The sequence below is a fragment of the Thermobia domestica genome, chromosome 6, assembly GCF_964235325.1.
Source record: "Thermobia domestica chromosome 6, izTheDome1.hap1.1, whole genome shotgun sequence".
NCBI classification, from domain to species: domain Eukaryota; kingdom Metazoa; phylum Arthropoda; class Insecta; order Zygentoma; family Lepismatidae; genus Thermobia; species Thermobia domestica.
The window spans coordinates 215,835,905-215,907,993 of record NC_137459.1 but is presented as its reverse complement, the minus strand read 5'-3'; positions in this window follow the sequence as shown (position 1 = coordinate 215,907,993).

Sequence of the window (72,089 nt, the reverse complement as noted above, 5' to 3'; positions counted from 1 at the left end):
ATTTACTAACTTATTGTCTACGGTTTGAACTATAAGAAATGATCATATTTCTTCGCGATAATGGAAATACAAAAGTAAAATGTTGTATTTCTACACAATTTCATTTTCTGGGATGACTGGATAATTAAAAAAAAAACTTCTATTGTTGTAAAGAAAATTAGAAGCATGTCTTCACGGGGAATTGATCTGACGACCCCGTGAACTTGAGTCGACAGTGTTACCGATTACACCATCAAGACCTGCTTGCAAGGAAAGCGCTACATTGAGTGACTTGTCGAAAGAGTCCAAGAACTTTACATCGCATTGTATTATTTCGCTTGTTTCGTCTTTATTTTGTCCACTCTGTGTTTTTCGTACAATGCACGAAAAAGCAATACATTTTTTGCCACGATGCCCAGGAATACTGTTTTCACTGATCAGCAAATAGAAAGCTACTGGCAAAATGATATGGGGTAATGTGTAGTATTTTATTTTCATAGCAGCAAGGGGCAAAATACTATCCCGCAGAAAACATGCATTTATTTGTTTGACAGACAATACACAACGCATGTTCTGCAAGAAAAAAGAAAAAAGGAAAGAAAAGAAAAGAAAAAAAGAAAAAAGAAATCTCTGAGAATGAAACAGTAAGTAAAATGCTACTGGTTTAGTCTGTAGATGTTTTCTAGTGGGTGTGTATCTTGTCTCTACTGATATATCATCAGTAGCCTTCTGACATGCTGGGTCATGTTTCTTTCATTTCCCATTCATAAAAAGAAGTAACAGTCAGTTTAAATCTCATAAATTGAATTCATTGGAAGAACATTACACTAGTGGAAAATTCTGTTAACCTCTAAAAAGTTAACCTGATAGTGTTGCCAGAAATTGCACTTGAAATTTCCTTTTCTTATTATAGGGCGTGTTCAAACGGTACCATTCGAATTTTTCTATCATGTCCCTGAGACGGAAAGTTGTGGGAAAAATAAGGTTTTTTTGTATAAAAGTCTTTTTTTCTATTTTGGGACCCTGTGCTAACACACATAACTCTAAATCAACAGGAAAATACTAAGTGGTATGCGAAACATGTGTACAAAATTTCAAGCTTCTATCTCGAATACTAATGTCGGGAGAAAATATTTACCAATGAGCTAAAAACATTCCCACAGTGGCGCAGGTGACTCCAAAAGATTCGGATGTAGTATAAAAATTTTCTCATACATCCTAGGGTCATGTTTTGTGGCTCATTATCTTCAGAATGGAACAGTATTTCAAACGGTACCATTCATATGTCTCTATCATGTATCTGAGGCGGGAAAAATCGCAAAAAAATTGATTTTTGTTAAAAATATCCCTTTTTTATTAGCACCTCTAGTCTCCTCCCCCCTGTGTTAACACACAGACCTCAAAATCAACTGAAAAATATTAAAGGCTTAGTGAATATGTCAACAAAATTTCAAGCTTCTATTTAGAAAAGTAAGGTAAAACAATATTAACCTATATGCTAAAAATATCCCCATAATACCCCAAATTCACGCATAAAAAGGGATGTTTTCTAAGACTGTCCTAGAAAACCTAGGATCATGGTTCGTACCTCATTCTCTTCAAAATAGAAAATACTTTCTAACGGTATCATTTACATGTCTTCATCGTGTATCTGAGGCGGCAAAATCGCGAAAAAGGGATTTATGAAGAATATCCTTTATTTTACCTTTTTACCCATTTCAACACCCCTTGTGGCAACGCATATATCTGAAACATATCTGCAAAATACTAAGTAGTACACCAGGGGTGTATCCAAGGGGGGCCCATCGGGGCCAGCCCCCCCAAATGGTTTTCTGGCCCCCCAAATGACCAGCTTTTAAAACATCATAGTAAAATTATCTCGCTTCATTCATTTAAAGGTAACAAAGTTTATTGACAATTAATAATTTATGGTAAAATAGTATGGAGAAATATTGTTTTTCCATACCGATCAAAAAAATAGTATAGTATCTCTTCCTTATACCGATCGAAAAATAGGATATTTTTTTTTTTGTGACAGCAGATTACACAATTTACTGCGATTTATATTTGACAGTTTAAAGACAAACGTTTTAGCAATGTACTACAAATACAGCCATAAAACAAAGGTACTAAACTGATTTGTAAGTACAGTATATTTGTATATGCTTTAACAAGTGTTTTAAAAGACATAGAGGATGGAAAATTTGACGAGAAACAATGTTTTTATTCAATTTGGATTTCGGGGGCCGCGGTGGCTCAGTGGTAGAGCGTTCACCTCTGGTGCTAGGGGTCTCGGGTTCAAACCCTGCTCCCGCCAAGTGAACTTTGTGGTGGACAAACACCGTGTGCGTGGGTTTTCTCGGGGTTCTCCCGTTTCCTCCCACTTTCTTCATTCCACCATTTCATTCATTACTCATTATCACCGTCTCCTTTAGCCTAACCGGCATAACCGTGGGACGTAAAACTCAAAGATTTCATTTCATTTTTTCAATTTGGATTTCATTCGCTCTCTCTTTTATTTCTACTCAGTGTAATAAAATAATTAGGTATTTTTAGTCACGAATAATAGATAAATATTTTTGTCAGGAAACCGTAACGAAATTAAGTGAAATTTCAAAGAAAATCAATCTTGTGTAGATAAGTTTTGTATACAAGGTCTTAAATTTAAATATAAAAGTAACAGAGAAAAGTTTTATTGCTTTTTCACCCACCACCTTCGAACATCGATATGTCACCTAACCTGGAAGATCAAAAATAGTCCCCATCAGCATCGACGACATTCTGAAAACGTTCTGGAAGGCCATGGAATCCATTGCGGTAGAACTTGGTGGGCCGTGAAACGAAGAAGGTATCAGGTTCATTTTGGACTTTTACTAGGGATTTGAACTGACGTAATCTAAGGTGATTGTCCAAAGAATGGAACAGGTGATAATCGGACGGTGCAATACTCGGGGAATATAGTGGTTGCAATATTGTTTCCCATCCAAGTCGGAAAATGGTGTCCTGAGTCATCCTAGCCACTTGGGACTTAGCGTTGTCCCGCAAACGAGGACCCATTTGCAATTCAGAAGTGAAGGCTCCAGAGTTTTGAGTTTTTGTTGAGAACAGCTCAATTCTGACACTACCAAGTTGCATTGATACTCTGACCAGCTGGTAGCAGTTCCCGATGCACGATGCACCAAACACAGAGAAGGACCTTCTTCTGGTACAGTGCTGGTTTCGGCTGTTTTGAAATCGGTTTATGGGATGTTAACCAATGATGACAGCGCCGTGGAGCTTCCTATAGGACTCATGTCAACGCCCTGTCCAGAAATGGCTCCGAAACAGTAAATAAAAACAGGCGACTGCCGCGTTGCCTTCTGGCCCGGAGTCAAAACATGTGAGACCCATCGACCCAACTTGTAGTGCTTCCCACACCAAAGGCCTGACATATCTTCTGTCCCGCTACAGCGGCGTTTGACCTCCATTTGAACTCGTTCAGCATACATGCTCTTATGACGCTCTGTGGATGTCCCATGTTCCCTCTGTCTTTACGTAAGCTCACGATGTATCTGAATTGCCACAATCAGGTAGTATGTTGGATATGCCCACACCAACAACTGGCGTTCGCCTTATCTCCACTCGCATTCAACTCACGGTGTGAGGTCCAATTGAACACAGACCTGCACGAAAAGGACAGAACTTTCTTGGTTACCTTTATAGTTATGCACAAAAGTATAGCGTTTGGTCCAAGGCAGTAGTTCTTGATTAACAATAATAAAAACTATCTTGAATATAATTTATCGATAATAATAATAATAATAATAATAATAATAATAATAATAATAATAATAATAATAATAATAATAATAATAATAATAATAATAATAATAATAATAATAAGCTAAAATAGTGTTTTTAGTTTTCCAGAAGGAAATAAAAATTTTCCTTTCTTCAGGCCTCAAAAACACTACCAGCAACACATTTTTTTATTTGTACTATGTAGCTGCCCCCCTCAAAAGTGACGGTCCCCCCTACAGAAACCTGCTGGCTACACCCCTGTAGTACACTGACTGTATGTGCAAAATTTCAATCTTCTTGGTGTAAAGTAAGCCCGCCAAAAGATGATATGCCCACAGTACCATAAATTCCAGTTTAAAACAGAATCTCAGGTAAAAATTCCCTGATACATCTTTATTTATACTAGGATCATGGTTCGTACCTCATTCCCTTCAGAATAGAACAGCCTTTGAAACGGTTTCATTCGCATGACTCTATCGAGTTTCTAAGCAGGAAAATCTAGAAAAAGGGAATTTTTCTTAAAATTATTATTATTACTATTACATTTTTGCAACTCCGCACTGTCTCTCTGTTAATGCAGAAATATGAAAAGATCTCAAAAATACTAATAAATGCATTGAATGTGTGTGAAAATTTTCAATCCTAATAGGTGCAAAAGTAAGCCCCTCGAAAAATAATAAAAATAGGCCTAACAATTTTTTTTTAATGTTATGACGCCATCAATCCTATGTCTCGACCCAGAAAGGCGTGAAACCATACGTAACGTGTTTTACAATGCTTTCACGTTTTCTTTTAAAAAAGAGAAAAACGCTTTATTAGTACTATTTTAATCGAATAATGAATATACTACCCTAACGTATAAACATATACGATATATATAAGCGTTAATGCTGTGCTACTGTTGTCAAACGACAATTTATTTCCTGCTAAATAGTAGCCTTACCCCTGCTTTGTCAATATTTATTTCAGTATGACGAAATCGGAGCGTTCAGCGCGATACTCTAAACCAGGCCTGTCCATGAATTGGCTCCCGGAGCCAAAGCGTGAGCGGGAACGAGCGAAGATAACAACAGGTGAGCACAGGTGCTGCTAGCTTCGCTTCTTCCACTGCATCCGATAAGTGTTGCCAACCGCACATGATGGCAAAAAAACCTATGGCCAAGCCTGGCCAGAAATTCGCACGATGATAAGCATTGAGCAGACGCAAGCGTGAAATGTGCAAATGTGCTCTCCCCCTCCCCATTTTGAAAGCAGTGACGCGAAAACACTGCAGGAAATAAAATTGGTACGTTTTTTGGTCGAGGAAGACGCATGATAGAGGTTACAGTTAGCGTTGAAGTAACTAACAAATGAACAAGAAAGAAAGAAACTAATATTAAACATGTCATCTTACAGACGTAAAAACGACTGCAAAAATCGGAAACGAATTGTTTCAGACCTTTTTAGCTTGCTTACACAATTCGTGACGTTGTATTACATTAGCACTCGGTCTGTAATTTGTCATTCGCTTCACGTTTGCTAAGTTGTAAACGCCTTTCGTTGCTAGATTGATAGGAGAACGACGGGAGGTTGAAAATAATAATAATAATAATAATAATAATAATAATAATAATAATAATAATAATAATAATAATAATAATAATAATGTTATTATTATTATTATTATTATTATTATTATTATTATTATTATTATTATTATTATTATTCGGACCAAAGAGGGATGAAAATGGGGATTGGAGGAAATTCATAACTAGGAATTGCATAGTTTATACCGCTCACCTAACATTATTAGGGTTATGAAGTGTAGAAGGCTCAGGTGGGCAGGCCATGTAGCCAGAATGGAAGAAATTAGAAACGCTTTCATAATTTTAACTGAAAACCCAATTGGAAGAAGACCACTAGGAAGACCTAGGCGTAGATGGGAAGACAATATTAAGATGGATCTTGCAGAAATAAGAGTACAGAGTAGAAACTGGATCCAGTTGGCTAAGGACATAAGTTAGTGGAAATATTTTGTAAACGCGGCATTGAACCTTCGGGTTCCATAGACCATAGAGTTAGTTAGTTATTATTATCTAAAAGAAATGTTCAAATGTTGTTAAGAGACAATTACACATAAGAACCGAGTTTCGACCAAACACTAATTTGCCGGAAGGAAATTCCAGTGCAGTCAAGCCTACTTTAAGCGTTATCCGTGCAACCCACGTTTCATGTTCAAGACATTGGGAATAATTGTTCGTATCATTCAGTTGGAACGTTTCCTTTCGAATTTACGCTATTACAGTAGACCTACGCTATTACAGTAGGCCTACGCTATTACAGTAGGCCTACAACATTGTGACTTTCAAAATCAGTCAGTAACTATCGAAGAAAGACAAGCGTGTAGCTTCAGTCGTTGAAATGATTTAACATTCTTTTTCACTTTTAACAAGCCACCGGCAAGCAACCAGCCAGGGACAATACATTTTTCCTTATTAAAAAGACACTCCTTGTTAAAAAAAAAAAAAGAAAAAAAAAACTAATTGCAGTCACTAACGGTCACACTTAAAAATGGAAAATCTCTTTGGCTCTCTTAATATTTTGTTTGATTCTTTGCGATCAAAGTAACTTTAAAAGTGGAGTAAGAAATACTATTCTTCCTATTGATAGTGTAATAGTGGCTTCTAATCTCCACAACCAACCCCTTGCTAAGCCTATTCGTACACACATACATGCATAAGCTAATTTTCTGGAGATATACTTAGATAATTACAAACAAGTGCTACAGTTTTTTTTCTTATCAACAGATTATCTCTTTTCCTAAAAAGCGAAACAACATAATATAACAAACCCACACTCGGATATAACAAACCCACATCCCTCTTTAACAAAAGGAAAGAAAAAAGAAGAAAAGGAACGTACATAGTTTATCATTTGATTGCTGTTACAAGTTTGTATTGTCTATAGTTAACGGTTACCACATTGTAAAAAAAACACTTTACACTAAATGGCAATCAGTTACCATACATACTTTTTTTTTTTTTGGTAAGCTAGTGATTACCGCCAAGGTTGACAACACTTCCGCTCCTCTAAGGACAAAACCCGAAGATCCACGAAGCACGAACAATGGTATTTGCTCGTAGAATGCTCGTGAGCGTTCACGAGGAGAGTTTCCACTATCTGCTCGCCGTGGGCAGGGCTGCTCTAAACAAAACGTCACAATTACTTGACCATGCGTAACCTTAGGTATTCTACTATTGGTATGTGCAGGACAAAGGTGCCGTTTTCTGTGTGACTTTGGGGGGCCCTATAGAAGATATGCATTAGTAGAAGGGAAAGATGAATGACCATGTACTGGAGAAATAGAAGAACCTGCTTCAACTTAGCAATTTGGGCTACCTCATTAGAAGGACATTTCAACTATGTGGGTAGCAGGCCACTAAACATCCCAGGATGCGCGCCCTTGATGCAGGACTACCAACTTATGCGAGCTAAATGAAGTATTTTTTCTAAATAATCAACCTACACCTAGCAAGAATATTAATTATTATTATTATTATTATTATTATTAATAATAATAATAATAATAATAATAATAATAATAATAATAATAATAATAATAATAATAATAATAATAATAATAATAATAATAATAATAGCGCTCCAAAGTTCACGCATGCATTGGATATTTTTAATGAGAACCTAGCAGTAAGCACCATTTTTGTTTTAAATCTGAAATTATTATCGAAATTATACTTACTTTTATTTTAATTCGTAGCATGATTCACTAGCATGCACTCGTCAGGAGTTATTGATGTGTTCATACGATGATTTTTGTCAAGTGATTTTTTTTTTTCATTTCTTGGAACATATATACTGTAGTTAACTTAAATATTTTTTCACTGCTTTGCGGATTTGTGTAGGAAACGAGTTCCTTCTGAGAATTCCTTATGGCTTTATTTCTTTTCTTGTTGTAATTTTTGTTTTGCTAACGGTACTTGTCTTAATAACTATCTACTTCCACTATCTGACACTAGCTCATCATTATAAACAGAAATTCTAAATTTCAAATCAGAATCAAAGTACGTAATACAGTAATAGTATTTTAATTACTTACCTCCGTTTTTCTTAGCCGTTAGAACTAAACATACGAACACACACAATAACAAGTCAGAATTCGCTCCATAACAACACGAAAACCAGTCGAGCATGCGCAGCAAGTGTTGGAGACTAGCTTCAAACAAAACACGACAGGTGACACTTTTATCAAGAAAAAAATGCATTAAAAAAAGACGCAGAAATGCATCAATCGAGTAATCTTAAACCATAATGCATTTACATGTTCAAATGACTCGCTTTTATTTTCGATCGTTCTATCGGGTTGAAAATGCTGCACATCACTGACAAAAACGAAATTTATACATATTAACGCGGCATTTGATGCAGGTAAACGTTTCAGATTTCCTATGATGCATTTGTACTTCTGTGTGTAGAATTAATGCTCCAATTATCCTCACATGTGTCAGTGTCTGATACGGAGCTACAGCTCTCCCTCTAAAAATCACATTGAAAATCACCATAAATATCATTAGCAGGGACTTCCACAAGAAGGTATTTTTTTGATCAATTAATGTGAAATTCGGTATTGTTGTTGTAGAAACGTAAGTGTATTTGAATATGGGATGTTAGTTTGGTAAGGCAAAACCATAGGGGAGCACAGAGGGCGAAACATATGATGATAAATCTTATTCTGGAAATGCCAGTGAGCGTCAGATTAACCATAAGTTTCGCAGAAATAATATTCTGATGCTTCTTGCATGTGTCAGTGACTGATATGAGGCTACAGCTCCCGTCCAAAATTCATATAACAATTCGGTATAAATGTCCTTAGTTGGGACATACGAGAAGAAACTTTATTTTGGCCAATTTATGTAAAAATAAAAAGAAATGTGCGTTTTTGAAGTAGAAAAGTATGCATTTTTGAAATCTGGATTGCCCTTTTGGTAGCGCATCGCCTTAGGAGGCACATGGGGCGCAGCATATGATTGTGAACCTTTATAGAAACTCCAAATTTTATTTTGAAAATGGAAGTGAGCGTGAGATTAATCACAAATTTCACAGAATTAAAACTCCAATGCTCCTTGCATGTGCCAGTTACTAATATGGACAATTGCCTCCACCACATTTTCCAAGATATCTACCGGATAACTTGAAAATGAGAATTGTTCAGAATGTAGAGATGATTACTCCAGGTGAGTTGGAGTTGTTCACCAGGGGCGGATCCAGGACGATTTTGGAGGGTGGCGGTCGGTTGTAATGCTGCTACTTAGAGATACTTTTAAGAGCTCCAAGCTCTGGGATTTGTTTTATTTATATATAAAATAAAAAAAAATCTTTCCTCTTCTGGGTAGGGCGATACCCCGATCGCCCCCTGGATCCGCCACTGGTGTTCACAATTGCTATGGCTATTGTAAATCAAATTACCTTACGTCTTGCTCGTTCAGGAGAGCATGCTGAATAAAAGTAAGTTGATTTTATCTGTCTTATCCTTACATGTAACACTTCCCAAGTATAACATTGCGGTTTTCATAAAATTTGGCACATAGATACTACACATGACATAAACAAATGCGTATTATTTATTTTCTGCGGAAATACTGTTTTACTAGGCAACCCCCCCCCCTCTCAAATTTTGAAAGTTGACTCCCGAAAGGCAAGAAGAAGTGAACCAAAGTGAACGAAATTGTGCAGAAATTCTAGACTCGAACTGAGGGAATACGTGTTTCGTATTTTCCTAAAAAAAAAAATGTTTGGGTGGGGCGGACACTTCCAAATTCTTGGTCACGAAATATCAAAATTGCTAATAACAGTGTCAGAAGTGCCTAAAGAATATGAAGAATTGCAACGAAACTTTGTGTAGGGACAATACACAAAAAATAAAGGAATATGTTTTTCAATATTTTCTGCAGAAAAAATGATTTAAGAGGACGAAACCCCAACCAAAATTTTGAAATTTGACCCCGAATGACAGAAAGTAGACGGAAGCGAACGAAATTGTGCAAAGATATTCTATACCCGAAATAAGGGAATCTGTTCTTCATATTTTCCTGAAAAAAAAAAAAAAAAAAAAAACGGTTCGGTCGGCACGTACTCCGCAAAACCTTTGATCACGATATATCAAAATTGCTAATAACAGTGTCAGAAGTGACTAAAGGCCATGAAGAGTTGAAACGAAACTTTGTGTCAAATCAATACGCCAAAAGGAAACGAATACTTTTTTTTATTTCTGCGGGAAAACTGTTTCAGAGTTCAAAAGCCCCACTCAATATTGTGAAAGTTGAGCCCTACAGGCAAGTAGAATTGCACTGAAGTGAATGTAATTGTGCACAGATATTGTATACGTAAAATAAGGCAATATGCGTTTCGTATTTTCCTAAAAAGAAAAAAAAAAGTTGGGTGCGGCACAGACTTTTCCAAACCTTTGATTACGAATTATCGAAAGCACTAATAAGTATACATCCGAAGTGCCTATAAGATATGGAGAATTACTTTGAAAATTTGTCTAGGGACAATGCGAAAAAAATAAGTGAACACGTGTTTTTAGTTTGTGCGTAGAAGCAGTGTTGGGGCCAAGACCTCCTCTGGAAAAAAGTAAATATTATCGTAGAAGTGCAGGGAGGAGTGCATCGAAGGAATGAAATTGTGTATAGATATTGTATATATACAATGGGGCAATTCGTGTTTCAACAATGTCTACATCCTTTATGCTCCAAATTTGGCAAACCAAGAGAAAGCAGAAATCGGCATGTGGTTTTCTTTAATGTGAAAAAAATATTATAAGGGACAAGGCGCCGTGCTCTTGTTAATGTGGATGAATATTGTAAGGGGTAAGCCCCCACAAATACTATAAAAAATGCCATAGGTAGGAAACGGCTAATGTGAAAATAGTAAATTTTACCAATAGATAGAAGACCTAAAAGTTAGAATCAATATAGTGAATTTCGAGTGTTTCCTGCTTCTACCCTCAAAAGTGCAAGTTCAAAGACTGAGAATTGCGACCTCTAGTGTGGTACACTCCGCATCAAAAAAATTGCGACAGCTAACGCCGTGCAGCTAGGCCACCCAATATACACCTTCTTATCCCATAATCGTGTCTGTTAAAGAGACTCCCTCCCTCTCCTCCTTTCTTCTCTCCCATACTAAAATTAGTTAACAACATGAATGCAATTCTAATTTCAAAGTACACATGTATTAGTATCGATAAAATGAAATAACAAAACCGAGACGAAAAAAGATTCATAAGTTAATCTAGGGAGAAATTGAAACACACATAATGAAAAATTGAAACCACTGGATGTCTATTACACAGAGGTTTAGAAATGAGGCGAATATAAATATGATAGGATAGGGAAACGTCAAGAGAGAGAGAGAGAGAGAGAGAGAGAGAGAGAGAGAGAAAGAGAGAGGGAGACGAATATAAATATGAAACATACTTATCATTACAGTGTATGATGAAGAAAGCACACACTGTTTATTCGAATTCTCGCCAGGGATGCTTTGCAAGTTCTCCAACAGAAGATAAATCTCTGTTTGCAGCCATTATTTTATGCGAAAAAGTTATACTACCTGGTGGGGAATCGAACGCACGTTTTCCGCTTGGAAGTCTGTAGCTTCACCACTACACCTCCGATTGTTTACCCAAACTTTGTTCAACAAATGTTGTAATATTTCTTTCCGAGAACTATTTCCGAAAAGTGTTTACTGCAGATCAATGAAGTGGTTCGAATATCCTGGTAAATCCCTTGCCCTTTCCCAACCAACATTCGTAAATTGTCTCTATTATGATAAAGGTGTTTGCTGTCACATTCTTAAGCATTGCACGTATATTATGAGAAATCGATTCTTCATTGTCACTTTATAAAAAATCCAAGCTTAACGTGAACAGGATTCGAACCTATGTTAGACAGCTGTATTCGTCGTAACTCGGTTACGTTTCCGCTACACTACCATGCCACCTCAAACTAGACGCCAAAGATTACTTACTTTAGCCTTGATTATTAAAACGATCAAGCTTCTTCCTGTAAGTTTATTTGCACCTAAGTGCACAACCAAATTCATTTTTTCGACGACCTAGAGATAAATTAGTGCCCACTAATAAAGGAAACCGCATTCAGTCCAGAAAAAAATACAGAAATGAAAACATATTATGCAGTAATTTCACCGTGCAAATTCAAAAGTACGCCAATACTACTACTACTACTACTACTAATAATAATAATAATAGTAATAATAACCTATATTGTAAAATTGAAAGGGACTGTGACTTATAGTCTCTTGAACCACCCGACCGATCTCTATCAAATATTCAACATTGATAATGTTCGTACCTGGGAGTATTTTTATCTGTTCATTTCGATGGTGTTACTTAAGGCAGGAGGAGGATGGAAAAATATAAAAACATAAAGAAAACTTAATAGGTCTTGAATCAAACGACCGAACTGGATTAAATTTTCAATATAGAATACGTTTGTGCAGTGGAATGCTTTTAATCATTTCACTTTGATGGTGGAATGTTGGGCAGGGAAGGACGGAGAGATATACAGAAATCAATGTAAATTCAAATAAAAGTGACTGTGTTAATGAGTTAGTAAGTCTTGAACCATCGTACAGATCTGCATCAAATTTTCAACATGTATGAAGTTCGAGCCTGGATTGGTTTTCGTCATATCACTTTGACGGTAAAACTTAGGAGAGTGGAGAGAAGAGGAAAAATATGTAAAAATAAATAAAACTTGATAAGTCTTGAGCCAAGCGACCTATCTCGATCAAATTTTTAACATAGATGAGGTTCGGGCCTGATATGGTTTTTATTATTTCATTTTGACGTTAGAAATTAGAGAATGGGAATGCGAAAGGGATATATATATATATATATATATATATATATATGTATATATATATATATATAAAATTTAATAAGTCTTGAACCACCGTACCAATCTCGATAAAATTTTCAACCTAGATGAAGTACGAACCCGAGATGGTTTTCCTCATATCACTTTGATAGTGTAACTGATTGAAGGGGGAAGGATAGCATCATTTAAAAGAGATAGAAAAATGACCAATATTAGTTTCGAATCTATAATTTTTGGAGTCGCTGAGATGAACAGTGACACATCTGATGCCGTTTAAATCCAAATGCAGCCCGCACCATGGAAGAGGGGGAGACAAAAAATGATCAAAAAAGCAATATCATTGTGGAATTCATAGTTTTCCGTGTGGCTGAGATGAACTATGGCAATGAAGATGCCATGTTCCGCAACATGGGAAGGGGAGGGGATACATAAAACTAATCGAAAATGACTGATATCAAAGAGCGCTTTAGTAATAGTAAAAAGTGGCTGAATAACGGATCATATTATTATTTTTTCTCAATTTAGGCCAGCAAAGCGGCCAATTGATGCTAGTAATAATAATAATAATAATAATAATAATAATAATAATAATAATAATAATAATAATAATAATTATTATTATTATTATTATTATTATTATCATTGATGTACTTTTGAACTTCCAGAACGAAATTAATTCATAACATTATTATATTTCTATAATTTTTCCTGGATTGTATGTTGTTTTCTTTATTAGTGGACACTAACTTCTCTCTAGGTCGTTGAATAAATGCCTTTCATTGTGCACTTAAGTGCAAATAACCTTACAGGAAGAAGTTTGATCGTTCCAAAGATAAATGCTAAATAAGTCATTTTGACTTCTAATTTCAGGTGAGATGATAGTGTAGCGGGAACGTAATGGAGTTCGATTAATAAAGCCAGTGAAACAATAAAAACCATATCAGGCCCGAACCTCATCTATGTTAAAATTTGATCGAGATAGGTCGCTTGGCTCAAGACTTATCAAGTTTTATTTATTTTTACATATTTTTCCTCTTCTCTCCACTCTCCTAAGTTTTACCGTCAAAGTGATATGATGAAAACCACTCCAGGCTCGAACCTCATCCATGTTGAAAATTTGATGCAGATCTGTCCGGTGGTTTAAGACTTATTAACTCATTAACATAGTCACTTTTATTTTAATTTACATTGATTTTTCTATATCTCTCCGTCCTCTCCTGCCCAACATTCCACCATCAAAGTGAAATGATTAAAAGCATTCCACTGCACAAACGTATTCTATGTTGAAAATTTCATCCAGTTCGGTCGTTTGATTCAAGACTTATTAAGTTTTCTTTTTTATATATATTTTTCCATCCTCCTCCTGCCTTAAGTAACACCATGAAAACGAACAGATAAAAATACTCCCAGGTACGAACATTATCAATGTTGAATATTTGATAGAGATCGGTCGGGTGGTTCAAGTGACTATAAATCACAGTCCCTTTGAATTTTACAATGTAGGTTATTATTATTATTATTATTATTATTATTATTATTATTATTATTATTATTATTATTATTATTATTATTATAGGCGTACTTTTGAATGTGCACGGCGAAATTACTGCATAATATATTTTCATTTCTGTATTTTTTTCTGGACTGAATGCGGTTTCCTTTATTAGGGGGCACTAATTTCTCTCTAGGTCGTCGAAAAAATGAATTTGGTTGTGGACTTACGTGCAAATAAACTTACAGGAAGAAGCTTGATCGTTTTAATAATCAAGGCTAAAGTAAGTAATGTTTGGCGTCTAGCTTGAGGTGGCATGGTAGTAAGTTTTGCTCGAGCCTTCGAGCAGTGCAGATCGCAGCAGAGCCGGAAGTGACTATTTGCTTTATCCACACCTGTTGTGAAGTGTTCATCGACGTTAGTTGAGGCCTATTTCGGCTGATTGGTGTTATTCTACTACAGTGAAGTTCGTTTCAAGTTGTGTTCTTATTCTAGTGCGATGCCATATAAGAAGGAATTGCAATACAAGCTTATTTTTGATAAGCGATACCGGAGTTCTCGACCCTATTCGAGCCTTGTCTACCAATGGTTGACTGATAATTTTCCAGATATTTTTGAGAAAATTTGTGCATTACAGCTCCACGAAGAGTCTTATAGTATTTATATCAAATTTAAATCTATTGCGGCTTATGATCAATTTTCATCGACAGTACCGGACACAGTGCCATATAAGCATGCTGAGGTAACACAAGCCTAGTGCGCATTGTCCCGGATTAAGACCCAGTGAAAATGGTTCGTGTATATGATTTTCAACTAGAAGTGCCCCTCACAGTGTTAGAGGACCATTTTCGGGCCTATGGTACCGTGCGCCGAGTAGAAACGCAATATTGGAGCGCCCCATTTCCTACTGGAATCGACAGTGGTGTTAGAATCATACACATGGAACTGACGAAACACATCCCTTCCCGTGTCATCATACAGGGCTACAAACTGAGCGTCTCGTATGAGGGACAACCTATTACCTGTTCTTTTTTTTGGCCAGAGTTTTTCCCACACCGTATCTAGCTGCCCAGTCAAGAAAAAAACAGTTGCACAAGGTGTGAAACATAACGCTGTATCAGTTCAGATGACAGAAATAGGGAAAGTGCTGCGTCCTGTTCCTCCCTCAGGATTTGTGGATCGCTTGGCGGGGGGCCCCTCGGACCTCCCGTCCGGCCCCGCGCAGGATAAACCTATCCTTGATGTTGATGATTTCCCTGAGCTACCTCGCTTATCAGATGATTCTACGTCATACAAACCATTGCAGCCCGAGATGAAGGAGCCCACACTCCCTGCGCCCCCGCATGAACCTACCGATACGCCACTGGAAGTTTCGAAGATGTCAGTGCAATTTTCAAATCAGAATATTACAACAATCTCGGCAGAGTCTATGACGAGTGGAAATGAAGCTTTTATTCTTCCTACTTCCTCAAAGAGTGCTAATTCCGAGGAGTCTGATTCTCTCTCACAACAAAAACGTCGCAGAGTCTCAAGGTCAGCAAATAAAAAGAATGAACAACCTGTTTCCCAGTGTGTTCCACCACGAGCCAAACAGCCCAGTTCACGAGACCCGCCCCTGAATTATCTGACTCTGAATTATAGTGAGTGTTGTTTGTTTGCCTTCTTTTCATGATACGATAACAACTGTGCTTTTATTGTTGATACATATTCGCATGTTATGCGTGTTTTTTTGTTTTCTTTATTTTTCCTCGTTAGTTGTTATCAAGTGTGCCAGAATGATAGTTTTCTGTGGTATTATCTACCAATATTTCTACGGATTTTTCAAGTAAGTACTGTAATGTGTGTTTTTTCATAGTGCCTCAGAGCATGCCCATAATAAATGCTTTCACTCTTCTAACTCTTAATATTAATAGGGTTAGCTCTGCACCAAATTTAACGTCGTTAAAGCAGTTTATAGAGCGTCGCCGTCCTGATGTATGTTGTCTCACTGAATTGACTTTTCATTCTTTCGATTTTCTCCCCGATTATAACGCTATTATTAATTGTCAAAACACCACATTAGTCGCGATACTTGCAAGAAAAGGTTTAGTTTATGATCGTGTCATGCTCTCACCTGATGGTAGTGCAATTAGATGTTATATCTCAGGCATATGCATTATCCTATTGTATGCTTATTCTGGATTTCTTAAAATTAGAGAGAAGGATGAGTTTTTTGCAACGACTATGCCATCTATGATTCCTCCTGGTGTCGATCAATGTATAATGTTGGGCGACTTTAATGCGGTGATAGATCCTAGGGACTCCCTCACTCCCTCACCTCCCTGCCCACCACTAGTTGAGCTTGTGCGTGCCATGAAGCTACATGATGCTCTTTTTGTTTCTAACTCACCGCATGTGATGACATTCCCTGTTTGTCAACTCAACGTCGCCTCGATCGGGTTTATGTCACAGATCCTTTATGCAAGGCAGTGCTTCACGTTTTAACCCTCTTGCCCCATTTGTCAAATCATGCTGGGGTTGGAGTAGCTTTTAAGTTTCCTTTTTCTCTTCCCCCTTTACGAGGTCCATCGTATTGGAAGATTAATAATGCGCTTTTGTCTCGTGAGGACGTGATTGATGAATTCACGACGCGCTTTGAGTATTGGTGTAAGATGCAACGACATTTCCCCAATGTTGATACATGGTGGCAAGTATACGGTAAACCTAAAATTCGCAGTTTTTTCCAATGGCGCGGTAAATTGGCACAACAATAGGACCGTACGCTCTCAGAATTTTTCCATCGTGCTCTCAGCGAGTTATGGACGTCCCCCCCAACCTTGGCCAACAGGATCCAAATTCAGGAACTTAACAGTAGGTTGCGTCAACTAGATTCACATGCATCAATACAAGCCTATTTTTCGGAGGATTTTTATCATTGCTTCCCGGAAGAAACTGCCTCCACCTACCAAGTTGATCTTCTGTTTCGAAAGCGGAAAGCTACGTACATTGACTCCCTCACAACGGCAGGTGGAATGGTAGTTTCTGACTCGATACAAATACTCCAAGAATTCACAAGGCATTATACAGCTTTTACAAGTGTGCAGACTCCGGATCTCTCTAACGGCCCAGAATCCTGTCTGCTCTGCCTCACAAGTTGACAGAGACTGACTCTCAAGCCTTAACACGTCCTATCACTGCGGATGAAATTTTTTCTGTTCTACGAGGAACCAAAGGCCGTAGCTCCCCTGGAATTGACGGTCTGAGCTTTGCTTTTTATAAGCGTTACTGGTCCTTTCTTAGCCGTACACTGGTTTCCCTGTTTAACGCATGGTTATCTGGGGACCCCCTTTTTCACAACATAGCTATTATGGTTCTCCTACCAAAGTCCTCCACTGCGCGTGTCGTGACCGATTATAGGCCGCTGTCCTTATTACCAGTGGATCTTAAATTATTTACAAAAGTTCTTGCTGCCAGACTCCTTCCCATTATCCGAAATACATTAGCCCGTATCAAGCTGCGCTACATGACTCGCATAACATCCAATACACGCTTCGCTCCCTGCGGGACCTATTTGTGTATTATCACCTTCGCCATATTCCTGCTGGTGCACTCGCAGTGGATTTAGCCAAAGCTTATGATTCAGTAGACCATCAGTTTCTCCATTTGACGCTTGAATCTTGGGGTTTTCAAACTGTTTTTCGCCAGGTGATTCATAATCTATATGCTAACGCTCAGTTCCGCTTGCAAATAAATGGACATATATCCCCAAACATCTCTTTACGACGCGGACTACGCCAAGGGTGCTGTCTTAGCACCGTTCTTTCTGCTCTAGTTTTAGACCCGCTTCTCCATCGCTTGGCCACGTTGTCTTCGAATGGACCCTCCCTGTTTCGCAGTCAAAACTTTTTTGGGTATGCTGACGATTTGACCATAACAGGAGTTGATCCTGTTTCACTACAGGGCGTGTTTCCTGTCCTGACCCGTTTTTCCGGATGCTCGGGATTGCAGTATAACGACAACAAAACACAGGTGTTGTCTTTTAATGGTTTTCAGATCCCAGAGGATCCTTCAATTTCTCCTGCCTTACTGCATCTCACCCCACTCACTTCCCCTCACTCACTCATATTTTAGGCATCCTCTTCACGTCTAACCCAACTCCCAACTATGGTGAAGTATGGGCTCCCCTTTTATCGCAAATTCGTAAGTTGTTCTATTCACAGCGCTTCCGTAGGCTCCATTCACTTTATCGTATTCATTTTATCAATATTTTTGTTGTGTCTAAACTGTGGTACAGAGCGCGTGTGTTTCCCTTCCCAGAAATTTATGCCAAACGATTTGAATCCTTATTCATATGGCATATTTGGTGAGGTTTTTATTTTGCATTCCCCATCAAGCCCCTTTATTTGCCTCGTTCCGCTGGTGGGTTGGGCTTAGTCAATATTCGTATCAAATGTCAAACGTTGTTTATGGCTGACACTTCTGCAGCGCTCTCATCACTCAGTTCTATCACTAACCACTGGGCAAGTTGTTTCTGGAAGGATTATAGTCAACCGAAAAACCCTCCTTATATTCAATTCGTTGATCACTGCCCGACTTATATCAAAAGGTTTATCCGATATTGGAATTATTCCGGGCTGGTTCTCCACCCTAAACAACACAAAGCGCGCTCGTTATATAGGCCACTCACCGCGCACTCTTTCTCTCACACTACTTTACGAGTACTTCAGATGTATCCACACGTAGATTGGCCGCAGGTGTGGTCTAATATCTCAAACCCTGTCATACCTGAGTACATGCAGGTTGTGTGGTTTCAGGTAGTACATCAACTTCTCCCGACACGGGTGCGCCTCTATGAGATTCAACGAGCCCCAGATGCCTTGTGCGAGCACTGCCAGCAAGAGGACACATTAGCCCATCGATATACACACTGTTTCGGCTCGCAATTAATTTGGCACACCATGCAGGAGGTGTTGGGCCGCATTACCCGTCGCCCGCCTTCATACTTCACGGTGCAATTTATGTTATTCCCTGATTTTCATTTTTATCCCCCCACTAAACATCGAGCGGTGCTTTTTCTTGTTGCTAGCACTCTAATATTTTCAGCGATTCACAACCTTGTTAGATGCACGCACGTATTTTGAATTTTTGAAACGTCCACGTCGAAAATTATATACTCCAGACAGGGACCGGCACCTTTTCAGCCATTTTTTTAAAGTTGTTTTGCAATAACGCACATCCCTCTCTCTCAGAATTTCATTTTTTAAATGTCATATAATATTCTTTTGTGATGTATAGTATATGTGTTATTATGTAATATAGTAAACAGGCTACAGCCTCCTTTTGTACTTAATTATGTTTGGCTCCTGTGGTTGTGTTCTCAGCTCGTAATTTATGTACGGAAATAATAAAACTTTTAGTGTAGCGGAAACGTAACCGAGTTATTATTAATACAGCTGTCCAACATAGGTTCGAATCATGTTCACGCTAAGCTTGGATTTTTTTATAAAGTGACAATGAAGAATCGATTTCTCATATTATACGTGCAATGCTTAAAAATGTGAGAGCAAACACGTTTATCATGATAGAGACAATTTACGAATGTTGTTGGGAAAGGACAAGGGATATTCGAACCACCTCATTGATCTGCAGTAAACACTTTTCGAAAATAGTTCTTGGAAAGAAATATTACAACATTTGTTGAACAAAGTTTGGGTAAAGCAATCGGTGGTGTAGTGGTAAAGTAACAGACTTCCAAGCGAAAACCTGGGTTCGATTCCCCACCAGGTAGTATAACTCTTTCGCATTAAATAATGGCTGCAAACCGAGATTTATCTTCTGTTGAAGAACTTGCAAAGCATCACTGGCGAGAATTCAAATAAACAGTGTGTGCTTTCTTCATCATACACTGTAATGATAAGTATGTTTCATATTTATATTCGTCTCTCTCTCTCTCTCCCTCTCTTGACGTTTCCCTATCCTATTGTTGCATCTTTCACTTCTCCCCCTCTCTCTCACGTACACACGCACTTCACGTGCGTGTGCGTGTTCCAAAGTTAAAACGGAGCAAGAGTCCGATAGACCTGGTCTGGAGAATGTAATTAACTGGCAACTTCAGCGTGAAGTTTTACGCGCTCTGGACATAACATCTCCAGTCCTGGTTATCTCTGAAAGAAATACTGTTTAAACGCAAAGGGATAAGCAAAATATATATTTTATCATCTTCGTTACCGGGTTACTACAGGTCTGAATCCTCGACCCAGTGGTGGCCCATAAGCTAACCACCGACACTATGATCCGTTTGAGCTCTAGCGTGTTCATTCTCTCTGTGGAAATTACAACGTTATATTCGCAAGAGATGAAAGTGATGCTGGATGTTCGGTACGGATAAATCTTCGGAAATGACTAGAAAATTGCAACCTCTTTGGTTATTTGGAAACAGAAATTTATTTATACTAGTTCGACACAAATTTGTTTCCACCTTATAATTCAAAGTGATTTATTCACGTTGAAATTTGAAACATGCATGGTCTGCTACATCTATAAGGAACATCCAATTTTCCATTTGAACATTTGTAACTTTTCATTATGATACGGTTTGGACTTTTAAAATAGCATATTTCTGATAAAAATTTACCAGTAAAATAGCACTCATTAAATTTTATCTTTCTTTTTCCTCCTTTTTCTTTTCTTTTTTTGTTCACTTTGCATTAGTAGTCTGGAATGGAAGATATTACCTACGCTACCTACTGGGTTTATTAGAATGTAGTTTGCATCAGTACGTCCAATGGACACTGCCGAATTTACAACTGAACCACGCGAGAACAAAGCATGTGTTAAACTTTTGACATTATCTTAAATGTGTCTGTGAGATCTGCAGTTCTACTGGAAATTGAGTATGCTATCCTTTTTGAAAGTGACTTAATGAATGTTACAAGCATCCTCTATATGTTCGAATAGTCCTGAAAAAATATATAAAAACAAACGTTATTTCTATATTACTGTTGGATTTCTGGTAACGGAACTTTATAATGTTAGGTTCTTTTCTTTTTAAGTTTAAAATTCCTCATTTTTACCTGTTCTCCCTTTTCTTTTTCTTTTTCTCTCACCTTCTCTCTCTCTCTGCCTCATTTCTAAACCTCTGTGTAATAGACATCCATTGGTTTCAATTTTTCATTATGTGTGTTTCAGTTTCTCCCTAGATTAACTTACGAATTTTGTTTTGTCTCGGTTTTGTTATCTCATTTTATCGATACTAATACATGTGTACTTTGAAATTAGAATTGCGTTCATGTTGTTAACTAATTTTAGTATGGGAGAGAAGAAGGAGGAGAGGGAGGGAGTCTCTTTACCAGACACGATTATGGGATCAGAAGGTGTATATTGGGTGGCGTAGCTGCGCGGCGTTAGCTGTCGCAATTTTTTGATGCGGAGTGTACAAACAGACAGTCAAACGAGCAATTGCCACATAAACAAAAACATGTGCCGATTTATTTTCTGTTTACTTTTGATGCGCTAAATTTCAAGTAAATCGGATGGAGACAATTGGGAAACATGAATTGCCCCATTTTACATACACTATATCTACACACAATTTCATTCGCTTCTATCCACTGCGTCCTGCATTCTTGCGATAATAGTTACTTTTTTTCGGAAGAGACCTTGGACTCAAGACTGCTTCTCCGCACAAACTAAAAATACATGTTCGCTTATTTTTTTGGGTATTGTTCCTACACAAAATTTTGGAGGTTATGTAGTAATTCTCCACATCCTTTAGGCACTTCGGACGTATACTTATTAGCACAGGGTTAGGATCCCACCCAACTTTTTTTTAGGAAGAGACAAAACACATATTGCCACGTTTTACGTATACACTATATGTGCAGAATTACAATAACCATAAAAATTGTAATTCTTCCGAGCAATTCTTCTTCAGAGCGTCAACTTTCACAATTTTGAGTAGGGTCTTTTCCACTTTGAAACAGTTTTTCCGCAGAAAATTAAAAAAAAAAAACACATACACATATCCGTTCCCTTTTTGCATATTGACCTTACACAAAATTTCGTTGAAACTCTTCATGGCCTTTAGGCACTTCTGACATACTGTTATTAGCAATTTTCATAATTCGTGATCAAAGGTTTTGCGGATTCCGTGCCACCTAAACGTTTTCCTCCAGCAAAATATGGAATACATGTTACCTCGCTTCGGGTTTAGAATATCTGTGCATATTTTTTTTTCATTTCGGTCCACTTCTTCTTGCCTTTCGGGAGTCGACTTTCAAAATTTTTGGTGGGGGCTTTCGCCCCGTAAAACAGCATTTTCACAGAAAATAAATAATACGTATTCGTTTATTTCGTGTGTAGTATCTGTCTGCCTAATTTTATCACCACGATGTTACACTTGGGAAATGTTACATATAAGTACAAGACAGATAAAATCAAATTTCTTTTATTCAGCATGATCTCCTCAACGAGCAAGACAAAATAATTTGATTTACAATAGCCATAGCCATTTTGAACACCTTCAACGTATCTGGAGTGATCATTTCTACACTTTGGACCAGAGACGGTCATCCTCCCTCATTTTGCCCTCATGAGGGCCGCCCTCACCCTCACCTCACCCTAATTTAGTAGTTGAGGGTGAGGGCGTTGGAGGAAGAGGGCGATAAAGTAATTGATGATGAGTGTAAGGGAGGGTGAGTGTGAGGGCGTCAATGGAGGGTAGAGTGTGAGGAAAGGTGAATGTGAGGGCGTCAATGGAGGGTGAGTGTGAGGGAGTCAATGGAGGGTAAGTGTGAGGGTGGGTGAGGGTGTCAGTTGAGGGTGAGTGTGAGGGAGGTGAGAGTGAGGGCGTCAATTGAGGGTGAGCGTAAGGGTTCATAAATTTAGTTATTATTCAATTCTTCATTTCTGGAAAATAAGTTAGAAAATGTAATGTAGTTTTTTTTTCTTACAAGCAAGGGGCGCGATATCGAGACTCGAATTGCGCAATAAGAGTTACATATACTGAAAGAGCATCAGGTAGTTAGTAAGTTACCAAATTATTAGCTGCAGTCCGCCAGTAGGGAAAAAGTTATGGGACTGTAAAGTTCAGAGCCGGGCGTACGAAAACCACACAAAACTTAGCATTTGGCTTGTTCCTCTTTGTATTGAGAAGAGATAATGAACTCTAACGTATTCCCATCACAGAACATGATGTTTGACATAAGAAAATCTGTATGGGAAGAATTGTCAGTGTTGCCATCCATAGAAATTACAGTGTTGCCAGAATAAGAATACCTCGAAAAGCTTGCAAGCAAATAGTACGTGATCGGGACTTGCGTTACACAATACGGGTTATAAAGTATATTCTGAAAGAGCATCAAGCATGAAGTGACCACGTTATTAGCTACAGTCCGCCAGTAGGGCAAAATTATGGGGCTGCAAAATGAACATGAGAGACTATGGCAAACAGAAGAATAACCTGTTTGTGTGTGCAATAGCAAATGGCATTATTTTGGGAAAGGGAGATAGCTATGTAAATGACAGAGTTAAGCCACACAATTGATATGAGGAGCAGTAAGTATCGAGTGATCCAATCAAAAACAGTTAGTACAATATGCGCATCGGACGATAGCCATCGACGCGCAGTGATAACACATTTCTGTGGTAGGGGAGTCAAAACTACTGAATTGGTGTCTGGAATGCTTCCGGAGCGATGTCCAGGTACCCCGCTTTATAGAAAGCAAAGCGAATCATGTTGCGGCGCAGGGGAGCGCAGAATTGGTACAGCGTGAACTGCTGGAGACGCAGGAAATTGTCACGGTGCCAGATGTTCGTTTCCTGCGATAAGACAATTGTGTCAGTGACGAACTTGACAAAGTTCTTGTAAGGACGGAAAAAAGTACACGTCCAAGGGCTGCACCAGGCCTGTACATACAGTCGGGATCAATCGCTGCAAACCAAGCTTTTGGCGGTATTCTTATTCGGGCAACGCTGTTATTTCTATGGATGGCAACACTGGCAATGCTTCTCATACAGATTTTCTTATGTCAAACATCATGTTCTGTGATGGGAATACGTTAGAGTTCATTATCTCTTCTCAATACAAAGAGGAACAAACCAAATGCTAAGTTTTGTGTGGTTTTCGTACGCCAGGCTCTGAACTTTACAGTCCCATAACTTTTTCCCTACTGGCGGACTGCAGCTAATAATTTGGTAACTTACTAACTACCTGATCTTTCAGTATATGTAACTCTTACTGCGCAATTCGAGTCTCGATATCGCGCACCTTGCTTGTTAGAATTATTCATCGTTCACAGAAAATCGTCATATCAATATTCCATCAGTTTCATATGCTTTTCATGCGCGAAGACGAGTTGTTTCCCATAGCTTTATTACTTTTCTATATTTATATATTTTCACTTTATAGGAATAATAATTACGAAATATATAAAAATATCTACTGCAAGTTTTTGGCTACCGAAAATTTCAAAGTTTAACGAAAGTAACCCATTAAAAATACTAGAAATTCTCAGAAAATAATGTTTTTTTTTTCATATATTCGTTCAGAAGAGAAACTAATAAATATTCATATATTTATTCATTCTGAAATTGTAACTAAGAAAAAGCTTTGTTTCTTCTTCTAAGTAAGAGAAAAATAAAAATAAGAAAAGTACAAAGCTGCAAGCCGCAATAAATAACTTTATATTTAATTATCAAATAAAAAGATATTTCCTGCTTTTGGCCATATACGTACTTTTAGACTTCCAAACTACGCTATGCATATGAAAGGGAAGTCTTATAGAACGGCTCTGTCCGTCTGTGTGTCTGTCTGTCAACAGGTATCACATCAAAATCGGTTACAGTAATCAAGCGGTTTTCGGGAATTGATCCAGCATCCCAATAATAGGTTGCATCTCCTCCAACAACCTCCTACTTAACAGGTACCCTCAAATCACCTTGGCAGTCAATCTGTTAAACCGGAAGTAGTAGAAATCGGAAATATTTGGTTTCAAATTAAAGACCATGGATAAAAAACGGTAATACCGATCGGCAAACGGTTTTCGGAAATAGGTGGATATGAAAGGAACAATTTTAACGCCTGCATTTCTACTAAAACTGGAAGTGGTAGGATCCACTACTACTTCAGGTTTCAATATTTATTTTCATAAACTTAAAAGGGTAAGGGCTATCGACAAACGGTTTTCAGGAATCAATTATGCATTGCCAGAATAGGTTCCATCTCTTTCAACAATCTTACTTAAACGGGAAGTGGTAGAAGTCGACCATATCTGGTTTCAACAAACATATTCATAACTCATAAACGAATATAAAACACAGCTAGCGATAAAGAGTTTTCAAAAATCGATTTAAGGTGTTAAGGGGACAAACCACCTGCACTCCTGTATTTCCACTAAAATCGGAAGTGGTATAAATTCACTACTACTTCTGGTTTTAATATTGATTTTCCTAGACCTAAAACGGTAAGTGCTATCGACAAGCGGTTTTCGGCAATCGATTTAGCATCCCAAGAATAGGTTCCATCTCTTTCACCAATCTTCGAGTTAAACCAGAAGCTATGTTGAACCACTTCTGGTTTGAACAATATTGGTCATAACTCAAAAACGGTAAGAGCTATTGAGAAACGGTTTTCGGGAAACGATTCGTCGTTCAAATTATAGTCCCATATACTTCGACAATCTAATATTTAAACCGTAAGTGGTAAAAATCAACTACTTCCAGTTTCTACTATTTCCAATTTTACTATTGTATTTGTATATTTTGGAAGTTTACCGTAGTTTCATACTGTAGAACGATACTCGCTTGTTCTATCATATGATTCTTGTGTTATCAAATACTAGGTTTATTACCAGGTACTCAATAATATTTATATATTTTCCCATTATAGGACTTAAAAAGTTGGAAGATTTTAATTTGCTGTAATGTCATATTTATATTCATGGATTCAATCAATATCATGGCTTAATGTGGAGTTAATACTTGATAGTGAATATTTGTTTAGAATGGAAAATTTTCAGAAATGGGAAGTTTTAAGCGGAAAATTTTCCACTTCACATCACTAGTTGCAGGGATGGTTTCAGTAAAGCAATTATTAATATGTACATTTAATGGACGGAAGAATGTAAAGGAGATTTTTCTTCTAGGGTAGAAAATGTTTTGTTTGTAGTTGTACTTTATTTGAAGGAGCGCCAAGTGAACTTTGTGGTGGACAAACACCGTATGCGGTGGTTTCCTCGGGGTTCTTCCGTTCCCTCCCACTTTTTTCATTCCACCATTTGATTCATTTCTCATCATCATTATCTCTCTTAGCCTCGGAGCATAATCATGGGACGTTAAACTCAATATTTCATTTTATTTTATTTCAAGGAGAACATTTCTAACCAGCGATTATCTGAAGCAGAGATCCTTGGGTTATCCGGGTTCGATTTCGTGCCGGACATAAGTTCCGCGATAAGGAGAAAAGCTCAATTAAATATAAAACATAATTGTATTTATAATGATTTTCATATACAATTATAGTCCTAAATTTACACAGTTCAACTTTTTATTATTATTAAATTAAATATTTCCTTTTGTCTTTCGTGACTGGTGGCTTGTTGGCAGTGGCGTCACTAGGTATAATTTGGGGTGTTCAAGACTCCCCAATTTCTTACAAGCCCACCTAAATTTCACTATGTTACATACTTTTAGAAAAGAGGATACTAAGAAAATATACCGAAATCACAGTATTGACGAATTTGCCCCAAATGCAACAGAAGGTGCACACACACCTTAAAATTCATCATCTTCACAGAGTAATTGATCGTTGATTATTAATATTCTGTTGCTATATGAATAGTCCCCTTAAAATATGAACTATTTCACAGGGCAAATTTTAAATAGGTGACTTTTAAGGTTTGATAACTTTATAAGGTAATTAATATTTTCTTTTTTTTTTTTACTGTATTCTAATATTATTTCGTGCAAATAGGGATGCGCACGAGGCAAGATTAGAGGTTGTTTTGCCTCGAAAGTATGTTGTGTAAAGTGACGAATCGAAAAATGTATCTTCTTGTGTTGGAAGAACCCTGTCTCGTCTCGAATCTTCTCGAGTTATTTTGAGAAACAATAGCTTTAATTTAATAAAGAATAAAACAAACAGGGCGTTAATGGAGGATGAGTGTGAGGGAGGGTGAGGGGAGGGTGTCAATGGAGGGTGATGTGTGAGGGAGGGTGAGTGTGAGGACGTCAATGGAGGGTGAGTGTGAGCGAGGGTGAGGGAAGGGCTTCAATGGAGGGTGAGTGTGATGGAGATGAGGGTGAGGGGCGTCAAATGAGGGTGAGGGTGAGGGAGGGTTAGGAAGAATGACCATCTCTGCTCTGGACAATTCTCTCTTTCAAGCCACCAGGTAGATATCTTGGAAAAATCTTTGCAGGCAATTGTCTATATTAGTAACTGGGACATGCAAGGAGCATAGGAGTATTAATTCTGTGAAATTTGTAATTAATCTGACGGTCACTCTCATTTCCAAATAAAATTTGGACTTTTTTAAAGATTCACCTTCAAATGCTGCGCTCCCTGTGCCCCCTGAGGCAATGCGTTACGAAAACGAGCGATCCAAATTTCAAAAACACATATCTTTTCTCTACTAGAACGCCAATTTATGCATACATTGACGAAAATAAAGTTTCTTCTCGTATGTCCCAGCTAAGGATATGTATACCGAATTTTCAAGTGAATTTTGGGAATGAGTTGCAGCCCCATATCAGTCACTGATACATGCAAGAAGTACAGAATATTATTTTTGCGATTTTTTATGATTAATCAGACGATTACTGGCATTTCCGGAATAAAACTTGGAGTTCGTGCAAACATTTACCATTATATGTTTCGTCCCCTGTGCACCCCTAAGATTGTGCGTTACCCAAATAACAGCCTACATTAAAATACAGTTACGTGTCTATTACAGTAACAACAATTTTTCCATTAACTATTTTTTTTTAAAAAATACCTTCTTCTGGTAGTCCGTGCTAATATTTATGGTGATTTTTAATGTTAATTTTAGAAGGAGGGCTGTAGCCATGTATCAGTCACTGGCACATGCGACAAGTATTGAAGCATTAATTCTCTGACATTTGCGATTAAGCTGACGCTTATTGGCGTTACCAAACTACAATTAGGGACTTTGGTAACACTCTACCCAATAACGTTTTACGCCCTTGCCCCCCAAAAGAGAAGTCTTACCGAAAATAATGTTCCACACGACTATACTAACATTGCAGATGAGTGTTACTGTGTTTCATAGCAACCTGGCTAACTGGTTTGGGTTCGGTTTAAGGTCGAAACAGAATGTGTCGGTTCATTTCAGAAACCGAACCGTAATTTGGTTCAATTTTGTTTAAAAACAGACACTATATTGCTATTTTCCAGAATATCCATACATATTTTGCAAAAGTTCCGAAAGATATGTAATGGTTTCGTTTTAAGTTAAGGTATTATGAATCTGCTGTTTCACTTTTGAATACAATTACGATTCCCCATGTTTTTCTCTCTATATTTTTTGTGAGAACATGTTAATGAGTGACAGAAAATACAACTGTTTTTAGGTTCTGTTTGGTTTTGATTGACCGATTGAAAATGAAATCTTTCCGTTTAATGCTCCAGGATAATGCTTGTTGGGTTAAGGGAGACCGTGATTAAAGCAAGTGAATTGTGATGGACGAATTGGTGGAAGGAAACTGGGATGGGAGAAAACTAGGATTCGTGTAGTAAAAACTCATGTGCGACGTAAGTAAATCACTTTCTTGAGTATTATTTATCGTATTTTAATCAAAAAAGTGTTATGAAAATTTAATAAAAAAATATCAAAATTTGAAAAAAATATGTTTCCCTGAGCCGGGTTTGAATCCACGCCAAAAGCTACTGTAAATACTAAACAGTTCCGCTAGTATGCTTTTTTTTACTCATTTTATTTTCCTATATATATGTTATTACAGTGATGATTTACAATAAAGACTAACATGTCTCATAATCAAACTCAATAAATGAAGTGATTATGTTATCCTACTTGTAAAATACCACCTTAAGAAAGTTATCAAACGTTTTATTTTGCTCTAGAAACTGGCGTGTCTTTCATCTTGTTCTTCTCAAAAAATCCATATAATCTTCCACTCTGAGGAAAGATCGATAGTTGTTAATATACCAAAGAGTGTTGTGTATTGGCCATGATACTACGTTATTTTTAGATTTTGTATAGTACTTGTATTCTGGGTAAATGATTATTTCAGGCAAATAGCTTTTTGTGATGTACTACATATTAACGCTAGCATTGTTATAAGTTGTATCCAAATATCCTTAACGGTAGTACACTTTGTAAGTATATGTATCAATGTATCTCCATCTCCACATTTTCCACTTGCGCTTGAATCGGAACGTTGCAGTTCAGATAGGCGTTTGTTTGTCGGGAATAAAACATGAATAACCATATACCGAAAACGTTTCACTCGAGATGTCAAAAAGTTGCAATGCAGATTAGACCATATTTGGGACCAATGTCTACATAAATTTTTAGTGACTACACTTGGTACATGTTTGGAAGTAGATCTGTCCAATAGAAACTTATATAAAAAATTTTTAAGTCTGGTAGATTACATGTACTTCCATTGTTATATAACTCCATTCAAGTATAATTTTTGCATATATTTTGGATTATGTCCTACGTAATCATAATTTGGTGGATTTGTGGCAAGTAATTGTGGTGTCCACCAACGTATCCATTGACTTGTATGTGTTTCGTCAAGGTGACACAAGGTGTAGGCACGCATGAGAAATAAAGCTTTACTGTTAAGATATATATTAAGTAGTTTTCACCTCCTAGGTTATAATCATTCATCATCACTTCTTTTTCATTTCTAAAATAGCATCATGTCCAAATAAACCATTCGATCACTGAACATATGTATCTGTATATGTAATTTCTTAACATATGTATCAGGAAATTGATAAATTTGTGCAATATACCATAGTTTTGAACAGATGTACGTGTTCACGTACCAAATATGCTGTATAAGATTTATATTTCGATACTTCACTATTGCACTGTCGTGTCTAATGGAATTCACAGTTGGAATTCAAATTGCATTCTCTTGATCGTCTTTTCCACATGCAAATGTCATTCCTAGTATGTTCGGTTTTTGTTCCGAATCATATTGCACAAGATTTGGTGCCATACCGAACTAATTATTAAACATTATGCACTTTTGTTAAAATTTATTTTAGCGCCAATTACAGAACAATATCTTGTTAAAATATGTTGTACGTGCACCATTTGTTCATTAGTAGTACATGTTACCGTGACATCTGCAAAGACTACCACCGTTATAGTGCGGAAATCATGAAGACTTGCTTTCTTTAAGCAAATTAACGTTCATAATAATGGTTCTATAGCTAATGGAAAAAGTAGCATAGACAAGTGGCAACCTTGACGTATTCCTCTCGGAATTTTAATTGATGTGCTTAGGTGGCTATTATTTTGTAACCGTGAGGTAGCGCTTGTATTTAGATCTTGTATGCTTTTAATGAACCGGGTTACAATGTTAAAAACAGCCAAGACGGCATACAAATAATTATATTCCAATAGGTCAAACGCATTTTGAAAATCTATAGACATTAAACATGCTGGCACTTTCCGAAAACGAAAATATGCAGTAATGTCACGGATGGCCCTTAGTGCATAATAAATATTATTTTCTCTAGAGAAGGCTGTTTGATTGTCGCCTAGTATTTTGTCGACAAAGAATCTGATGCGACGTTTACAAACTTTACTGATTATCTTGATGTCTCTGTTTAAAAGCGTAATAGGTCTAAAAATCTTGATTTTTTCCAAAAGTTCCCTTTTTGGGAATCATAATTATTATCGCGTCGTTTTGTAACACATTTGTTCGAATACTTCATTACTTATTTTTTCTGAAGATGTCTCCAATGATATCTCAATATTTTTCGTAAAACATAAATAATACCATCTTTACCTGGGTTCGTTTGCTTACTTGTAGATTTAATTTGAATGAACAATTCTTCTTTTGAAATTGGTGCAACCAAACTGATATTATCAACATCTGACAATGATCATTTGAAGTTATTAAAAAAGAACGGTCATTCATCATCTTTCACCTTGTTGGCAGTGAAAAGGTCTGTAAAGTATTCCTGAAATTGAGTCATAAGCTCTGATAAAGCTGTTATTTTTCTGCCATCATCTGTGGTTCTATAGTCTAGGAAATTATTGTTTTTTCCGCCTGGGTGTTCGAACTACATGATAGAATGCCACGCGTTCATTCGTCAATAAATTTGCAGAATGTATAGTATGGCGATAGCTATCGAGGTATTGTCTTTATTTTATTAGAATTTTTGCTTTTATTTCTTTCAGTTTTGTGGAGTCGCGGAAGTTATCCACAAACCATTTAATACACTATATAAAAATTCTAATTTATTTCTACTGTCCCGTTGTCTTTCTACACCCATCCATTGAAAAATCTTCCTAATTTTTTCTTTTGTATACTTCACCCACCAAGCGGTTAATGTAGGAAAATAGTTTTGTTGTTTACACCAATACTTCCATTTGTTATTAAATAGCAGCTTCGTATCGTCGGAAAACAAAAACTGCTAATTATTTTTCAATAAGTGCGTTCATTTGTCCTATGTGTAATACCTTGAATTTTAATATTAGGGATACCGCAGTTTGATCAGAAAAGGAGGTCGGGACAATTGACATTGAGCATACACTATGTAACATTTGTTGGGAGACATATTCTGTCGAGTCGTGATTTAACTGTCGAGGTCATGTACGTATATTCAGTATGTTTATATTGATTAGTCCGAACATCTTGTAGCTTTAGTTGTCGCACTACATTGTCCAATAAATAACATTTATTAAATTGTCCTGTTGTATCTTCTTCTCACTGTTAAAATCGCCACATAACACATATTGGTCGTTATGGTATTAGGCATTAGATATTAGGTATTAGGTTTGATGGTATTAGGGGTATAAGAGCTTCATTAAAAAGATTTAACGTTCAATCCTTTTCATCGTTCCAAAAGGATTACATACGTTAATATATAGGACAGTATCACACACCATACTGATACCTATCCCTGAAATAATTCGATGCTCCTGGTTTACCGATATTCCTTTTTTATTACAAAAGCAGTACCTGTCCCATCTAAGCCGATATTCACATATGGATTGTAATTTTGTAAAAACTCGAATTCCGAAAACACAACTTCCTGTAAACTCAGAATATCGAAATCATGTATTTTAATAAAATATATCCATGCTCGTTTAATTATAAGACATGTAAAGGGATTGATATTTATTGTACTTATACGCCTGGCATTGGGAACTATAACATTGATCAATTTTAGTTTGTAAATATAGCTATATATATGTATGGGAGTATACATACGTAGAAAATTAATTTGACTTATAAGTCTGTACTGTTCGGTGCACTGAAGTAGAACCGAACATTATTGATACGTGGCATGAAACCACAGTAAAATATACAAAAGTAAGAAATAAAAACTATTTTGGAGGCTTGTTTATATTAAGTGTCGGTAACTGCGCCCTCGATCACCGCCACAATTTTTAATATCATCCTGTACAATTTCTGCTTCTTTACTCTGTAATAGGTCTTGTTCAATGCCAGTCTTTGTCTTTGGCTGATCTTCCTTTTTCTTCTTCGTTGAACAAGATAATAGAGTACTATTTTCTTGCCCTCCATTAGTTTGGAGATAACACGAGTTTCGTTAATATTTCCCGCGCTAATAGTTTCTTCGTTCACATTTGCTGACTTTGCGTCAGCTGAACTGGGTTGTTCCTGTGAAACGTTTTCGATAAAAGCAGCAAATTTCTTTGAGACCTCACTGTTTGAACGAACGCTAGTATGTACTTCTTTGGTGCTTGGGTTTGTACTCTGTTCATGTATTTATTCTTGAGAAGTTAATGCTTTTTGGTTCGATAATGTACTGAGCCAAGACAGAAATTCAAAAACTGAATTAGCAAGGAGATGATCTTGATTTGTTTTATGTGCCTGTTCGAAAGTAAATCTACCTATTTCGTCAGCACTAAAGCTTCCACTTACAGAGGTGGATGCGCCAGTTCTTCTCTTTTATTACGGTTGCAATATCGCCTTTATTAGTTTTTTATCGTTTGGTCTGGAAATAAATAATGTAATGTTGTATCGTGGGATGGTTCCCTTCTTGACTCTTTTTATTCAATAAACAACCACGTACAACTGTGAGCAAAATAAATGACGCGTCTCTTTATTTTGAAGTTTTTTTGAAAATATCTCCGTTTTCTTTATATGTTCGAAATTTCGGAAGGTTTCCCAGCAGGAAGCGTTAATAACAAACCCGTTTTTAATATTTGTGTTAGATATTAGCTTAAAATAAATAAATTAGAAGCAAAAACATTAAATCGACCGAAATTAGGAGAATTACCAACTCTGCTAAAGTGGGAAATTTTCAAGAACGCGAGGGAATTCTGCAGTTCAACACGAAGCAGCGACTTATATGCCATTGAGAGAAAAGTGGATTAAATCTAAAAACGAAAATTTTAAGGAATTATTTCTGTCTTATTACATGCATTATCTGCGAACTCTAAATATATGAATCTATACTAAGTATCAACGTATGGATAGAGCAAAAAGTGAACATTACCTATGGAAAAGAACAAATTGGCAGCACGATCGTTATGAAAAATCGTCTTTACCGTAGAACAGGTTTAGTTGACGCAAGAAAACATATAGCTCAGTTAGTTAAAACAACAAGTCTGTATGCCGGAGTTAGTTGGTTCGAATTTCATAGGAGGGCAGTTCATTTTTATTACTATGGTTATTTTATTTTTTTATGTGGGAAAGAATCAAATTGTAAAATACGTGTAAAACTCATGACGATACGAAAAAAAGAAAAAAAAGTGTCGTTGTCGCACTTGCATTAGTGTCCCTAATTTTTGTTTGCTAACAGTTACGTAATTATTTCCCCTGTGCTCACTGCTCACTACATGCTCACTGGTGCATAGCGAATATTTTCCAGTAAATGTTAATTCTAATTTGGAGAATTTTATAAAGTTTCACAATGTTTATCATTAAATAGTCCTCTATCTACTTTTTTGGACACTTTGATAACAGATTTCTCTATTAAATTAATTTTCCTTATATATATTTAATTACGGAAAAGTTTTACAATGTATATGTTTTAAATTGAAATTGTTTTGAATTTACCACATGAATTAAGTAGCCCGAAGGAGGAGAACTGAAGTAGCTGATATTCTACGTAAAAGCAACCAATTATAGATTGATGATGTTTCTTACATTCAGCACATAATCTTTACGTTAGAGAGTCAGACAGAAAAGTCCTGTTTTTTCCACTCATCTTAAAGCTCTACATGTAATGATTCGTGTCACATAATTTCGGCTCTTCAAAGACATTCATATTTAATAATAATAATAATAATAATAATAATAATTATTATTATTATTATTATTCCTAAATGTGCCACCCTTACATAATGTAGTAACCTTAGACATCTTAAAGTGCTTTCTTTAGAATAATTTGAGGAACCACGTAACAAAATTTAAAATGTAGGAGAGGCAGGAAGTTTTATTTTGCTCCTCTATTTTCAGCACCCTCCCAAAAGAAAGTATTTAATTTCTGACAAGCAGGGCAGACAAAATGAATAAAAAATATATTTAGAGCATTGTTTCCTCCGTGAGTGGAATATCACGTAGCATTTTTTATTTTACCGAAGATGACTCTAGGCGGTTAGGGTTAGGTAACAAAAGAAATACGTAATATATTTATAGCGCCCCTTGGCTGTAATATTACCGCTTCTTTTTTTGTTCGAGGGCGCCCTACACAACCAAGGGTGACGAAAAGTATATTAAGTGTCTAAAGATTTCAAAACACTTTATATTTTGTCAGAAGCATGGCAGTGTATACACACCATTGCTTTCGTTAACAAGTGTTTCACCCGCTTATAAAATTAGACAGAATAAACTTTTGCCGATCGTTGCTCTAGAGGGATTTGTCCAGGATGGTTTGGTGTCGGGCAAATAACGATGAGTATGCTTATTTACAACACCGTTAAAGAAATAGCAAACTTTCTGAAACGAACCTACTTAGGAAACATCTGATCCTCCTTATACTTAGCCAGAGCCCATTCTGAAATATTGCATCTGGTGTTGTGGGTGAAAGTTCTCTGGGACTATTAGAAAAATATATATTCCAGTTTCCACGCTGATGGTAGAATTTCTGAAACAGTTAATGAATTACGTTCGAAGCATTGGCGTAAAAAGCGCCCCCACAACCCTTTGGCGTACGGACCGCATAAGCTGCAAAACCAAAAAATATATAGAAAGTACGCAGGGGCGGACCAGGCCAAATTTTCACCAGGGCAAAGTGACTTTTTGGCGCCCTCTATCCCTAGTACTAGCCTATATTTTACATTTTATGCTAGTGTTTTTAATAGTTTAAACCCATTTTTCAAAAAGACATTCAAAAGGAAAACTTAACAAAGAATATGTCCTGCTATAAACAATACGAACACCGCTCCCCCAGCTTGGTCTAGTGGCTAGAACGCCTGTGGTCCCGGGTTCAATTCCCGGTGGGTTACTGTTGAACGATAAACGTGGTTCGGATTTCACTATAATCAGTATCAACATCTCCTTTGGCGATTAAGGCATAACCGTGGAATGCTAAACTCAAGCAAACAAACAAACAATACTTGCTCCCCTCCACTCTTTGTTCTACATGCCATCTCTCCATTTTTCGATACATTCCCCTTAGTACTATGAAACTCTCTTCTTCCATGGTGAAATGGAAAAAGATTATATAATTACCGCTACTTTACAAGAATATAAACCAAAAAAGTAATTAAGAAACACATTATAAAATTTACTTTTTGAGGCTCGTTTTGGCGCCCCTCTGACTCTGGCGACTGCCCGTGTTGCCCGGCCTTTGGTCCGCTCCTGAACGTATAGACGCATAACTAAGGGCTGCGGACGTGAGGTTAACCTTCATGTTATGCCACTGGTTTGACGTGTTTGAAATGTTCAGTAACTGATCGGTTAGTGAAATAATTTCGACGGTTACTGATATTTAAAGTTTAGCTAAGACAAAGTTATCTAACCAAATACATTTGAAATCGCGATGTCACAATTTGACTTTTCCTCACATAAAAAAAGAGAAAAACAATATTAATAAAAACCCTTACTCGTACTAGGCTCGAAATAACAACCTAACTCGTACAGACTAATTGCTCTGACCAACTGAGTTTCGATTTCTTACCCGAAAGAAGTCTGTTATATTACGAGGCATGCTTTTCATTATGATCGTGCTGTTAATTTAATCTTTCGATAGGAATTTCCACTGTTTCCTTTATCTATATAAATAAATGTATAGATTCATATATTAAGTGTCTTTGGGTAATGTGTTTAATAATTTCACGACAAATATACTTGCTTAAATGTATTGTATGCTATGATTTGCCCTGATTGTCTGTTCATGTGGTGGTTGGAAAACACACGTCAAAACTGTTCGAAGTAATACGAACACGGCTTAAGAACAGAGACTGAACTGAGTTATCACTTGATTGACCTTGAGGGCAAATCATCAAAGGGTAGCTATAAACGAAAGTTCAGCATGCATTTCTGTGGAGCTCTGTTCAGTATCACGTTTCTCTGGCAAACACGTTTGTTCTTAAGAGTATATTTTACAAACCTAATCTTTCGATAGAGTGCAATGGCAGAGAACCAAAGTAAAGGAATTCTTGCTCTTGTTAAGGTAGGGTACCACCATGTGCAATAAAAATGTCGCGTCTCCTTGAAGTGATACTTTATCGAAAATAACTCGTTTTCCTTTATATATTCGAAGTTTTCTGATGGTTTCAAAATGAGGAAACATTACTGACAAACAAGGACGCATTTAGGGGTGGTTTCAGGGGTCCGAACCCCCTCTGAAATCCCAACTTTTCTGTAAATTTAATCTAATTTTGGGGGTTATTTTTTAAAAAATTATTATAATTTATCCTAATATTGAAGTCGGAACCCCCAGATAGCTTTGGACCGCTCCCGAAATAAATTCCTGCATACGTGCCTGCTGACAAATATATTTTCAATATATTCGTTAAATAATAAAGTAAAATAACTAAATTAGGAGAAAAAAGCTTCAGCACCGTCTTACTTTTGTCCACTGCCAATTTTGTTAGAAGGGATATTAATAGCAAAAACTCCTAGTCAATGCTGAACCTTGGAACTTCATCCCGAACACAAGCATATTTTCGAAACACACTAAGGCCTAGCCAGAAGCCATTGTAAGCGAGTTACGTTCGGCAACATCGCATGGAAACAAATGAATGTTGAATTGCATTCTAACCCGTTTCTACTACTATTACTACTACTACTACTTTTACTACTAACTTTTGCTATGGATCTGTATAGTACAAGGGCAAACTTATTTTAATGAAAGAAGTTTAATGAAAACTTGAAACAATAATCGTTAAATCACTTTTTGAATATTATTTTTAATCTTTTTTAACGAAAGAAATGTTATAAACTTTTTTAAAAATAATAAAAATAACTCTCCTTAGGCAAGGTTTGAACACACGCCGAAACCAATCTTCCTTACTAGCATGTTGCGCTAGCTCACTCAGCTACGAGAGCCTAAAGCAATTGGCGTTTATTTTGTGCTATATTCACGTCATGGCTCGTGATGTCACCAACAGGTTCACGATATAGATGCAATTATTTTTCCTACATTGCAGAGTCCCCCGAGATTTGATCATTGTCTACTCGGACTGGAATTGTCATTTGGAACAAACACTTTAATATGAAGCCAAAAATCCCTTTAAAATAGCCGAAAACTTGGAAAAGTTTTAAGAATTTTAATATTTTTGCCTTTTTCCATTAGCGGGTCATAGCCTCTACACCGAAACCCCCCCCTCTACACCGAATATGAAGTAAAAAATTAAACTTTTACGTCAATTTGAACTGACTGGGTTCCGGTTAACCACACTATTATGTTTAGTTTAGTTAAGCGGTAATTTGTGACAGCTTCACATCATCAAAATAATCCTTCACTTCACCGCCCCCCCAGGAGTCCGTGCTGGATCAGCCACTAGAATCAATAGACACTTTTCCTATTCTTTTTGTCACCCTTGGTTGTGTAGGAGCTCCCTCGAACAAATAAAGAAGCGGTAATATTACAATCAAGGGGCGCTATGTATTAGGTATCTATTTAGTTACCTACCCCTAACCGCACAGGGCCATCTTCGGTAGAATAAAAAAATGTTACGTGATATTCCAATCATGAAGGGGGAGAGGATGCTATAAATATATTTATTATTCATTTTGTCTGCCCTGCTTATCAGAAATTACGTAACGTTGTCCCTGTTTGTCAGTAACGTTGTCGTTGTTTTTTGGGAGGGTACTGAAATGAGAAGGGCGAAAAAACGTCGTGCCGCCTCCAACATGGTTGCTCAGATTATTACTAAAGAAAGCATTTTAAACTAAGATGTCTAAGGCTACTACATTAGGTAAGGATGGCATATTCAGGATTATTATTATTATTATTATCATTATTATTATTATTATTATTATTATTATTATTATTATTATTATTATTATTATTATTATTATTATTATTATTATATGAATGTCTTTGGAGCACCGAAATTGTGTAAGACGAACCATTGTATGTAGAGGTTTAAGATGGGTGGTCATAGGGGAGGAAAAACCAGGATTTTTCTCCATCTGACTCTCTAACGTAAAGATTATGTGCTGAAGGTAAGAAGCATCATCATTCTACAATAGGTTGCTTTTACGTAGAATATTAGCTACTTCAGTTCTCCTCCTTCGGGCTACTTACCTCATGTGGTAAATTCAAAAGAATTTCAATTTAAAACAAATACATTGTAAAACTTTTCCGTAATTACATATATAATATAAGGAAAATTAAACATTTAATAGGGAAATCTGTTATCAAAATGTCCAAACAAGTCAAGAGAAGACTATTTAATGATAAACATTGTGAAACTTTATAAAATTCTCCAAATTAGAATTAACGTTCACTGGAAAACATTCGTTATTCACCAGCGAGCATATTGTGAGCAGTGAGCACATGAAAAATAATTACGAAACTGTTTGCGAAGAAAAATTAGGGACACTAATGCAAGTGCGACAACGACACTTTTTTCTTTTTTGGTATTGTCATGAGTTTTACACATATCTTACAATTTGATTCTTTCTCAAATAATAAAATAAATAAAATAACCATAGTAACAAAAGTGACAATTGCACTTCTATGGGGGTTCGAACCGGCTACTTGAGGTTTACAGGCTTCTTGCTTTAACTAACTGAGCTATATGTTTTCTTGCGTCAACTTAACCTGTTCTACGGTAAAGATGATTTTTCATTACGATCGTGCTACCAATTCGTCCTTTTCCATAGGTAATTTCAACTATATGCTCTATCTATACGTTAATACTTGGCATAGATTCATATATTTGGAGTTTGCTGATAATGCAGGTAATAAGACATATTACAAAAATTTTGTTAAAAGTTTCGTTTGTAGATCTAATCCACATTTCTCTCATGATATAGATGTTGCTTCGTGTTAAACTGCAGACTTCCCTCGCGTTCTTGAAAATTTCCCACTTTAGCAGAGTTGGTAATTCTCGTAATTTCGGTCGATTTAATGTTTTTTGCTTCTAATTTATTTATTTTAAGCTAATATCTAACACAAATATTAAAAACGGGTTTGTTATTAACGTTTCCTGCTGGGGAAACCTTCCGAAATTTCGAACATATAAAGAAAACGGAGATATTTTCTAAAAACTTCAAAATAAAGAGACGCGTCATTTATTTTGCTCATAGTAGTACAAGATGTTGGTTTGAATCACACAAAAATCATGTTGGAGACTGGCCATAGTACGATACTGTTCTACGATGACCATTGACTAAAATTCGGGAGGGGATATAGCTTTTGATTTCCATGTACACTTGTCTATTCGCATTATATACGAGAAATAGAAACTGTTCTTCCACAATTTTTCAATGTTTCCGTACTCACGTAATTCAGCACGGACTGAAAGATTTTCGACATCCATAGGCAAATTGACTATTTTAATTTTTTTTACTTCCTCATTTGAGCTCGTTATGAACTCGTTTTGAACAGTGTTGTCTTCATGCTTGAAAGGTTACTTATCCGGCAAAGTTCGCAAAATATTGTCCATAGCACTTTGGGATATAAATTTGACATATATATACAATACTCATCACTACTTAAATGCAATCCCTTAATTTGAGCAATATTTAACTTGACAACATCTGCTAACGAAACACGAACATCAAAGGTTTTGGTCGAACACCGATTGTCTGTCTACCGAATGAAAATTAAACTGTATTTTACCTTACATTTTATCCATAACTGTGTTTCTCTCTTACTGTTGCAAAACAATAGTTTAAGCAAATAAACAGTTCTTCTGTCGACATACCTATTAAAGAAGATAATCTGATATGAGTACAGCACGAAAGTAAGCACGAAAGTCCCTTTGCACAACGCGCAGAGGCATCCACACATTTCAGCAACCACACACAGACTGGAAAATAACATTCTACATTAAAATACCGTTACTACTACTGTCACAACGAATTTCCCAATAATTATTTAAAAAATCCTTCCGGTAGTCTCTGCTGAGGATATATATGATGATTTCTAATGTGAATTTTAGAAGGAGAGCTGTATGCTTGTATCAGTCACTGCCACATGCGAGAATCATCGGAGCATTGATTCTGTGACATTTGTGATTAAGCTGACCCTTACTGGCGGTACCAAACTAAAATTTGGGACTTTGGTATCTGTCTACCCAATAACTTTTTACCCCCTTGCCCCCAAAAGAGAAGTCTTACCGAAATTAATGTTCCAGACGACTATACTAACATTGCAGATGAGTGTTATTGTATTTTTTAGCAACCAGGTTAACTGGTTTGGGTTCGGTCTAAGGTTGAAACAGAATGTGTTTGTTTATTTCAGAAACCGAACCGTAACTTCGTTCAATTTTGTTTCAAAACATACACTATATTGCTACTTTCCAGAATATCCATATATATATTGGAAAAGTTCCGAAAGATATGTAATGGTTTCGTTTTAGGTTAAGGTAAAAATCTGCTGTTTCCTTTTGAATGGAATTCCCCATGTTTCCCGCTCTATACACTTTTCGAGAACACGTTAATGAGCGATAGAAAATACAACTGCATTTCGGTCCGTTTTGGTTTCGTTTAACACATTGAAAATGAAATCTTTCAGTTTAATGTTTCACGATTATGCTTGTTAGGTTAAGGGAGACCATGATTAAAGCAAGCGAATTGTGATGGAGGTATTGGTGGAAGGAGAAAGTGTGAGGAAACTGGGGTGTTCCGAGAAAAGCCACGAGCAAGATGTTGTCCATCTCTGGATTAATTACCTTGGGATCGGACTAGGTACCCTACCCTCAGATCAGAGTTGGATTGGGTTGGTCGGTCAGATGAGTCGAATTTTTTGAGTATGTAAGTTGGTCATCACTGCGACGCACCACACACCTTAACGTACTGCGACCCACCATCCACCGTGACCCACTGGGACCCACTACTCGCCATGACCCACTCTGATGTACCGACCCACTCTACTTACTGAATTGTAAATAGCATCTTCTGAACAGTATGCTTTTCTTCCTCGGCCCTAACCATAGGATCTGAATACACGTTTCTGATTGGTTGCAATTTGCTGTTGTCCTAACCTTCTTGTGTATGTATTGTGTATTATAATCTTGCTGTACTGTACTGTGGAGTTACAACCACAGTTATTTGCTCAATTATCAGTTCTTTACTGAAAGAATGTGGGGATAGCACTTCGCATGGCAAGAGATAAAGTACGTGGGGATCTGAGCAGTACAGCGCTGAAGTAATTAATTGGGGATGAATGAAATGAAATGCATGTTTTCTAATAGAAGAAATCACAGAGACGCAAAGGTTAGGAAAGGAAAGGGTTTTACTGTACCTCAGCCATTTCGATGTGATTAGCGTCTTCAATTATCGGGTGAAGCCTTATCCTCCAATCCGTTGAGTGTTTCCGTCTGGTATCGATCCCGGACCTCACGTTCGAGAGTGAAGAACCTCTCGATCTCAGGGCAACAGCTTCTAGATGTCCTGGCCTCTTCGGAATGACACCTCTGTCATGCAGTGGATGGTGAGGGCCCAGGCGTGCCGACCGTCTCTCAATTGCTGCTACGACGACTCTTCTGAATAGGGGTCCAAAGTGTGTTTCTGGCGGCTCCTGTCACACACTTATCACCTCGAGGGTTCCGTGTCCCCTGGTTTTGTTCTACTTCCTAGCTTTCGCTTCTTCCTGGTGCTCCGCACGTGGATGACTAGCTCATCACAATTATCTTGGTCAATAGGGAAGTTTAATTGCTGAAACGGCGTGGCTGAGTTTGTTTTGGTGAAGTTACGGAAACTAGGAAGAGAATGGTAAGCATGAATTTGTATTGGGATGAGGTGACAACATAGGGAAGTCTCTTCTTTATTATTTAATAATTACAATTTCTTGTTTGAAAAACATAATAACTACATACAGAGAGAATTCAAAATAGGCGCTAAGCCTGAGATCCTCTACACTCCCTGCTCTATTTCTCCACGACGATTTTGAAAAAAATTCGGAGTGTTCTCCTGGAGAAGAGTGTTGATGACCCAAAGATGCTGTAGTAATTCTCCAATGTCCTTAAGATTGCGGTCAGGTATGAATTAATTATAATATGTTGTTGAAGGTTGCCCTCTGGCGGACGCTCCCATTACTACGTAGAAACTGAAGATGTAGGATAGAATTCAAGGTTGCGCTGATTCAGATTTTTTTTGTACATGAAAGAAAAATAAAACGAATTAGTTTATAGTACATCAGGAAGTGTGGTGTTATGCAATCTTGATGGGAGGTAAGTATAATAATTTTAATATGGGATTATTAATATAGATTATGGCTGAGATACCAGTGAGGGGTTAAGTGGGAAGGAAAAAGTGACATTTGAAAGAAAAATTAATTGTAACTTGTTTATATACAATAATTATATGATTCCTTAACCAAATTGTGATATATAAATAAATATATGAATATATGTAATATAATAAGATAAATTATAAATAATAAATAACATATAAGATAAATAATATATATATTATACATATGCAAAGTAAAATCTCTCTAAGTTTAGGTATTCGTATAAGTTTGTGTTAGTTAAAATTGATATTCGTGGGAGTGTTAGAATATGGGAGGATACAATTAGATTAACTAATTTGGTTAGTAGCATTTCCTCTACTAAGTGCCTGAAAAGTCCGATATACCGCGGACTACTCGGTAACGGTATATGAAGAGTAGCACTATTCCAGATTAGTTAAATGACTGGGATACCACGAGATAAAATACGTTACACATAAGGGATGTAATTGTTTAAATACGATGCTGAGATATTTCTCGGAGTGAGTTCTAGCGTGGAGTGACGCAAGTCCTCGCGTGTCTCCGTTGAGGCATTGTTTCTAGCAGTAGCAGGCAAAAATCTTGGTAAAGTACGATGAAGAGATGGTGGTTTCTTTTGTAATAATCGGAAGATTTTTATTAACACAAATAACATGAGAAGTAGGGTTATAAAGATGAGCAGGTCAGTAATCCCTAAAAGCTTTGAAACGGTGAATAGAAATGATGCCTATTTCTACAATGAAATATAGATTTGAAGCAGTATTCCTGTGTTTACTTCTTAACTTCATGGTGAAGAGCTATGAGCAATAATAAAACAATATTAAAATTATCTACTATATACAGCACTAGAAACATTTGAGTGCTTCTTTCCCTTATTTAAAATCTAATATGTACATATATATTTTTTTTATTATTTATTTCCATGTTACTTGAAGGCTCACTGACAGTGCAAAAAAAAAAAAAAAACGACCAACAAAAAGGTCAGGAAAGAATATGAAACATATTCAAAGAACACTTGCCATGCAACCCACTACTCATACACAATAAATAATACTCAAAATAAAAGGATTATGAAAATATCCCACAGAAACTAAAAAGTAGTTTCAAAATTATCAAAAATAGAGTATCAATATTTCACTATACATTACTAACGTATCGTAATAATAAGATTAGCTTATTCACTCATATGCTCAAGCTTACTTTTTTTTTTTACACCACAGGAAAATATCCATGCATCAAATGTTCGTAGATTCGTTTATTCTGTACATCGTAAACACAAAAAATAATTTTATCTATGGAATCCAAATTTTCCTCCAAGAAATTTCTCACAGTTCTTAAGGCTATGTGACATGCTGGTGTTTTAGGATATAAAAATGCACCTGTTGAAATGGTGGGCAATGCAACTGTACGAAAATCATTGTTTAAAACACTAAATAAGATTTTCTCGTAACAAGACTGTAATGATTTGCTATTTTCACCTTTAGGTCCACAAGTGTGTATTACGTGTTTAGCTGGAAGATTGAAGCCTTCTGTAATTATGCACGAACCTTCTTTTAATTTCCCAATGCGTGCACATTCTTGAGTTAATTGTGGCCCTGCTGCTAAGTGTATTGCCCTGTCTGCGCCCCCTATGGGTAGTAAATCCGTGTTGCTTGGGTTTACAATGGCGTCACCCTGGAGTTCTACAATGCTTCCATGGTACAAAGCTACTTTAGAATTGATCTCAGTGTTCACACCAAATTTTGAAGGAACTTTAGGTGCATTATGTAGCGTACGTCTGGCTGTGACATCCCACGCCGGTAAATGGAGCATAGAAATGGCATTAACGATATTGAGGCACGTGTAACTGTCAGTTAGATCATCTTTTTCTTCCTTTCCCTCTTTCCTTCCAGTGAATTCAATAATAAATCTAGATGTTGGTAAGCCTGTTTCCTCTTCATCATTCCGTGGAGACAGCTGATTCCGTCCCTTCTCATCTTCTGTGCAGTTCTCCTCAGGGGGTACGTTCTCTTCTTGAATAGCTGAGTCTCTGGCTTCAATATCGTCACTGGTGGGAGGCTTCTTGCGTTGATGGTCGTGATCTCCTAACTCGTCCAGAGGCGACGGAGGTTAATATTTCTTAAGACGGTCAACCGTAATGGAGTCTATTTTCTGTCTTCCTGTGCCAGTAGTGAATTTAACGAAGTAACTATTTTCGTTATTCTTGCCCTGTATCTCACCTGGTCCAATGTATTTCCCAGTGAAAGCACGTGTCTGGCCCCGTTTCATGTTATCTACTTATATCCAAACAAGATCTCCCTTCTGAAATTGCACTTGTTTGTGACGCTTGTCATATGATTTCGCAGAAGTTTGGAACCTTTTGAATAATTTTTCAGCAGCCTGCTCTCGAATATCATTAAGATGAGATAGCCTGACTGCGTTGTCTTGAAATTGACACTGTGTGTCAAACATAGCTTGATGTATTAACCTTGGTTTGAAACCATGAAGTAATTCAAAACTGGAGTGTCCCATACTTGTGTTAATAGAAATATTGTGGCTAAATGTAACCTTGGGAAGTAACTCCACCCAGTTTCCTGAATTATCTGGGTCAATGTTAAGCTTCAATTTTTGTTCCAAATTACGTAGTGTTACCTCAGCAAGCCCAATAGAAAAATGTGCTTTCACGTCTGCAAATTTCAACGTAACACCACAAATATTGCACAATTCCTTACATATGGCGCTTGTAAAAGCAGCTGCCCTGTCTAGGCAGAGTTCATAAAATAACCCATATTTTAAAATGACGTCATTAAAAAGGAATGATGCCAAAGTATTGGCAGTGGTGTCTGGAATACTAGCTGTTATACAAAATCTTGTGGCTTCATCCACACAGACCACAAAATATTTGTGTTTCAAAATATTGTTAGTGCAATAAGGCCCAGCTACGTCCAAATAAAGCCGGTAAAAGGGCATAACACTAGGGTGAGTTTGCAGCTTACCATAACTCAAACCAACTCTTTTCTTTAACATTTGGCAGTGAAGACATTCTCTACAGCGTCTATATACAAAGCGTTTCATATCCGGAAAATATACACTGTTAACTAATAATTTATATGTTTTACTAAAAGCAGAGTGATTGGCTCCCAAAATCTCCTCATGACACTTCTTAAAAACTGTTCCCCGCAATGACAAAGGAATGGCAAGCAAGTAGTTCATACCCATAGGTGTTTTGTTTTTTCTGTAAAGAATGTTATTGCGCAATTCATAACAGGAAGCTTGTCTTTCATACTGATAGTCTTTAGATTTGCCCTCAAGCCAGTCAATAATGTGCTTAAGAACATTATCTTTTCTCTGAGCTTCGCTAATATTAATATCGGTGTTATCTTCTAGAAAAAAAACACAGGGGTCCTCTGAACTTAACTTTTCATCTTCGAGATCTCTTTTATTGGAAGCAAAACGACTGATATTATCGGCTTCTATATTGGCTGTTCCTGAGACATGGGATATTGTAAAATCAAATTGCTCCAGTTGAGAAAGCCACCGAGCTAGCTTGCCACTAACATTTTTAGATTGTTTCAGAAATGTGATCGCTCTACAGTCTGTTTTTAGAAAAAAATGTCTTCCGATGAGCCAGTAACGAAAAGAACGTAGTGCATATAGCACCCCAAGAAGCTCAATCTCATATATTGAGTAATTTTTTTCTGTGGCGTTTAGAGACCGGGAACAATACCCAATAGGAACTAATTCACTGTTAGGGTTATCATCAATTGGTTGCTTAGCAACCGCCCCCACCCCAGATTTACATCCATCCGTGTACAGAAATAATGGTCTGTTGGGGTGATAGTTCATTAAAGTTGGTGAATTTATGATTGCTTCTTTGAGTTTTTCAAAAGCATCCTGTTGTGGCTTTTTCCAGCTATATTTAGCATCACGCTTAAGTAATTGTAAGAGAGGAGCTGAAATTTCACTGAAATTCTTTACAAAGCGTCTCACGAAACTATAAGTGCCGAAAAATGACTTTAGTTGTTTCTTAGTTTTAGGACGTTTGTAACATTTTATAGTGTCAATTACTTTGTCAGACACAGAAATACCATATTTATTCACTTTATGTCCAAGAACAACTACAGAAGTCTGTGCAAACTTGGTTTTCTTTAGAGACAATTTTAAACCTCGCTTGCGAAAAGCTTCAAAAAGTAATGTGCATAATTCTAACATTTCCGGTATGGTGTCGGATACTATAAAATAGTCATCTAGGTAATTCAATATATGGGGCGATGGAATATCGGCTAATGTCAGTTTTATGAGCCGGTTCAACGCCGCAGAAGAACAAAGTAATCCCTGGGGAACCACATTATAATGAAAGGATCCCTCTTCCGGAACAGAAAATGCTGTGATTGGTTTGCTATCTTCTGTAATGCGGATTTGGAAGAAGGCATCTTTTTGGTCACACATTGTAATAAATTTCTTTCCAGAAACACGATTTAACACGTCCTCCATGCTAGGAATCGGAAAGGAATCCACCCTACAGTTTACATTTACAGCCCGAAAATCAGAAACAAAACGATAATCACCTGTTCGTTTTTTAACTAAGAGAATAGGTGAGTTCCATGGGGATATAGTTCTCGAAATGATCCCTCTTTGTAATAAATTATCCAGCTGTTTTTTAACTACAGCGCGCAAATGATACGGTATAGGTAGGGCTGGTTTGCATATAGGCGTGTGGTCTTTGAGCTGAATTTGATATTCATAATCCTTAGCAAAAGAAAAATCTTGATCGTGCCACATAAAAATATCACTATAACGATAAGTGAGATCATAAAATTTCTCTTTATCACTTTCAGAAAGTTCGGGGTTAACCTGAATTTGTGACCTGTCAAACAGTTTTCTTTTTTCTAAAATTTCCGGTGACAATTCCTCCTGAATTTGACCTACTAGATAAGCAGAGTCTTCCTCTGATATTTCTTCAAATACTTCGGCTAACCCTATTTCTTGACCCTCGTTTAACGTTATGTCTTTAATAGTAGGATTCGTAATCCATACACAAGGCTGAGATGGTGACAACACACAAAAAGGAATAAAAATTTCTAATTTATTCTGCAAAGAAATATTTGGCACTAAAAGGTTCTTATTCCCTCCTATGTCGTAACGTTTAGTGAGAAAAACTCGAGTATGTGTTTTCGCTGGAAGCACTATTCGTTCAGGAAGTGTGTAAACAGCTTTAGAAAGAGACGCTAATTTCTCTTTTAAAGTTTCAGAAATTACACCCTCATTGTTATTACGTGGAAGCTGGTTTACAGGTGGTTTCCCAAATCTATTAACTGAAAAAATATTGTTTTGAAAATCCAGGAAAACATTGTGGGATGTTAAGAAATCCTGACCAAGCAAGGGCTTAAATGGAAACCGAGGAATTATTCTGAACGGATGCGTAAAGCTCTTTTTTCCTATGAAGAAACGCAAAAAAACAATATGAGATACTTCAATTGTGTTGCCCGTCACTCCCTTTAATTTTGTAGTAATTGCAATTTTCTTTGCTCCTTTAGGAACTAAATTTTCAGGGAGACAAGAAACTTGTGATCCTGAGTCGATTAACAATGGAGTGTACACGCTCCCTGCTCTAATATTAATGTATGGGAGTTCTGATTCCTTGAATATAGGGACTTGTAACACAGAATGACGAATAGTTGTGTCCCGACCAACTATTCCGTTTCTTCGTTTAAAAATGCGCGACAATCTCGGGCTATATGATTTAATCCTTGGCAGCGCCAACAGACAATAGGAGAACGTGGTGGTTTAGAAGTTCCCACAGCGGGGCTTGAACCCTGGTCACTCGAGTTATTGTCAATCGCGTTACCCCTGTCACTATTACTCCCTTGATTTTGAGCATAATTGTTGTAGTAGCGAGCTTGGTTTCCCCCTCTACCTCGGCTTCTTCTTCCTCTGTTATTACCACGAAAAGATGAACTTGCATTTCCTGTGTTTGTCGATTGACCTTGATTTGCAGTGAGAGACGTAATATTTAAAGAAAGTTTCTCTAACTGTTGCTGTATTTGCTGCAGTGCATTGGAGTCAGGGACCTGAGAATTTACATGCGCGTCAGCATTTTTCTGAGCAGAAATTTTCTCAACAGCACTGGACTGTGTGGCAGGCTGAGAGCAAGAATGCGTATTCATCGGGTCAACATTCGTATTACTAGAAACTAATGAAGACTGCAATATTGACGAATTACGCTTAATGTATTTCTCGATGGTTTTGCGTTCTAATAAGATTTTTGTTTTTTCCTCAGTTATTAAATCTGATATCAGTTTTTCAACTGAATCATATTCCTTACGAATAACGGCCCTAAAATACTCAGGTTGCAAACCTTCTATGATTAATTGTGTTTGTTTCGCTGGGGGGGCTTGAGGGTCTACCCTCAAAATGAGGTTGAGTTTAGAATAAACATAATCAGATATGCTCTCAGTTTCTCCTTGTTCGCGAGCACGCATTTCACTTTCTGTCAACTGAGGCATGGTGTTGCTCCCAAAAGCTTCTATTAATTTTGCTTTGAACTCATCGTAAGTCCAATTAGCAAATTCAGGTTTTTTGGAAGTATTGTCCATCCAAAATTCAGCCGGACCCTTCATCAATGTACATAGTATTAGCTTTTTTCTTATGCCTGTCCAATTATTGATGGAGGCAATAGCCTCGTATTTCTGCAAATACCGCGTGATGTCTTCTCCTAATTTAGCATAAAATGGTTCGGGCCTTACTATCGTATGAATCGAGGTCAATGAACCTTCCACATTCTCACTATTATTCTGGGCCATGTTTAAACTGTCCGGTGTGAAAGAATAAGAAATACTTGAAACTGGGGTAGATAAATGAAAATTGTCTTTAAAATTAGTATAAAAATTTTTAGTAACTGGAATGGTAATCGGTGATGAACAAATTATGGGTTCAAGGTACTGCGTAGTGGAAATATCGTTTAGATCATCAAAAGGTTGTAGATACTGTTCAGCTAATAATCGAAACATGCAGAAAATGCTAAGTAAACATGCATATAAAATCAGTGTCACCACAACATACTTACAGTTAAAATAAACCCAATCTTTGCGTCACTTCAAAAAAATAAATAATAAGAAAGACATGGTTTGATGTAACAGAATTGTAACAAAAAATGATATGATAAAAATCGATGGATTGACGTTAATTTAAAAGTCTTATGGTTCGGAATTTATAATAACAATGTCTCACAGAAGCTGCATTTCTATATTAGGAGAAAAAAAATTTAAATGCTAGGCAAAGGCCTCAAAAATCTTCACAAAGTGAAGGTCCACATCTCCACCATCTTGCTGTACTGTACTGTGGAGTTACAACCACAGTTATTTGCTCAATTATCAGTTCTTTACTGAAAGAATGTGGGGATAGCACTTCGCATGGCAAGAGATAAAGTACGTGGGGATCTGAGCAGTACAGCGCTGAAGTAATTAATTGGGGATGAATGAAATGAAATGCATGTTTTCTAATAGAAGAAATCACAGAGACGCAAAGGTTAGGAAAGGAAAGGGTTTTACTGTACCTCAGCCATTTCGATGTGATTAGCGTCTTCAATTATCGGGTGAAGCCTTATCCTCCAATCCGTTGAGTGTTTCCGTCTGGTATCGATCCCGGACCTCACGTTCGAGAGTGAAGAACCTCTCGATCTCAGGGCAACAGCTTCTAGATGTCCTGGCCTCTTCGGAATGACACCTCTGTCATGCAGTGGATGGTGAGGGCCCAGGCGTGCCGACCGTCTCTCAATTGCTGCTACGACGACTCTTCTGAATAGGGGTCCAAAGTGTGTTTCTGGCGGCTCCTGTCACACACTTATCACCTCGAGGGTTCCGTGTCCCCTGGTTTTGTTCTACTTCCTAGCTTTCGCTTCTTCCTGGTGCTCCGCACGTGGATGACTAGCTCATCACAATTATCTTGGTCAATAGGGAAGTTTAATTGCTGAAACGGCGTGGCTGAGTTTGTTTTGGTGAAGTTACGGAAACTAGGAAGAGAATGGTAAGCATGAATTTGTATTGGGATGAGGTGACAACATAGGGAAGTCTCTTCTTTATTATTTAATAATTACAATTTCTTGTTTGAAAAACATAATAACTACATACAGAGAGAATTCAAAATAGGCGCTAAGCCTGAGATCCTCTACAATAGTAATAGAAGATAATTTTCATTTTGTTGGAATTCAGTTTTTTATTATTAGGCCTTTTATATTAACGTGGGTTCCTGTCACCACGGCATGGCGCGTCTTCAGGTTGCGGATCGAGGAGAAGGCCTCTAGATATAGAGGTTAGCTGAGAATATACTGAATAAGCAGTCGCGGACAGACGACTAGGAGTGGTCCTCCAGCTTGGGGGTTTGGGTAAGGCTAACACCCTCATCCTGTAAAAAAAAAGGTACTTGTTCAGAAACATTCACAAAAGCCTCGGACAAGGACTGATAACTTGGCACGACATCAGTAAAAGAAAATGGACATGAGATTTGGAACATGGAATATTAGAAGTCTTTATAGGGCAGGCGCGTTAAAATCTGTAACGAGTGAGTTAGAGAAATACAGGATGGACTTAGTAGGAGTTCAGGAAGTTAGGTGGGAAGGAAATGGAACTGAGAATTCCGGAAATTTTAGGTTCTTTTACGGGGAAACAAAAATCACCAGTTAGGAAGAGGGTTTTTCGTTCACAAACGAATATTACCAGCAATTAAACGGGTTGAATTTGTTACTGACAGACTTTCTTTTATTACTCTTAAGGGACGGTGGTGTGATATTATTGTTTTAAATGTACATGCTCCAACTGAAGATAAGGGTGACGATATAAAATATAGTTTTTACGAAGAAGTGGAACGGATATTTGACCAACTCCCGCGATACCATATGAAGATTCTATTAGGGGATTTCAATGCGAAGGTAGGACGAGAGGATATTTTCAAACCGATTATAGGGAACGAAAGTTTGCATAAGGAAAGTAATGACAACGGTGTTAGACTCGTGAACTTTGCAACATCCAAAAACCTAATCGTGAAGAGTACAAAATTCCCACATCGGGACGTTCATAAATACACTTGGAAATCACCAGACGGAAAAACACATAATCAAATTGATCACGTTTTAGTAGATGGAAGAAGACAATCTAGCATAATTGACGTCCGGTCGTTTAGAGGGGCGGATTGTGACACTGATCACTACCTGGTAGTAGCGATAATACGGGAGAGATTATCGTTGAATAAAGGTAATATTCAATGTCCGAAAACGCAGAGATTTAATTTAAAGAAATTAGAAGAGAGCCAGGTAAGAGAGGCATACCAGATTGAAGTTTCGAATAGATTCGCGGTTTTAGAAGACTCGGAGAACACTAGTGTTGAGGATACTTGGATTGAAATTAGAGATAGCATTAAAAGTTCAGCAATAGAAAAATTGGGACACGCGGAAATACGTAGGAACAAACCATGGTTCGACCAAGAATGCATTAAACTAGCAGAGAAGAGAAAACAGGCAAAACTACGGTGGCTACAAAATCCGAATGAAACAACTACACAAAATTTCGCAGATATCAGGCGGGAAACTTCCAAAACTTTTAGAACAAAGAAACGCGATTTTTTGAAAGCTAAAATTAAGGAACTTGAAGATAATAGTAAAAATAAAAATATTCGGGACATGTATAAGGGGATCAGCGAATTTAAGAAAGGCTATCAACCTCGTGCTTATATATTAAAGAAATCTGACGGAACAGTTCTCACCGATACGGATAGCCTCTTAAATAGATGGAAAGATTTCTTTGATGATTTGCTGAACACGCAGCCAAAAACTAATGTGCGTGGAGAAAAGGAGATACACACCGCAGAACCGTATATTCCAGAACCCAATCGAATAGAAGTGGAAGCCGCTATAAAGAAATTGAAGAAACACAAATCTCCGGGTGTAGATGAAATTCCGGCTGAGTTAATTTTAGCTGGAGGCGAAAAATTGTGGAACAAGATACACAAACTCATTCTCCTTATCTGGAACAAGGAAGAATTGCCACAAGAGTGGAAAGAATCAATCATTGTTCCAATTCACAAGAAAGGCGATAAAACTGACTGTAATAATTATCGAGACATTTCTCTTCTGTCAACATCCTATAAAATCCTTTCAAATATTCTGTTAGCAAGATTGACCCCATATGCAGATGAAATTATTGGAGATTATCAGTGCGGATTTAGACGAAATCGATCAACTATCGACCAAATATTTACCATTCGCCAAATACTCGAAAAGAAGTGGGAATACAATACCCCGGTACATCAACTATTTATTGATTTTAGAAAGGCTTACGACTCGGTTAGGAGAGAAACATTATACAACGTTCTTACAGAACTTGGAATACCGAGAAAGCTAATTAGATTAATTAAGATATGTTTAAGTGAATCCCAAAGTAAGGTCCGGATAGGAAAATTTTTGTCCACGAACTTCCACGTCGAAAATGGCCTAAAACAAGGAGATGCGTTGTCGCCATTATTATTTAACTTTGTGCTGGAATACGCCATAAGGAAAATCAAAGATAGCAACCAGGGCCTAGAGTTGAACGGCATTCACCAGGTTATGGCATATGCTGATGATGTAAATTTAATAGGGGATGATAGGAGAACAGTAGAAATAAGTGCAGAGATCTTATTAAACGCTTGCAGGGACATGGGTTTAGAAGTAAATGCAGAGAAAACTAAATACATGGAAGTGCGTCGGGACCGTAATACGGCAAATTGTGGAGGCGTTAAAATATTAAATAATACTTTTGATAAAGTGGATACTTTCAAATATTTAGGATCAATATTAACAGACGAAAATCATATTCACGAAGAAATTAAATGTCGACTAAAAGCAGGGAATTCGTGTTACTATTCGGTTCAAAATCTCTTGTCTTCGCGAATTCTGTCGAGGAATTTGAAGCTTAAAATATATAAAACGATAATCATGCTTGTTGTTCTGTATGGTTGTGAAACATGGTCGCTTACTCTGAGGGAAGAACATAGACTGAAAGTATTTGAGAACAGGATCCTGAGAAGAATATTCGGACCCAAGAGGAACGAGAATGGGGAATGGCGGAAGCTTCATAACGAGGAACTACATAGTTTATACGGTTTACCCAACATTGTTAGGGTCGTCAAGTCTAGGAGGCTTAGGTGGGCAGGTCATGTAGCTAGAATGGAAGAAAGTAGAAACGCTTTCAAAGTCTTGACTGGTAGACCCATAGGAAAACGACCATTAGGAAGACCTAGGCGCAGATGAGAGGACAATATTAAGATGGATCTCGCAGAGATAGGAATACAAAGTAGAAACTGGATGCAATTAGCTAAGGACAGAAGTCAGTGGAGAGCTTTAGTGAACGCGGCACTGAACCTCGGGGTTCCATAGGCCATAGAGTTAGTTAGTTAGTTTGTTGGAATTAAAGAAGAAGAAAATTGAAGAAGAAGTTGAGGTTAAATTTATATCATGGCAGTCAAAGTTGAACAAAACGAACTCTGTGGGGCTTCTAACCCGTTCCTTCTCCTACTAGTACTACTGTTACTACTACTACTACTACTACCACTACTTCTTATATTACGGATTCGTGTAGAAAAACTGCACGTACAACGTAAGTAGATCACTTTCTTGAGTATTGTTTATCTTATTTTCATGAAAAAAGTTATGAAAATTTAAGAGAAAAGAAAATATTAAATGTTTTTTTTTTAAATAAAAGGGTTTCCCTTGGCCGGGGTTGAATCAACGCCAAAAGCGACTGTAATTACTAACCAGTAATTACTACAAATTTCGACAGTAGGAAGAGCATGATTTCTGCTATATTTACGCTACGTGGCGAGTACAACTAATCAGAACTGCGTATTTAGGCCCTATGCCTAGGGTCGAGGGTCATTAAAAATATGTCTCTGAACACTGGTGAATTTGTCTACGTTTTAATTTCAAGGCTTCCCTTGCTTTTCATTTTTTATGTTTATTCACCTGAGATGAGTATATGTAAGTTAAAAAACTGATTCTGGCATTTTTGGATATTGATATTGGTAATTGTAATAATAGCAATAGGACTTACACTACTACTTGGCTTTAAATGCACACAGCCTGTGAGCTTTTAGAGGAACAAATTACTGGAAAAATTGATTTTTTGAGTCATTGTAATATATAAATTATTTAAAAAATCAATATAACTATGTATGCCTCATCGTCACGGCCAAATTGGAAAGTCAAATGAAATGACCTGAGGCTTATAGTTAGGCCTTAATCCAAACTGGGATGCTATCATATCACTTTCATTATAATAATATCCTAAGGAGCTAGTGGGGATCCGAATTTTTGCGAAACATAATGAGTATCAAAAGCCATTAAACTTACGGATGTGAAATTCACTATATTAACTTTTTATTGAAAATAAATAGAACGTCTCACAGCATGTTTTAAAATTCTTTATGAAGGGTGTGGTGCTTTCTGTATGTCCGAAATTGGTAGTGAATTGGTGTGTAAAAACAATCGAAAACGATCGATATTAATTAAAAACAAATTCAGAGTCAAATAGAGAATAAAAAAATACAGTGCTTCGCATCATATATCCATATACTGTATGCATACCATGCGCTTTCAGCTATAATAATTGCTGAAGCTTATGTTTATTATGTGGAGCGGTTAGCGCAGAGGGCAATCAAGCAATATAGTTGTGAGAAAAATAAACATAAAATTTGCAACGTAAGCTTAATTACACGGAAATTTTAAGTTTGGACTTTACGTTGGTCTACTTACCTTGATTTGGGACTTCCAAATTTCATGCGTTTTTCCACTGAAAGGTATCGATAATTCAACAAGGATATAAGTATCCCTTGATAATATAATTCAAATTCATCGTAATTTGGCCCATGGCAAACACTTTACCATTTTATATTGTAACGGTGCGGTCCTTGAGAGATTGGCCGTAGAGAAATATGAAAAAATGAAATCTTTGAATTTTACGTCCCACGGTTATACCGGCTACACTAAAGGAGACGGTGATGATGAGTGATGAATGAAATAATGGAATGAAGAAAGTGGGTGGATACGGGATAACCTCGAGAAAACCCACATACATGATGTTTGTCCACCACAAAGTTCACTTGGCGAGGGCTGCGATCGAACCCGGGACCCCAAGCACCAGAGGTGAACGCTCTACCACTGAGCCAATGAGGTTCCCTACCACTGAGGTTCCCTAAAATTATACACAAAACTTACAGATAATTCGGAATTTCGGGAGGGTGTCCGAACCTCGAGAACAAACTTCTATAACTAAAAAAGATAAACCAAAGCGTTCTACTAAAGTTTCATGTGCAAAGTATTGTACTGTACGTTTTAAGGAAAATAACTGTAATAAAAATAACTGAGTGTTACTGAACAGTAAGGTATATAATAAACTAAATTTTAGGATATGCAGAAGTAATTAAGAAAGCTTTGCTACAAAAATCCTTGCGCAGGACATAATAAATTAAATGAGCTCCGAAATACAAGGTAACAGAATAGTGTAAAAGATTCAGTCTACACAGCAATTGTTACTTAAAGAATATACATTCACTATTTCGAGAATCGACTTAAAACGAGAAATGTTTACGATATTTATCGTCTCGTCACGATTCTCATATCCAAAGCGAGACTATAATTTGGGTTAGCCTTGTCCCGTCTCGAATGTAAAATACAGTATTAATTCTTGTCTCAATTTTGTTTGTTTTCTATTCTCGTTGGCAACACTAAACAAAACCGAAATAATCTTGCTAAATAACGCTTTTCTGTTTGTGATGCTACGCATTGAGCGGTAACAAACTCGTAACTTTTAATCTTCTATGTGACAGTAATAATAATTATTAATTTAGTATTATTACTCTTATTATTCTTGAAGATTTGATAGTTTAAATATTGAAACATCTGAGTATTCAAATATCTCAAGATAATGAAACGTTTATCACCGCCGCCACCATCAATTGCCACCAAATATTCTAAAGTATGAAATACTGGCCCTTCGTGGATCCGATCCGTGAATCTTTAGATAATTGGATGAGCGCCTTGACTACTGAATCACGATTACTACGCAGAAATTGATTCGCATTTAGTTCGTTTACGAGTCAAATATACGCTTCGTGTTTGATTCAAAATAAAGGAGTTTTGTATTTTGTTTATAAAGATCTATAATGTTGATAATTTAGGGAATACAATGATATATGCCCTCACAGTCGTCAATTACATACTCCTGTGTTTTGCAAATTAATTTGGCTATTAACAAGCTACTATTTTGAGCGGAAAGGAAAGGCATTTTATTCAGGCGAGCCAAAACAAATAACGCTTTAGATGAGGAGTTAGCGTTGTGGTTTCCTAATCTCGCCCTCCGGGTTCGATTCACCGCCTTGTCCTTTACACATTTTTAAAATGTTTCATTTACAAGGCTGAGCTCCAGTTCGATGCTACTAAATGAAAATAAGCTCCAGTGGAGAAATTCAGCGATGATGTAATCCTGAAAACAAAAGAAGAAATATGAATGGAGAAAAGGGGTTACAGAGCTAATTCTGTTAATGGTTTTATATTTGATATTATCCTTATGTCTCAATTTTTAAATTTTCCCAAATATTATTCAAATCAAAAACCCTCAGTTACATTTGCAAGCTAACGGGAAATAAGCCTACTTTAATACAGATAAGTTCTCCAACTCGTTTGAGTGTTATCGAATTTTGCATTTTTAATATTTACAAATAAATTACAGCATATCAATATTTAGCATTTTCAAAAGTCATTTAACGAATAATGAAATCGGACAAGTTCTTCTTCTGAAGTAGTATTACATATGAATCCGTGGCGCCGGAACTAAGAACCTCAGGCCCTGTTAGACCCACAAAATTTTCAATGTTTTTTTTCCTCGAATGATCCATCCATACTTTAAACGATTTGCAGGTAGGATTACTGTTGATAGTTTCAAAACTTAGTTCAAGGCTTTGTGTTTACGTAAATGATAACCTACTATTTAATACATGTACCGCATAATATATATGTATATTATTTGATACCCATATATGGATAGTCATTTGGAGTAAGTTAATTTGTGTATATAATCCCTCATTTGAGTTAATTATAAAATTATTTAAGTCCCCCGACTGTTATCTGGTCATGGGCGCCTCTGGTGTCCGTATATTTTTTCTGGAACTGTGCTGTGTACTTTGAGTACAAGTATGCAAAGACTCCGTTTTGTTATTTCGTCAGGCAGGGTTTTGCTTCATTCCTGCAGAAAAGCACTCTTTACAATTTGTTCTTTTAACAGGTGAGGCAACTTCATGCTGCTGTTCTAGCTACTCTACCAGGCTTAGTTAATCTTGGAGTGGGTGTTAATTGGGCTGCCTACCTCACGGATTTTGTATCTCAAGGATTTATGTGGCCCACTGTACAAGAGAAGTTCTATGAGCAAAAATTATTGAAAACTAAATATAAAGATGAATACCTTGTTTAAAAATGTACTAAGAAAGAAATGTAATAAATAATATATCAAATAGTTATGGTTTGATGATTCCCATAATAGTTGGATAGATAAAGATTATGCAGTGTAATGTAGATTTAAGATTTTTTGTCTTTTTACGGACATTACTCATAGAAATTAAATGAAACAAAACTATTCTCTTCATGAAAAATATGAGTAATATGGATAATTCTCTTAGTTTAACCGACATTAGCTACAAAGAGATTAAAGATGACTATTGATATGGTTTGTTTGGTGATTTTAAATTGATCATAGACAAGAGTACTGGATACTTTAAAGCTACTAAGTTATGCGAGAGTGGTGGAAGGAAGTTTAATAAATGGCTTGAAAACAAACAATCTAAAGATCTGATAGAATATTATAAAAAAATTATTAAGACCTAACGTAATAGTATATATGATAAAACATGGTGGTAAGAAAAGAAATAGTATAATATCTGGTTCATACGTCCACATACGCTTACTTGAAGAAATAGGAAGGGCATTTTTAAAAGGGGAAGAAGATACCCCATGTCATGTTTATATAGCAAATACTAGAAACCACAAATGAAGAACTATATATAAAAGGAGTTATACAAAAAGTCTTGAACAAGGTGTAGGTCAGTTTAATGAGTTTAGACTTGACTTTGAGCATGTTTATTATGAAGAAACTTATAACGCAGTTAATGCTAAGAAATTAGAATCAGTGATACATAAAGAATTAGATGGATTTAAATATACAGGTTATTTTTTCAAATACCAATTAGATACTATCAAAGAAATTATAGAAGAAACACAAAATGATCAATGAAGTGACATGTTAAAGGGGTTGTAGTTAAAAGAAGATTAGTGATGTTGGGAGAAAAATGAAATAAAATATTTCTGTATAATGAATATGAATATTATGGATATTTCTCCTAGTTTAAACGATATTTGCTACGAACAGATTAAAGATAATTTTTGGCATGTTTTTTTTTGGTGAATTTAAATTGATCACAAATAAGGAGACAGGATACTTCATCCCTACTAAGTTGTGCCAAAATGGTGATAAAAGTTTTTATAACTGGTTGAAAATAAAGAACCAAACGAACTTATAAAATATTATAATAGAGAAAGTGATTCCTCTGATGATAGGAACTGCTGTATATACGTAATAAAAGGAATATTATGGATATAATAAATAAGAATATTATGGATATTTCTCCTGGTTTAAACGATATTTGCTACGAAAATATTAAAGATAATTTTTGGCATGTTTTTTTGGTGATTTTAAATTGCCGCAGTGATTCTAGCAGACATTTGTCCGCAGACAAATCGAAATTTCCCAGGGTTGCCAGTATACATTTTAAATGTGTACTATCAAAACCAATCACGGTACTTCTAGTGCAATGTCAATAACGATTCACGTCTATAACTTAATATGTTAACATGTATAATATCTAATTTAATTTTCATATATAAAGCGATTAATTTTTCAGAAAATAACAGCAAAATATTGCCTCCATAAAAGGTAGAAAACGTACAGTGCCAACTTTAAAATTAATAATCTAATAATTTTATATTCATCTAAAGGGTCCCCACTTACAGTTTATCACCATATAAGAATGGAATATGTATATGTCTATAAAATATAAACGAGGAAAGTACACAAATTTTTCGGATGAAGATGAGAAAAATATTCCCTCAAATAAAGTTGAAAAACGATCAGTGCCAACTTTAAAATTAATAACTTTATAATTTTATATTAATCTACAGTGTCCACACTTACAGTTTATCATCATATAAAAGTGGGATATGTATATCTCTATAAAATATGTACGAGGAAAGAACACTAATTTTTCGGATAAAAATGAGCAAAATATTCCCTCAAATTAAGCTGAAAAACGAGCAGTGCCAACTTTAAAATTAATTAACAAATAATTCTATATTCATCTAAAGGGTCCCCACTTACAGTTCATCACCATATAAAAATGGGATATGTATACCTCTATAAAATATGTACGAGGAAAATACACTAATTTTTCGGACAAAGATGAGCAAATTATTCCCTCAAAAAAAGCTGAAAAACGAGCAGTGCCATCTTTAAAATTAATTAACTTATAATTTTATATTCATCCAAAGGGTCCCCACGTACAGTTTATCACCATATAAAAGTGAGATATGTATATCTCTATAAAATATGTACGAGGAAAATACATTAATTTTTCGGATAAAAATGATCAAAATATTCCGTCAAATAAAGCTGAAAAACGAGCAGTGCCAACTTCAAAATTAATTAACTAATAATTTTATATTGATTTAAAGGGTCCCCACTTACAGTTTATCACCATATAAAAGTGGGATATTTATATCTGTATAAAATATGTACGAGGAAAATACACTAATTTTTCGGATAAAAATGAGCAAAATATTCCGTCAAATAAAGCTGAAAAAGGAGTAGTGCCAACTTTAAAATTAATTAACTAATAATTTTATATTCATCTAAAGGGTCCCCACTTACAGTTTATCACCGAATAAATGTGGGATATGTATATCTTTATAAAATATATACGAGGAAAATACACAAAATTTTTGGATATAGATGAGCAAAATTCTCCCTCAAATAAAGCTGAAGAACGAGCAGTGCAAACTTTAAAATTAATTAACTAATAATTTCATATTGATTTAAATGGTCCCCACTTACAGTTTATCACCGTATAAAAGTGGGATATGTATATCTCTATAAAAATGTACGAGGAAAATACACTATTTTTTCGGATAAAGATGAGCAAAATATTCCCTCAAATTATGCAGAAAAACGTCCAGTGCCAATTTTAAAAGTAATTAACTAATAATTTTATAATAATCTAAAGGGTCCCCACTTATAGTTTATCACCATAGAAGAATGGGATATGTATATCGCTATAAAATATGTACGAGGAAAATACACTAATTTTTCGGATAAAGATGAGCAAAATATTCCCTCAAATAAAGCTGAAAAACGAGCAGTGCCAACTTTAAAATAAATTAACTAATAATTTTATATTCATCTAAATGGTCCTCACTTACACTTTATCACCATACAAAAGTGGGATATGTATATCTCTATAAAATATGTACGAGGAAAATACACTAATTTTTCGGATAAAGATGAGCAAAATATTCCCTCAAATTAAGCTGAAAAATGACCAGTGCCAACTTTAAAATTAGTAATCTAATAATTTTATATTCATCTACAGGGTCTTCACTTACAGTTTATCACCACATAAAAGTGGGAACCGCAGTGATTCTAGCAGACATTTGTCCGCAGACAAAACGAAATTTCCCAGGGTTGCCAGTAAAAATTTTAAATGTGTACTATCAAGACCAATCACGGTACTTCTAGTGCAATGTCAATAACGAATCACGTCTATAACTTAATATGCACATAATATGCTAACATGTATAATAACTAATTTAATTTTCATATGTATAGCGATTAATTTTTCAGAAAACAACACCAAAGATGAGCAAAATATTCCCTCAAATAAAGCTGAAAAACGAGCAGTGCCAACTTTAAAATATAATTAACTAATAATTTTATATTCATCTAAAGGGACCCCACTCTCAGTTTATCTCCATATAAAAGTGGGATATGTATATCTCTACAAAATACGTACTTGGAAAATACACTAATTTTTCGGATAAAGATGATCAAAATATTCCGTCAAATAAAGCTGAAAAACGAGCAGTGCCAACTTTAAAATTAATTAACTAATAATTTTATATTCATCTAAAGGGTCCCCACTTACAGTTTATCACCATATAAAAGTGAGATATGTATATCTCTATAAAATATGTACGAGGAAAATACACTAATTTTTCGGATAAAAATGAGAAAAATATTCCCTGAAATGAAGCTGAAAATCGAGCAGTGCCAACTTTAAAATTAAAAACTTTATAATTTTATATTAATCTACAGTGTCCACACTTACAGTTTATCATCATATAAAAGTGGGATATGTATATCTCTATAAAACATATACGAGGAAAGAACATTAATTTTTCGGATAAAGATGAGCAAAATGTTCCCTCAAATTAAGCTGAAAAACGACCAGTGCCAACTTTAAAATTAATTAACTAATAATTCTATATTCATCTAAAGGGTCCCCACTTACAGTTTATCACCATATAAGAATGGGATATGTACATCTCTATAAAATATAAACGAGGAAAGTACACAAATTTTTCGGATGAAGATGAGCAAAATATTCCCTCAAATAAAGCTGAAAAACGATCAGTGCCAACTTTAGAATTAATAACTTTATAATTTTATATTAATCTACAGTGTCCACACTTACAGTTTATCTCCATATAAAAGTGGGATATGTATATCTCTACAAAATACGTACTTGGAAAATACACTAATTTTTCGGATAAAGATGATCAAAATATTCCGTCAAATAAAGCTGAAAAACGAGCAGTGCCAACTTTAAAATTAATTAACTAATAATTTTATTTTCATCTAAAGGGTCCCCACTTACAATTTATCACCATATAAAAGTGGGATATGTATATCTTTATAAAATATGTACGAGGAAAATACACTAATTTTTCGGATAAAGATGAGCAAAATCCTCCCTCAAATAAAGCTGAAAAACGAGCAGTGCAAACTTTAAAATTAATTAACTAATAATTTCATATTCATCTAAAGGGTCTCCACTTACAGTTTATCACCATATAAAAGTGGGATATGTATATCTCTATAAAATATGTACGAGGAAAATACACTAATTTTTCGGATAAAGATGAACAAAATATTCCCTCAAATAAAGCTGAAAAACGAGCAATGCAAACTTTAAAATTAATAAACTAATAATTTTTTATTCATCTAAAGGGTCCCCACTTACAGTTTATCACCATATAAAAGTGGGATATTTATAATTCTATAAAATATGTACGCGAAAAATACACTAATTTTTCGGATAAAGATGAACAAAATATTCCCTCAAATAAAGCTGAAAAACGAGCAATGCAAGCTTTAAAATTAATTAACTAATAATTTTATATCCATCTAAAGGGTCCCCGCTTACAGTTTATCACCGTATAAAAGTGGGATATGTATATCTCTATAAAAAATGTACGAGGAAAATACATGAATTTTTCGGATAAAGATGAACAAAATATTCCCTCAAATTAAGCTGAAAAACGAGCAGTGCCAACTTTAAAATTAATTAACTAATAATTTCATATTCATCTAAAGTGTCCCCACTTACAGTTTATCATCATATACTAATTTTTCGGAAAAAGATGAGCAAAATATTCCCTCAACCTAAGCCGAACAACGAGAAGTGCAACCTTTAAAATTAATTAACTAATAATTTTATATTCATCTAAAGGGTCCCCACTTACAGTTTATCACCATATAGAAGTGGGATATATATATATATCTATAAAAATGTACGAGGAATGAACTCTTATTTTTCGGATAAAGATAAGCAAAATATTCCCTCAAATAAAGCTGAAAAACAACCAGTGCCAACTTTAAAATTAATAACCTAATAATTTTATGTTCATCTAAAGGGTCCTCACTTACACTTTATCACCATACAAAAGTGGGATATGTATATCTCTATAAAATATGTACGAGGAAAATACACTAATTTTTCGGATAAAGATGAGCAAAATATTCCCTCAAATTAAGCTGAAAAACGAGCAGCGCCAAGTTTAAAATTAATTAACTAATAATTTCATATTCATCTACAGGGTCTTCACTTATAGTTTATCACCACATAAAAGTTGGAACCGCAGTGATTGTAGCAGACATTTGTCCGCAGACAAAACGAAATTTCCCAGGGTTGCCAGTAAACGTTTTAAATGTGTACTATCAAAACCAATCACGGTACTTCTAGTGCAATGTCAATAACGATTCACGTCTATAACTTAATATTCACATAATACGATAACATGTATAATATCTAATTTAATTTTGATATATATAGCGATTAATTTTTCAGAAAATAACACCAAAAATGACCAAAATATTCCCTCAAATAAAGCTGAAAAACTTGCAGTGCAAACTTTAAAATTAATTAGCTAATAATTTTATATTCATCTAAAGGGTACCCACTTATAGTTTGTCACCATATAAAAGTGGGATATGTATATCTCTATAAAATACGTACGATGAAAATACACTAATTTTTCGGACAAAGATGAGCAAAATATTCCCTCAAATAAAGCTGAAAAACGAATTGTGCAAACTTTAAAATTAATTAACTAATAGTTTTATATTTATCTGAGGGGTCCCCACTTACAGTTTATCACCATATAAAAGTGGGATATTATATCTCTATAAAATATGTACGAGGAAAATACACTAATTTTTCGGATAAAAATGAGCAAAATATTTCCTCAAATAAAGCTGAAAAACGAGTAGTGCCAACTTTAAAATTAATTAACTAATAATTTTATATTCATCTAAAGGGTCCCAATTACAGTTTATCACCATATAAAAGTGGTATACTATATCTCTATAAAATATGTACGAGGAAAATACACTAATTTTTCGGATAAAGATGAGCAAAATATTCCCTCAGATAAAGCTGAAAAACGAGCAATGCCATCTTTAAAATTAATTAACTAATAGTTTTATATTCATCTAAAGGGTCCCCACTTACAGTTTATCACCATATAAAATTGGGATATGTATATCTCTATAATATATGTACGAGGAAAGTACATGAATTTTTCGGATAAAGATGAGCAAAATATTCCCTCAAATAAAGCTGAAAAACGAGCAGTGCCAACTTTAAAATTAATAACTAATAATTTTATGTTCATCTAAAGGGTCCTCACTTACAGTTTATTACCATATAAAAGTGGGATACGTATACCTCTATAAAATATGTACGAGGAAAATACACTAATTTTTCGGATAAAGATGAGCAAAATATTCCCTCAAATTAAGCTGAAAAATGACCAGTGCCAACTTTAAAATTAGTAATCTAATAATTTTATATTCATCTACAGGGTCTTCACTTACAGTTTATCACCACATAAAAGAGGGAACCGCAGTGATTCTAGCAGACATTTGTCCGCAGACAAAACGAAATTTCCCAGGGTTGCCAGTAAAAATTTTAAATGTGTACTATCAAGACCAATCACGGTACTTCTAGTGCAATGTCAATAACGATTCACGTCTATAACTTAATATGCACATAATATGCTAACATGTATAATATCTAATTTAATTTTCATATATATAGCGATTAATTTTTCAGAAAACAACACCAAAGATGAGCAAAATATTCCCTCAAATAAAGCTGAAAAACGAGCAGTGCCAACTTTAAAATATAATTAACTAATAATTTTATATTCATCTAAAGGGTCCCCACTTACAGTTTATCACCATATAAAAGTGGGATATATATATATATCTATAAAATATGGACGAGGAAAATACACTAATTTTTCACATAAAGATGAGCAAAATATTCCCTCAAATAAAGCTGAAAAACGAGCAGTGCAAACTTTAAAATTAATGAACTAAGAATTTTATATTCATCTAAGGGGTCTCCACTTACAGTTTATCACCATATAAAAGTGGGATATTATATCTCTATAAAATTTGTACGAGGAAGAAACACTAATTTCTCGGTTAAAGATGAGCAAAATATTCCCTCAAATAAAGCTGAAAAACGAAAAGTGCCAACTTTAAAATTAATTAACTAATAGTTTTATATTCACCTAAAAAGTCCCTCCTGACAGTTTATCAACATATAAAAGTGGGATATGTATATCTCTATATTATATGTACGAGGAAAATACATGAATTTTTAGGATAAAAATGAGCAAAATATTCCGTCAAATAAAGCTGAAAAACGAGCAGTGCCAACTTTAAAATTAATTAACTAATAATTTTATATTCATCTAAATGGTCCCCACTTACAGTTTATCACCATATAAAAGTGGGATATGTATATCTTTATAAAATATGTACGAGGAAAATACACTAATTTTTCGGATAAAGATGAGCAAAATATTCCCTCAAATAAAGCTGATAAACGAGCAGTCCCAACTTTAAAATTAATTAACTAATAATTTTATATCCATCTAAAGGGTCCCCGCTTACAGTTTATCACCGTATAAAAGTGGGACATGTATATCTCTATAAAATATGTACGAGGAAAATACATGAATTTTTCGGATAAAGATGAACAAAATATTCCCTCAAATTAAGCTGAAAAACGAGCAGTGCCAACTTTAAAATTAATTAACTAATAATTTCATATTCATCTAAAGTGTCCCCATTTACAGTTTATCATCATATACTAATTTTTCGGAAAAAGATGAGCAAAATATTCCCTCAAATTAAGCCGAACAACGAGAAGTGCGACCTTTAAAATTAATTAACTAATAATTTTATATTCATCTAAAGGGTCCCCACTTACAGTTTATCACCATATAAAAGTGGAATATATATATATATCTATAAAAAATGTACGAGGAAATAACTCTTATTTTTCGGATAAAGATAAGCAAAATATTCCCTCAAATAAAGCTGAAAAACAACCAGTGCCAACTTTAAAATTAATAACCTAATAATTTTATATTCATCTACAGAGTTCCCACTTACAGTTTATCACCATACAAAAGTGGGATATATATATATATATATATATATATATATATATATATATATATATATATATATATATATATATATATATATAAAATATATACGAGGAGAGAACTCTAATTTTTCGGATAGAGATGAGCAAAATATTGCCTCAAATTAAGCTGCAAAACGAGAAGTGCGAACTTTAAAATTTATATTTTAATAAATTTATATACATCTACGGTGTCCCCACTTAGAGTTTATCACCATATAAAAGCGATATATATATATATATATATATATATATATATATATATATATATGTATAAATAAAATATGTACGAGGAAAAAACTCTAATTCTTCGGATAAAGATGAGCAAAATATTCCCTCAAATAAAGTTGAAAAACAACCAGTGCCAACTTTACAATTAATTAACTAATAATTATATTTCTATTTAAAAGGTCCCCACTTACAGTTTATCACCACATAAAAGTGGGATATGTATATCTCTATAAAATATGTACGACGAAAATACACTAATTTTTCGGATAAAGATGAGCAAAATATTCCCTCAAATTAAGCTGAATAACGAGCAGTGCCAACTTTAAAATTAATAACTTTATAATTTTATATTAATCTACAGTGTCCACACTTACAGTTTATCATCATATAAAAGTGGGATATGTGTATCTCTATAAAATATGTACGAGAAAGGAACACTAATTTTTCGGATAAAGATGAGCAAAATATTCCCTCAAATTAAGCTAAAATCGACCAGTGCCAACTTTAAAATTAGTAATCTAATAATTTTATATTGATCTACAGGGTCTTTACATACAGTTTATCACCACATAAAAGTGGGTATCGCAGTGATTCTAGCAGACATTTGTTCGCAGACAAAACGAAATTTCCCAGGGTTGCCAGTAAATATTTTAAAAGTGTACTATCAAAACCAATCACGGTACTTCTAGTGCAATGTCAATAACGATTCACGTCTATAACTTAATATGCACATAATATGCTAACATGTATAATATCTAATTTAATTTTCATATATATAACGATTAATTTTTCAGAAAATAACACGAAGGATGAGCAAAATATTCCCTCAAATAAAGCTAAAAAACGAGTAGTGCCAACTTTAAAACATAATTTACTAATAATTTTATATTCATCTAAAGCGTCCCCACTTACAGTTTATCACCATATAAAAGTGGGATATTATATCTCTATAAAATATGTACGAGGAAAATACACTAATTTTTCGGATAAAAATGAGCAAAATATTCCTTCAAATAAAGCTGAAAAACGAGTAGTGCCAACTTTAAAATTAATTAACTAATAATTTTATATTCATCTAAAAAGTCCCCACTTACAGTTTATCACCATATAAAAGTGGTATATTATATCTCTATAAAATATGTACGAGGAAAATACACTAATTTTTCGGATAAAGATGAGCAAAATATTCCCTCAAATAAAGCTGAAAAACGAGCAGTGCCATCTTTAAATTATTAACTAATAGTTTTATATTCATCTAAAGGGTCCCCACTTACAGTTTATCACCATATAAAATTGGGATATGTATATCTCTATAATATATGTACGAGGAAAATACATGAATTTTTCGGATAAAGATGAGCAAAATATTCCTTCAAATAAAGCTGAAAAACGAGCAGTGCCAACTTTAAAATTAATGACTAATAATTTTATGTTCATCTAAAGGGTCCTCACTTACAGTTTATCACCATATAAAAGTGGGATACGTATACCTCTATAAAATATGTACGAGGAAAATACACTAATTTTTCGGACAAAGATGAGCAAATTATTCCCTCAAAAAAAGCTGAAAAACGAGCAGTGCCGTCTTTAAAATTAATTAACTTATAATTTTATATTCATCCAAAGGGACCCCACATACAGTTTATCACCATATAAAAGTGAGATATGTATATCTCTATAAAATATGTACGAGGAAAATACACTAATTTTTCGGATAAAAATGATCAAAATATTCCGTCAAATAAAGCTGAAAAACGAGCAGTGCCAACTTCAAAATTAATTAACTAATAATTTTATATTGATTTAAAGGGTCTCCACTTACAGTTTATCACCATATAAAAGTGGGATATTTATATCTGTATAAATTATGTACGAGGAAAATACACTAATTTTTCGGATAAAAATGAGCAAAATATTCCGTCAAATAAAGCTGAAAAAGGAGTAGTGCCAACTTTAAAATTAATTAACTAATAATTTTATATTCATCTAAAGGGTCCCCACTTACAGTTTATCACCGAATAAATGTGGGATATGTATATCTTTATAAAATATATACGAGGAAAATACACAAATTTTTTGGATATAGATGAGCAAAATTCTCCCTCAAATAAAGCTGAAGAACGAGCAGTGCCAACTTTAAAATTAATTAACTAATAATTTCATATTGATTTAAATGGTCCCCACTTACAGTTTATCACCGTATAAAAGTGGGATATGTATATCTCTATAAAAATGTACGAGGAAAATACACTATTTTTTCGGATAAAGATGAGCAAAATATTCCCTCAAATTATGCAGAAAAACGTCCAGTGCCAATTTTAAAAGTAATTAACTAATAATTTTATAATAATCTAAAGGGTCCCCACTTATAGTTTATCACCATAGAAGAATGGGATATGTATATCGCTATAAAATATGTACGAGGAAAATACACTAATTTTTCGGATAAAGATGAGCAAAATATTCCCTCAAATAAAGCTGAAAAACGAGCAGTGCCAACTTTAAAATTAATTAACTAATAATTCTATATTCATCTAAAGGGTCCCCACTTACAGTTTATCACCATATAAGAATGGGATATGTATATCTCTATAAAATATAAACGAGGAAAGTACACAAATTTTTCGGATGAAGATGAGCAAAATATTCCCTCAAATAAAGCTGAAAAACGATCAGTGCCAACTTTAGAATTAATAACTTTATAATTTTATATTAATCTACAGTGTCCACACTTACAGTTTATCTCCATATAAAAGTGGGATATGTGTATCTCTACATAATACGTACTTGGAAAATACACTAATTTTTCGGATAAAGATGATCAAAATATTCCGTCAAATAAAGCTGAAAAACGAGCAGTGCCAATTTTAAAATTAATTAACTAATAATTTTATTTTCATCTAAATGGTCCCCACTTACAATTTATCACCATATAAAAGTGGGATATGTATATCTTTATAAAATATGTACGAGGAAAATACACTAATTTTTCGGATAAAGATGAGCAAAAAATTCCCTCAAATAAAGCTGAAAAACGAGCAGTGCAAACTTTAAAATTAATTAACTAATAATTTCATATTCATCTAAAGGGCCCCCACTTACAGTTTATCACCATATAAAAGTGGGATATTTATAATTCTATAAAATATGCACGCGAAAAATACACTAATTTTTCGGATAAAGATGAACACAATATTCCCTCAAATAAAGCTGAAAAACGAGCAATGCAAGCTTTAAAATTAATTAACTAATAATTTTATATCCATCTAAAGGGTCCCCGCTTACAGTTTATCACCGTATAAAAGTGGGATATGTATATCTCTATAAAAAATGTACGAGGAAAATACATGAATTTTTCGGATAAAGATGAACAAAATATTCCCTCAAATTAAGCTGAAAAACGAGCAGTGCCAACTTTAAAATTAATTAACTAATAATTTCATATTCATCTAAAGTGTCCCCACTTACAGTTTATCATCATATACTAATTTTTCGGAAAAAGATGAGCAAAATATTCCCTCAACCTAAGCCGAACAACGAGAAGTGCAACCTTTAAAATTAATTAACTAATAATTTTATATTCATCTAAAGGGTCCCCACTTACAGTTTATCACCATATAGAAGTGGGATATATATATATATCTATAAAAATGTACGAGGAAAGAACTCTTATTTTTCGGATAAAGATAACCAAAATATTCCCTCAAATAAAGCTGAAAAACAACCAGTGCCAACTTTAAAATTAATAACCTAATAATTTTATGTTCATCTAAAGGGTCCTCACTTACACTTTATCACCATACAAAAGTGGGATATGTATATCTCTATAAAATATGTACGAGGAAAATACACTAATTTTTCGGATAAAGATGAGCAAAATATTCCCTCAAATTAAGCTGAAAAACGAGCAGCGCCAAGTTTAAAATTAATTAACTAATAATTTCATATTCATCTACAGGGTCTTCACTTATAGTTTATCACCACATAAAAGTTGGAACCGCAGTGATTGTAGCAGACATTTGTCCGCAGACAAAACGAAATTTCCCAGGGTTGCCAGTAAACGTTTTAAATGTGTACTATCAAAACCAATCACGGTACTTCTAGTGCAATGTCAATAACGATTCACGTCTATAACTTAATATTCACATAATACGATAACATGTATAATATCTAATTTAATTTTCATATATATAGCGATTAATTTTTCAGAAAATAACACCAAAAATGACCAAAATATTCCCTCAAATAAAGCTGAAAAACTTGCAGTGCAAACTTTAAAATTAATTAGCTAATAATTTTATATTCATCTAAAGGGTACCCACTTATAGTTTGTCACCATATAAAAGTGGGATATTATATCTCTATAAAATATGTACGAGGAAAATACACTAATTTTTCGGATAAAAATGAGCAAAATATTTCCTCAAATAAAGCTGAAAAACGAGTAGTGCCAACTTTAAAATTAATTAACTAATAATTTTATATTCATCTAAAGGGTCCCAATTACAGTTTATCACCATATAAAAGTGGTATACTATATCTCTATAAAATATGTACGAGGAAAATACACTAATTTTTCGGATAAAGATGAGCAAAA